Consider the following 56,458-nt stretch of genomic DNA (forward strand, 5'->3'; position numbering starts at 1 on the left):
AGCCTCCTGAGGTTGAAGAGGCTCTGTTGCGCCTTCTTCACCACACTGTCTGCGTGGGTGGACCATTTCAGTTTGTCAGTGATGTGTACGCCAAGGAACTTGAAGCTTTCCAACTTCTCCACTGCGGTCTCGTCAATGTGGATAGGGGGGTGCACCCTCTGCTGTTTCCTGAAGTCCAAGATCGTCTCCTTTGTTTTGTTGACGTGCTTTTAGTTAATTTTCGATGAACAATTAGCAACAACAATCTGTTTTTGGATTTCATTCTGTTTTATTTGTTTCTATTTTTAGACCCAACCCTATGTTTGATGCTGCCTGTGAAGAGAGAGAGAGGGGGACGTACTAACTATGTCCTTTGCAATAGTGGAGAATTTATGAAGTTAATTTCCCCTTCTGCTAACTCATACTGTATACTGTATGTGGGCCTTTCCATAGAAAGCGTACTATCAAGGGTATTGGACTTTCCTCATAAAAAAAATTCCAGTGTTATATTCTTATTCATTTTTCAATGCATAATTCAACTGAAACCTTGAAGGGCCTCCTACTATGTAATGTAAGGCTACAACAGGGTTTCAAGCTTTTCACTTGATTCCAGTCTCTTATTGTGAGTAATTAAGCTGTTACTTGAGAACTGTATTGAATTTGACTTCATGTCTGAGAGCTCTCAACAGTATGTCTTAAAACAGCATGATGTTAAATCTATAGCAGTGTTCAATGCACCACTCAATAAAACAATAATGGAATGACTGTTTAAGATAACACACACTCTTCCAATACCCTATGGAATAGAATACCAAAATCACACTAAAGTCCTGAGAAAGATCTATTTTGAATCTCTTTTAGACTCTCTTCTAAATGAATATGCATTGGTTTGTTCTATAGGGTGCTATACGGTTTAGCAGAGGTGTGTTTGCTCTTTACTACAGGATCTATCTATAGGGTTCCCAGGCAGAGGTATATCCCTGTGTTCCTCGGCTATACTGTACTGTACAGCTGGGTTTATTTCTGGAGTGTGGAGCCTCGGCAGGTTGAGAGGAGATGAGCGTCAGCAGGGAGTGTGCCAACACAGCACAGAGAGGTGAGACATTCACAGTGGAGGTGTGATGATGGCAGAGTGCAGATACTACACCCCATACAGTATTACCCTGTGTCTACAGTATAGGAGGAGTGGAGTGGATGGTCAGCAATATACAACTCTGTTATGGGGAAGGGCTCAGACAGCAATCATCCTTTTCATCTTTCATTATGACCTCGGTCTTCTCTTTTCTTCTCTCCTCTTCTCTTCTCAGGGGGTTTTGTATCAATAATGAGATGATGATGTGTAATTACTGTAATCTGTGTTGCAGTATCGGTCCCTCGCGTGTTCTGTGTAAAAGCAGGCTGGACGCCCTGGACCAGAGCTAGCTCTTATATTAAAGCCTGTTCTTTGGATGAGAGTGAGGGACTGTGTGTTGGATTACAGGACTAGAGAGCTCTCACTCAACCTGTCCTCAAGTCATTAGCTGGAGAGTGCACGTTGTCTCCGGTCAGCTCTGTTATTGTGTCTGGTAAACACTCTCATTGGAAAATGTCAGTGGTGTAAAGTACTTAAGTAAACATTTGTTATTTATTTTTATTTTATTACTTTAAAGTACTACTTTAAAAAAAAAATACTGGGTGACTTTCACTTTTACTTGAGTCATTTTCTATTAAGGTATCTTTACTTTTACTCAAGTATGATAATTAGGTACTTTTTACACCACTGGAAAATGTTCTGTTATTCTTCCCAACCCTCAGGGATAACCCATACTATTAGCCTATCTGCTTACGGAAGCAAGCCAGTAATGATTTTGGCTTGTTAAGTCAGTATATGTAATAATACATCATATTATGTAATAAAATGAATAGACCTTTTTAAATTTGTTATGAGTGACCTAAATTTATGTTGGCACAAAGACATATAAGATATGTTCATTTTTAGCTTGGCAAATAAACTCATTTGAATCTCGGTTCCGTTTTTTTACTGTGGGTATTTGCTCAGGCCCTTGACCACATCCGTTCCATTCACTGAGAAATTGTCAGTGGACCTGTGTGTGGAGTAGGCTATATATTGAGTGTGTGGTAGTACACTTGTATTTGTTAGAGTCAGATGTGGACAAGGTGTACTGCACAGTACCTAGAATTACTCAGTGTGTTGTCAAAGGACTATATTCTGTAGGTTTCAGTGGAAAAGAACACATGGCATTTCCAGTAGAGTTGACTGGAGTGCTGTGTGTGTGTCTCTCTGTTTCCTGTCTACACCCTAGCGTAGACAGGAAACCCATTGTAGCTGTATGTCACCCTAACTACCCTTTGGTCGTTGACATATAAATACTATGGTTGAACGTCAACATTCGGACATATTTCTAATGAGATATGTCTGCAAATGATACTCACAACACTGAACGGTTTGGACTTTTACTCCCTCCCTTTCCAGGCAAATATTGTGTTTTGACACTGTATATGTATGTAGATCTGAAAGAAAAGTCCCTCTGTGTGCACCAGGTTGACACGTTCACTTTCTGTGTTGTATCTCAGCCAGTGTGTCTCTGACTGAACCACACAGTATAGTAACCACAGGCTTACCTAACCTCACAAACCAAAGAATCTCTGTCAGTGCCTTAGCATAGAGCTGTGTTGCCTGGCTACATGGTTGGTACACCTCACTGAACAATGCAGGGCTTCATTGATTCAAAGCTCCAAACTCAGCCTCACTCTCTCTTACCTAGTTGGCCATGATTAAAATCAAGCCTTTGTGAGTCTGTCTCCCACTAAAACAGAGAAAAAAATTGCCCCATAGCAAAATAGGTTCCTTGGCCCACTCCCCTTCCTGGGGTCCTTTCTAAATGGGCCTATGCATTACCTTCCTTTCAGGTGTCCTGGCCGTCTACTCTTCCTTGTCTGGTGGTATAGTGTTTCTAGATACACAACTGTGTGAGGGAGCCTTTAAAGGGTACTGGTCTCTGTTCTGAATGTTGGCTAATACAAAATGGCGCCATGTAATCTAATTTGACTACTTCTAAAGAGAAATTACTATTCAACTCATGTGATTCAACTGATTCGTAATGGTGATACAGTTATTGTTTTGTCACTGTCAAAGCTATTTTGAAACATAAAATATATCTTCGAAGACAAAAATGGAAAGCAGGAAACACGAGAATCAGACACAAATGACGACGCTGTGATATGCTTTGATTAAATACGTTTATTTGATCATTTACATATATGTGTACATTTCATATCACCCCCTGAGGGAGTGTCACAGTTAAGTTCTAGAATAATTTTGTTGTTCACTTGTATTTTATTTTTCTCTTATTTTTCACACAGTTGCTCTAAAAATAAAAAATAACCTCTGTTTTCTGCTCAACATCAGAAATAGGCCTCTTTTTACATGATTCTTGTATGACAAGAAAGAGCACATTCTCAATACATCACTCCTGTGACTATTCAAATAGAATTACTCCATACAAATTATGTTTTTACTTCTAAAGGATATTTTATCTAAATGATCAAAATTTGGAATTGTGTGAACCTCATAACCCATCCAAACAGAACTATGTGCCCCTCTACTGTTGTTCTAAGACAGAATGCCAGCACTTACTGTGAGCATGAAAGTGTTCTGTGCTCTGTGGGAGAGTGTTCTACAGAGTTCTATAGAATGTGTGAAGTTGATTCTAGAACAACATGCCAGTTATGGGGTTACAAATAAATCCCTGAATATCACCTTCTCAATCAAATGAAAATTAACGTGCAAAATACTTTGATTTGTTGGTCTAGAAAAAGAAGCGACACTTTTGAAAATACAAAATGAAGTATTGAGCAATAGAGCATAGAGCAATACTTTGTATAAAACGGTTAACGATGCAGTTCCCTGTGTGTGTGTGTGTGTGTGTGTGTGTGTGTGTCTGTGCATGTGTGTGTGTGTGTGTGATATCCAATTCATGATCACAGTAAACACAAGGATTCTCAGTGATGTAAAAAGGTATTGTGTTGTTTCATTGCAATACAATATGATGAACATATACGTAGGAGCCTTTCTTAACCCAAAGAGACAATAAAGTGTATACTTAAGAGTAAACTTAAAACATCAACTTCCCTTTACAGATTCTTCTTCAATCGTCATTAACAAACAAATAAATACATTGCATCCAAGCCATCATTTACAATATATTAAAATCGCTGCATAATATAGCTATATATCTCTATTGCAGTCATATATAAAACTAATTTGTATAAAAAGAAAGATAAAGATAAGATTAAGATGATGTTGCTGAGTAAACACATCAGGTTGGATAGAATCACATTCAGAGAGCTCTCCACCTCACAGTTTATATCTGCATCTGAAATGATACCCTATTCCCTATATAGTGCACTACTTTTGATCAGAACCCTATGGGCCCTGGTTAAAAGTAGTGCACTAGATAGGGAATAGGGTACCATTTGGGACATAATCTAGTGAGGGAAGCTGAGACAAATTAACTGGCAATAGAGACACATCATCCCACACACATACAGCCACGATGAGTCAGACCCATCTATTACTACACAATAACCATTTCAAAGCCCATCTGTATCTCTCCAATGAATTCAATCTATCACAACATTTCCACACATTTTTGCATCAAGTTCTACAAGGTGGTTTCCTTTCAATAGAAAATATGAAACCACACATTCCTTTTGTGGAGTTGTGTGTTGGAGGAACGTTTCTTTTTGTTGCGTTATAAAGTACAGAATTATTCCTAAATATGTTTATTGTCTTCCTCTTTGACATATTATGTTAGAGTAGATTGCATAAACTGTCAAATATGATGCCCAAACTGATGCATAGAATGGTATACTAGTATATGACAGAGGCAGTAAAGCATATTCTCCATTGTGTATACTATGGTGAATCAGTGACAAAACGTGTATTTCATTCTGTATCCTATGAAAGCAGTGCTTTTTTCCAATGCCACAAATCCTAGTCCCCGTTTGAGGGTGAATAAGGGTAAAAACTATCTTTGAATGCTTTCTCAATCACAGTCGTTGGTGTTGTCAGTAAGGTCCTGTTATCTGTGTAGACTGTTTGTTCCTATGTTATTCATGGATTCATCATGGCTACCCATTATCACAAAAAAGAAACCACTCCTCCACTTTAACCTGGGCAATATGATGCCTTTCGAAGGGTTTGATTTCTGTGGTTAATTAACTTATGACTCCAAGGGTCCTTTTCTTTCCTCAACTCCAGGAATGGGATATCCACAAGGGGTAAAATAATCCCTGTGTGTGCACAAAGACAGCTATTGTGACTGGTTGGGGATAATGAATCTTATCCACCGTTAAAAGGTAACTCTGCCACTGTCCCTCTCTCTCTCTCTCTCTTTCAATGTGGGTGGTGTGTCCCGTCCGGAACATCAAATCCAACCATCTAACTGAGATACATTTGTTAAAAGGAACATATTGTTCACAGGTAGGGCCAATGCATGCTAGGCTCGTTCTCCCACTGTATAGAATGCCTCGCTCCCTTCAAAGCAGGGTAAAAACAAGTATATCGTTCACCCCTTCAAAACTGCTCCTATAGGTTAAAATTGAGCATTTTAACATTTTAGAAATAAAAACGTTTACATTAGAATAACTATAAAACATGTACTAGTCCAGTGTCCTTTCATCAATGAGCTGGGGAGGTCTTAACCTTACGCCTACTGAAACAATCATAGGCAATCAAGAATAACCTCCAGTTTCATATCCAACATCACAATAATACAAATCCCAAAAAGAGAAGCTCTAGTAGTGTGCAACAGAAATGTGTGTCATCTCTGATCACTTACTGAGTATGGTACGGTGTGGCCGGCACTGTTTTATTATAAGTGCTAAAAAGACATAGAAACAAGAAATAACATGGAAGGGGGGGGTGAAAATGAAGTAAGAAACCTGCCTGCACTGTGTGTCGTTAATGTATAAGCTCAAAGTCTTAAGGCTGGCTGGATGGATGGATCATCAGGCCTGACTGTCATGGTGGATGGAGAGTGAGAAATGGGGTCACTGACGTTGTTCACTATTGATACATTTTTTGGCCTTTCAGTGACTTCCTGGTTTTGATGGTTGTGGTGGTTGTTATAGTGACGGCAGTCAGTGCAGAACCTCTGTGTTGTGGAATGTCATGATATTGCACTTGGTGCAGATTGACAGGCAATGTGACAGACAGACAGACAGACAGACAGACGGACGGACGTACAGACAGACATACAGACAGACAGGTGGACAGACAGACAGACAGATAGGGCAGGTCCATGTTCAGCATTCAGTAGTATAGCACTAGGGGAGGGGCCAGGTGGGCTCTTCCCTCCCATTGGCTCCTGATGGTTCTGTGACTCGCTTTTATTAGACAACCCGAAAAGGTCAGAGGCCATCAGCTGCTGAGCCGATTGGCTGGCTTCAGCACACTGCTTTGTGTGATTGGCCAGTCCATGGAGAGGTGTGACAGAGGCTTCTATAGGGTTAAACAAAGCGCTCCCTCTTTCCAGTTATAAACAGTAACAGCCTCCACACAACATGTAGAATAAGAAAAGTGATGATGCGGGTGGTGATGAAGAGGACAAAGAAGTTAAAGGTGGATGGCTCGGGTATAAAGACGTGGATCAGCTGCCCCCCTCTCTCTCTCTCTTTCAGCGCAGCATGCAGAGCCTCTGCTTCCTCCCAAGGACGGCCCCTCCTCAGGAGACCTGGAGAGATAGAGAGAGAGAAGGAGAAAGAGAGAGGGAGAAGAGGAAATGGAGAGTGTGGTTAGGGTCTGGCCTCCCCACAGGATGTTCCCATGTAATTAGTGCTCCAGTGCTCCTCGGCTCGGCTCGGCTCAGCCATCTGTCTGGTGGCTCTGCTCTGCCTGTCTGGCTCTGGGTCGGCCTGGCTCTGCTCTGATACACCAACCCCACTGGGAGCAGCTATGGAGCTATGGACCTCCACACTACTGCTCTCCACTCCACACAAACCTAAACACCACAAACACTGTCTGATGGCTCTGCCTGGCTCTGGTTCAGCCTGGCTCTGCTATGATACACTCGCTGCCCGCTGGGAACGATCCAGCAACAATGGACCTCTCCTTCACGCCAAAACATGGCCACACAAGGGACCAGCTAACCAGCTGATAGATCTCTCCACACACAGTCTACGTTAAAACATGAACACACGTTTGTGTTTACTCCCTCAATTTGTGCCACATCGACACCTTTAAACCTACTACACTGAAACAGATGTACTGGGGGCTATAACACCTGTCTCACTCAGCCAAAATGTGTGTTGTTGTGGTTGTTCCCTCCCGCCCTACTGATTGAATTAGAGAAGTGTGTGTGTGTGTGTGTGTATGTGTGCGTGCGCGTGCGTTCGTGGATGCTCCAGCGCTCTGCTGTGAACTACAATAGGATTAGAGCAGTAGAGCAGGGGGCTTGGCTGTTTGCTGTTCCACTGTTCCTCCCTCGTAGTACTGAGAAACACCAGCCTCCCATCCACAACAAGAGTAATTACCTTAAACGCTATAAGATTATAGGATTTCAGAGAACAATGTGTTTGTGTGTGTGTGTGTGTGTGTGTGTGTGTGCCACAAAGCCAGAAACTCTTAGTCAGAATTGCAGCTTTATTATGGTAATTGTTTCCAATGACTGTCTTACATAATAAGGGGTTGGCAATCACATTCCCCTGGAAAGAAAGGATGCTTTGAAAACTGATACTGGCAGACTAGCAGGTGTAAGATATGTTTGCATTAGACACCAGTGGAGGCTGCTGAGGGGAGAATGACTCATAATAATGGCTGAAAAGGAGCGAATGGAATGGCATCAAACACATGGAAACCATATGTTTGATGTATTTGATACCATTCCACCTATTCCTCTCCAGCCATTACCACGAGCCCGTCCTCCCCAATTAAGGTGCCACCAACCCCCTGTGTTAGACACAGTCCTACTGAAGCATGTGTGGAGTGGTGGAATGGTGGTGGAATTCTACAGCAGTATTCCAGAACAAGCACCTTCTCCAAAGCTCTTTTGGTTAACATCGGTGGGAAGTGACCAGGAGGAAAATTAAGCAGGGATACATGCTGATCAGCCTGAGTGCTGCCCAAAAAATGCAATCAAATCGATTGGAGGGGGTGTTGCTCAAGAGGGAGGCTGCAAATCATGGCAAAGGGAGGTTGGGAGGGAGCAAATATACACAGAATGCCTTGACTTGGCTGGCTACATGCATAGTTTGCATACACCCAGCATGGTTTGGCTAGGCTTGACTGGCTACAATACCAGGGTTGGCTTGGCTGGGCAGAATGGATAGGCTGCACTACTTAGACCCACAAAACAGCTTGGTAGTCATGAGTATAGATAGACACATTATGAAAAGGCGGTATCTTGGCACACAGAACCAAATCTTGTGCTTGCGCTGGCTTCTCTTTGGCTGCTATGTTTAATGGTAACAGTGTCAACGAGAGTCTTGGAGGGCAGAAATGTGGATCAAATTCTCCACCCACCCCCACACCGACCCCCTCATTAACCTGAAGGAAGAGCCCCTCCCCTGGCCTCATGTCTGGTCTGGTGCCCTATGGAGGGTAGGCCACACTGGGGCTGGGGTCAGGGGTGGGTGTACTGCTACTACTACTACGGAATGTGTGGTCTGTGGTTATGCCGCTCTCTGTACCCTCTGGACCCCCCTAAACCCAACCAGCAGAACCCTGTTGAGTACTGGATTCACTGTCTACAGCTGCAAAAACAGGTTTAAATAGGGGGGATGTTTGGAGCTGCATTGAATAATGGACCACCTGAATGAATGGTCATCCACAAAGTGGAACTAGGAGAGTGAATGCTGAAAAAAGATCCCGCTGTCAAATCTAACAGTGATCTTTTGACAGTTTATAACAGGTATTCTTCTGTGGGTTAACAAGCGCTAGCAGTCGAGTGAATCCACAGCCCTTTGTGGTTATCTTCGTCCACACTACTTTACCCCCGTGGAGACACTTAATTGGATCCAGGCTTATCTGATCTCTAGTGTTGAGCGATTAACCGAAATGTCTGTTATTTTTCGTTTTTTAAACAACTACTTGACCGATAGAAAGAAGAAGGGAAGCGCTACTAAGGTACACAATAGTAAATGTTGGTAGACAGAAGGTTCTCTTTGGTAAAAGGGGTGAATTGGTCATCAAAAAGAAAGGAGGACCAAGGCACTCTTCATATAATTAATTAAAATGCCTTTATTTGTATGGCATGTTCAATAGAAACAAGTTTTTTTTTTTTATCTGACGCGTTTCGACTGCATGGCCTTCGTCAGGGTTCAATTATTTGAATTTCATTTCGTTCAGGTTATTTCTGAGCTCAATGCGCATTTTCTCTAACGATAAATCGATTCAATCCCGAACTGTCCGATGTAGTAGGGTGTTGTCCGATCTGTGTGGGCACGGAGACTGAGAGAAGACAAAAGAGCATGCGATCAAGAGGGATAGAGAGCAGTTGCTTCGCGATGTATCTCTACCTGAAAATACATGATCTATGTGATAGATAGTTGGTATTCAGCAGTCATAAAAGTATGCCTTATTTACTTTGGAGAACTACAAAAATAGTGAAAAAAAAATACAAATAAAAATAATAGTGATTTTTGTCAGACAGCATAGGCAGCAGCTCTATAGAGATGAGATGATGACTTGGAATTAAATAATAAAGTCATCAAATAAAGCAAGAGTAATATACACAACTGAAATATTTTATTAAAGTAAAGTAATCTGAATATATTATGGTTAAAGATGCACTATGTAGAAATCGCTCTGCAATTTCCTGGTTGCTAAAATTCGAATAGTTTGGCTAATTTCAGTTTATGTGACAAAACAAGCAAGTATAGTGTAGAGAATCAATGTACCATCTAAACCGCTGTGAAATACATTTTCCATAACCAAAAATATTGTATTTTCAGCTGTTTGAAGTTTGTGTAGAAAACCGAAAGTAAAAGAGGCAAAAACTAAACTCAAGCATAGAAATAACACACACAGAACAAATCTACCACTGCTTTCAATGACAATGACAATGACAGATCTATAACACACATGTCTATGTGAATTTGGTCGGGTGGCCTAGAAAGTTACATATTGCAGCTTTAATAAGTGATAAGCTGTAATGGGCAGTCACTACCATCATGGGACTTTTATTCATTGTTTTATTATGTGTTGTTACAGCATTCAACACCCATAATGCATAGTGCATTTAATATCTAAAAAAATTCACGAAACCGAAATCCGTGATAATTTTTTCATAATCTAACCGAAACCGAACCGACCTCAAAAAGCACTAATCGCTCAGCACTGCACCAAACACACACCACATGGTTGCGATGTTCTCAGAATATAAGATATACATTTTCTAGGCACGTTTCATGGGACGTTGCAGAACAGTCCTGTGTCCAATGACATTTAAAACATATGACGTTCTGTTTTAAGATTAACATCAGATTAAGGTCTGTCATGGTCCCCTGGAGGTTTATGTCTAGTTCACAGCTTGTTCCGGAGACGTCCTTAAAGACACCTGATGATCCCAAAGAAACGTGCCCCCCTACCCCCAGAAAATATGTTTCTTTACACAGCACCCCTTGTTACTGTTGCCGAACCATTGATCTAATTATTTACAGCTCTTTGTCTGTTAGGTTAGGGCAGGGTTTCCCAAATTCGGTCCTCGGGACCCCAAGGGGTGCATGTTTTGGTTTTTGCCCTACCACTACACAGCTGATTCAAATAATCATCTAATCATCAAGCTTTGATAATTTGAATCAGCTGTGTAGTGTTAGGGCAAAAACCAAAACGTGCACCCCTTGGGGTCCCGAGGACCGAGTTCAGGAAACGATGGCTTAGGGACATCCACACACACAAACAGTGCTTTGAACATACAATATTTCCAACACGATTACATTTTGCATGTTAATTTATTCTAAATATTATTGTCCTCGCTTGGGATTTGAACTCACAACCTCTTGGTTTTCAGCATTCCAATCTTCCTGCTACACCACCATGTCTGTGTCAATTATCAGTTAATCTGACTATACTCTCATCATTGATTTGATTTACTTGTTCCAGCAATTTGGGGCTTTTCTGTATAATTGTTTGATGTTGGTGGGCCATATTACTCTGTTTTAATGTAACTCCTTAATCACTGTGAGACATTTTTTTAATCCAAACCCTCAGAAAACTTGACACATGAATGTTCTTGCAACGTCCCATGAAACGTGCTTAGAACATTAATATTGTATATTCTAAGAACATGGTAACCACGTTGTGGGTAAGTTCTGTTTGACATTAAAGGAATACTCTCCTAACTCTAACGCCAAAACATGTTAAGTAGGTTCTCAGGAGGTTTTTGCTAACATAAAATGTTCCTGTAACTAACGGAAAACTGGACACTCAAACATCAGGGGAACATTACAGGTAACATTACAAAAATCGCCCTAGAATTGTATCTGTCTGCATGATAATGTCACCTTGTCACTTTGGGTGTGGCCTCGTTGGCGCTGATATTATCCCCTTAATTAAATGAAGTCAATCTGTTGCATCTTCACTTCACTCACAAGTCACAATCGAACAAACTTTTTATATGTATTTTTTACAGCACTAGACCTTAGTGATGGAGTTTTATACTCATTTTGGGGAGGGTGTTTGTGTGATTCTGATCCAGTAATAAAAAGGTGCACTACATTTATCATGTATAGATCTGAGAAACGGTATGATATGATACATGACACTGTATATACTGAGTATACAAAACATTAAGAACACCTGCTCTTTCCATGACATAGACTGACCAGGTGGATCCAGGTGAAAGCTATGATCCCTTATTGATGTCACTTGTTAAATCCACACCGGTTTGTGTCAAGAACTGCAACGCTGCTGGGTTTTTCACCCTCAACAGTTTCCCGTGTGTATCAAGAATGGTCCACCACCCAAAGGACATCTAGCCAACTTGGCACAACTGTGGGAAGCATTGGAGTCAACATGGGCCAGCGTCCCTGTGGAACGCTTTTAACACCTTGTAGAGTCCATGCACCGATTAATTGAGGCTGTTCTGAGGGCAACTCAATATTAGGAAGGTGTTCCTAATGTTTAGTATACTCAGTGTATATTGAACTTAGTACTTGGGGAGGGTCAGCCTATTCCCATAGATTAGACGTAACATAGTAAAGGTACATCCAGACACTCAAATTAGTATGATATGTTACGTTTGGTATGGTTACATAAGACAGATGGTTACTTAAGGCAAAAACAAAAGTAGAGTGGTTGGTCGGGCGTATACCGCGAACGTCTAGCAACCCAAAGGTTGCGAGTTCGATTCTCATCACGGACAGCTTTAGCATTTTAGCTAATTAGCAACTACTTACACATTTTTAGCTACTTTGCAACTACTTAGCATGTTAGCTATCCCTTCCCCTAACCTTAACCCTTTTAGCTAACTCTTCACATAACCCTAACTTTAACCCTTTCACCTAACTCCTGAACTTAACCTTAAACCTAACCCCTAGCTTAGTTAACATTAGCCAACTAGCTAACATTAGACAACCTAGCTAGAATTAATAACATATCATACATCTTGCAAATTCTTAACATATTGTACGTTTTGCAAATTACTAACATATAATACGAATTGTAATTCGTAACTTATCATAAGTAATGAGTGATGGACATCCACAAATTAATACGTACCATACGAAATTTAACATATCATACTAAATGGAGTGTCCAGATTTACGTACAGAATAATACGAAATGCACTGAGACCAGGTTGGGACAGTGATTATTATTCTTATCCAGCAATGAAAATGTCCAACATCCAAATCATGTCAAATGTCTGATATAACCTACGACATATGCAGCGTACCTGGATGGAGAGGATTTTGTGGGGTTAAGGGCCTTGCTCAAGGGCCCAACAGTAGGAGAATGTCTTGAGGATGTGAACTAAGCAGCCGTCCAGATGCCAAATCAATTCTGCCTTTTTTCCACCACCTGGTTTGTGATTCAAACTGGCCACGTTTCAGCTACATGTCCAACTCCGTAGCTGCTGAGCTACCACCGCACCATATATGGTGGATATATAATGTATTAATTTGACTGGAGCTAGTATCAAGCAAGCTAAGAGGTTAATTAGCCGAGACAAGGAGCACAAAGGGATAGATACATTCTTGACTCCATGTATAAACACGATAACCTTGAAAAGCCAAGACACAATAACATGAAGCAAAAATCTTTGCCAATCAGTGGGTCAGGGTTTAATCTTGTTATTTTTAGTCTATTACTCCCAAACCTCCCCATTGTCCTGCTGTGGAGAGTTGGCTGGTGCAATGCAGAACATTTCCCCTGTGTGTGTGTTTATTTTTTTGGGGGGGGGGGGTTGATAATTACGCTGAGCGGTGTGTGTGTCTGAGTGTGATAAGGGGAGGAAGGAGGGAGGTGCGTGTGTGTGTGTGTGATAAAGAGAGGAAGGAGGGAGGGTACCAAGGCCAATAATGCCCTGACGACTCCTCGACGACATCCCGTAATATACACAATAAACCTAGGAACCAGGAAGTACATCAAAGATCAGTACGATGACATAATTATATTTATCACTTTCAACATGAATGTTATCGCCATTTAAAAGGTCTATGTAAACTAGGGGGAAAGTGCTGTCTAAGTATAATTAAAGTCTCTAATATTCCCAGTTCTTTCAAAGGCCATTGAATCAAAGTATAGTCTCCCACTTAAAAAGGATGATTGTAGAGGATTGAGACAGTTTCTTATTTCTTATGGGCACTACAGCTTGTGTTGGAAGGAAAAACTATTTTCAAACAGTCAAACACGTCTGGCGTTAAGCCAGTGCAATTGTAAAACACACACTCGTTTGCAATTTCGACCTGTTAAAGCTGGCACTCTATTTTCAAACTCTAGTGCCAGAATTGGCAATTTACCTGTCTTATACGAGCTCGCTTGCGCAAAGGTGGGAGGGGTAGCAATATCTGAGGTGTGTCCTTAAAAACGTGCACCAAAGTGTCAATTTCAGAATGTGCTGGTGGGGATATTTAAGACCAACCGAAAGCTGGTCTTAGCAGTAACCCGGTTGGTTATGACATAGATTTTGACAACGGAAGCACAGCCTATCCATCTGTAGCCTCTGTCAAGTCCCCAACAACTGGATGTTCTGGTTTTCAGGGGAAATTAAAAGAGAGCCAAACCTAACGAGACTTCTACTTTTGGACATTAACAAGGCGACACTCCATCTTAACTCCTCCTCCACATTTACTGGATTGGTTGAACAGTGCAGAAGAGAACCTCCCCCGACAGTTTTTTTCCTTCTCATTAAGAACAGCGTGTAGGGGATCTAGTTTCAGAAGTTTATTTTACGCATGTTACGTTAGGGTGAATCCACCCGTGACGCACGGTGCCCATATGCACATAAAACAAGAGAGATGTTCTTTTTGTGCCGGTAAACCTCGTATTTAGAAACATAAAAAACATGAATTTTATTAAAAACCAAGCATACCTACCCTCCTCTCAATGAAGACTGTTTTTTTTTTTGTCCTGCCCAATGCATTTGCCAAGTAGTCAAGACTATCGATAAAGGGTTTGGCTCGCAACACCGCTTTGAAATAAATCCTAATCACCAAAAAGATCAAGTTTAGGAGCAGCATCAAAACAGTAAGCGGACATCCCCATTTTATCTATGTAGGCTATTGTACGTTATTTCTTGCCAGCTCCTGTTTTTATCTTGGATGCGTAAAACCCCTACATGTAGAGATAATCCACTGGCACTCGTATTTAGAAACATTTTAGTTATTTTCCTGTAAAAATTGCTTGTTTTCTGTTTCGTTGATGAAAAAACAAGCCCTTAGTAGGCTAACATTACCCTACTATAACGAAAGATGTTTCAACAGCAATGCGTCTGGTGCCTTTCTTATATATGCATTAGCCAAGTAGTCTATCCATACAAGGTTTCTAAATGTTCTACTTACATTTACATTTTAGTCATTTAGCAGACACTCTTATCCAGAGCGACTTACAGTTAGTGAATACATTTTTTATTTTTATATATTTTTTTATACTGGCCCCCCGTGGGAATCGAACCCACAACCCTGGCGTTGCAAACACCATGCTCTATCAACTGAGCTACATCCCTGCCGGCCATTCCCTCCCCTACCCTGGACGACGCTGGGCCAATTGTGCGCCGCCCATGAGTCTCCCGGTCGCGGCCGGCTGCGACAGAGCCTGGATTCGAACCAGGATCTCTAGTGGCACAGTTAGCACTGCGATGCGGCGCCTTAGACCACTGCGCCACTCAGGAGATACTTGTGAGGCTTTTGCCATCATGCTTTTGCATTATTCATAATTCACATAGGCCTACCTGCAGTGCATAGAAACATATTCAAATGTGTCAGTCCTACCGTTTAACGGTAGGCCTAGGCTATACAGTTTTTGTGCATCTCTAACTTTTTTTCAGTCATCATTATTCACGATTCATTCAGGATTATACGTAATAAAGGTAGCATCCACATTAATGTAGAAGTGTTTACAAACATATTATATTCTTACTTACAATAAAAGTGACTCCAAATGACACTACATTATTTACCATTAATTTCTATTGGGCACAACATAATCTGAAACACAACCAAAACAAACAGAATATGCATCCGACAAATTTGTTGAGTCACAAGCTTGGTGTAGTCATTGCGTGATGTGAATATGGGACCAAATACTTTTTAGTACTTTAATACACATATTAGGTCATTTGTCCCAATACCTTTGGTGCCTTAAAATGGGGGGGACTATGTACAAAATGTATTGTACTTTCTAAACGGTTCACCCGATATGGATGAGAATTCCCTCAATTTAAAGCTGACAGTCTACACTTTAACCTCATAGTCATTGTTTGATTTAAAATCCACATGTTTGTAGTATAGAGCCAAAAGAAGAACAAATGTTTCACTGTCCCAATAATTACGGAAGGCTCTGTAGATGATAAACTTAATTGACATCTAACCTCTTAAGTGGTAGATACACGTAAACTCAAGAGTGATATAAAAGTACCTGGTCTTACCTTTACTGAGGAGGGTGGTCGCGTCACTGCTGCCAATCTGAGAACAGAACAGAGAAGACAGTCAGGAACAATCCACAGATTCTACACATAAAGCTCAGTTAAACATCCAGAGGCAAGCAATAAAACGTGTCAGTGTGTGTGTGTATGAGGATAAAATTTATGACTAATATAGCTTCCCTTGCCACACTATGCTTTGCTCTCTTTTTCTGGCCATTTGTTTCATATTTTTTCTGTCTCTCACGCCTTCTTCTCACACTTTCTTCCCTCACATGCTCCCTGTCTCCCTGCTGTCTATTGAAGTCCTTTCTCTTCTCTTTAAAGCACACTTCTGTTCAATCTGTTCTCTTGCTTCCTCAGGCGGTCGTCCCAGAAGTGAGTTCAGCCGAGCCTATACTGTACTGTCCTCACGAGGAGTCACTGATGTGCCAACCATGGCAGAGGACACAGATGAGCTCTCACGCCATGTGTGTGTGTATTTGTGCACCTGTGTGTGTGTGTCTGCGAGTGCGTGTGAGTGTGTAAGTCTAAGTTGGTGAATAATGTGTGTGTGAAGTCTAGGGGCATCTGTGTGCCTTAGCTGAGCTATTAATGGTCTCCCCTCAGCCAAAAAAAGCTGACAACCTAGAAATAATAAGTCTGTGAATAGACAGAGTCTTGCTCCAGTGAGTACACTCCTTCTGCTTCTTTGCTTTTAAAAATATCACAGAATATTTAAGGACAGACTCGTAAAAAGGGCTGCAATTGTCAAGTCAGGAGAAAATGTGTAAATCAGGGGTATTTGAGCTGCTATATATAGCCTGTTTGTGAATGTGGAAAAGCTAGGGCTGACCCAATTTAGTAGACTGTTCGATTGTTTGGTCGATATGCTGTTGGTCAACCGGGATTTCTTTAGTCGAGCAGTAGCACAAAAAATATATATACACTACCGTTCAAAAGTTTGGGGTCACTTAAAAATGTCCTTGATTTCGAAAGAAAAGCAATGTTTTTGTCCATTAAAATAACATCAAATTGATCAGAAATACAGTGTAGACATTGTTAATGTTGTAAATGGCTATTGTAGCTGGAAACTGCTGATTTTTTATGGAATATCTACAAAGGCGTACAGAGGCCCATTATCAGCAACCATCAGTCCTGTGTTCCAATGACACGTTGTGTTTGCTAATCCAAGTTTATCATTTTAAAATGCTAATTGATCATTAGAAAACCCTTTTGCAATTATGTTAGCACAGCTGAAAACTGTTGACTAAAGAAGCAATAAAACTGGCCTTCTTGAGACTAGCTGACTATCTGAAGCATCAGCAATTGTGGGTTCGATTACAGGCTCAAAATGGCCAGAAACAAATAACTTTCTTCTGAAACTCATCAGTCTATTCTTGTTCTGAGAAATGAAGGCTATTCCATGCGAGAAATTGCCAAGAAACGGAAGATCTCGTACAACGCTTTGTACTACTCCCTTCACAGAACAGCGCAAACTGGCTCTAACCAGAATAGAAAGAGGAGTGGGAGGCCCCGGTGCAAAACTGAGCAAGAGGACAAATACATCAGAGTATGTAGTTTGAAAAACAGACGCCTCATAGGTCCGCAACTGGCAGCATCATTAAATAGTACCCGCAAAACACCAGTCTCAACGTCAACAGTGAAGAGGCAACTCCGGGATGCTGACCTTCTAGGTAGAGTTGCAAAGAAAAAGCCATATTTTATTTATTTATTTTATTTTATTTCACCTTTATTTAACCAGGTAAGCCAGTTGAGAACAAGTTCTCATTTACAACTGCGACCTGGCCAAGAAGGAGTGCTGTATGGCATTGAAGCTTGTTTGGAGGTTTGTTAACACAGTGTCCAATGAAGGGCCAGATGTATACAAAATGGTGTCGTCTGCGTAGAGGTGGATCTGAGAGTCACCAGCAACAAGAGCAACATCATTGATATACATAGAGAATAGTCGGCCTGAGAATTGAACACTGTGGCACCCCCATAGAGACTGCCAGAGGTCCAGACAACAGGCCCTCCGATTTTACACATTGAACTCTATCTGAGAAGTAGTTGGTGAACCAGGCGAGGCAGTCATTTGAGAAACCAAGGCTATTTAGTCTGCCAATAAGAATGCGGTGATTGACGGAGTCGAAACCCTTGGCCAGGTCGATGAAGACGGCTGCACAGTACTGTCTTTTATTGATCGCGGTTATAATATCGTTTAGGACCTTGAGCGTGGCTGAGGTGCACCCATGACCAGCTCGGAAACCAGATTGCATGGCGGAGAAAGTACAGTGGGATTCGAAATGGTCGGTGATCTGTTTGTTAACTTGGCTTTCAAATACTTTCGAAAGGCAGGGCAGGATGGATTTAGGTCTGTATCAGTTTGGATCTAGAGTGTCACCCCCTTTGAAGAGGGGGATGACCGCGGCAGCTTTCCAATCTCTGGGGATCTCAGACGATACGAAAGAGAGTTTGAACAGGCTAGTAATAGGTGTTGCGACAATTTCGGCGGCTCATTTTAGAAAGAAAGGGTCCAGATTGTCTAGCCCAGCAGATTTGTAGGGGTCCAGATTTTGCAGCTCTTTCAGAACATCAGCTATCTGAATTTGGGTGAAGGAGAAGCAGGGGGGGCATGGGCAAGTTGCAGCGGAGGGGGCAGAGCTGGTGGCCGGGGTAGGGGTAGCCAGGTGGAAAGCATGGCCTGCTTGTTGAAATTTTCGATTATCGTAGATTTATCGGTAGTGACAGTGTTTCCTAGCCTCAGTGCAGTGGGCAGCTGGGAGGAGGTGCTCTTATTCTCCATGGACTTTACAGTGTCCCAAAACCTTTTGGAGTTAGTGCTACAGGATGCACATTTCTGTTTGAAAAAGCTAGCCTTTGCTTTCCTAACTGATTGTGTATATTGGTTCCTGAATTTTTTGAATGGGGCATGCTTATTTAAGATGGAGAGGAAAGCACTTTTAAAGAACAACCTGGCATCCTCTACTGACGGAATGAGGTCAATATCCATCCAGGATACCCGGGCCAGGTCAATTAGAAAGGCCTGCTGAAGGGTTTTAGGGAGCGTTTGACAGTGATGAGGGGTGGTCGTTTGATCGCGGACCCATTACGGACGCAGGCAATGAGGCAGTGATCGCTGAGATCCTGGTTGAAGACAGCGGAGGTGTATTTAGTCACATTTATTCCACACATCTGACTTCCCCTCTACCTCATGAGCAATCAGTTAACATTCCCCAGTTTCGAGTATATTTGTCACGTCCTCTGCATCCATTTTGCTGTTACGGTGTTCAGAGTTTGTTATAACCAATTTATTAATATGATTATGATATGTTATAGGTCAGGCCCGATTGGTCACGCGCATGCGATTTATACATGTGTCACGTAAAGAGAACAAGGGTTGAGGGAATTGGGAATATTTTTCCTAAACAAATGAGGGATTTCGGTAACAGAACATTTCAGTCAGAAATGGCTGTAATTATGTTGTAGCTTCAGCAACAAGGACAGCGCGATAAACACTTTGACGTTCTGTGGTGGTTGCTGCAGCAGGGAGGAGAGAGAGACAACGGGTGCTAGTCACTCGCTGTCTTTTTTTTAACACAGCGCAGCAAGTCTGAGCCCGGCACAATCAAATCAATTGCTGGTTGGACTCCCTCTAGTCATTTGTGTGTCTTAATGATTTAAACAAACAGTGTGCTTAAATCATCAGACAAGCTCAGTGAATATAGTTGATTTGATTAAAACACATAGGATGTGTCTATATATGGAAAAATACACGTTTAAACAGAACAGACTACTCTTGGTCGACCAAGATTTTTTTTTGTCGGGGACAGCCCTAGGAATAACTCTACATCGAAGTCGTTGTTGTTTTTGACAATCCTGTTGTTGTTATCTGTGTAATGCTATTTGAAGAGTGTTACATAAGATTGCTGCTACTGCTGAAGTCTACCAGTCAGAACTGCTCTGCACTGGTACATAAATAGCCCTGCTCTATAAAGTACGCTATACATATACTGTATACGGTTATAATAATAATAATAATAATATGCCATTTAGCAGACGCTTTTATCCAAAGCGACTTACAGTCATGCGTGCATACATTTTTGTGTATGGGTGGTCCCGGGGATCGAACCCACTACCTTGGCGTTACAATAGCCCTGCTCTATAAAGTACGCTATACATATACTGTATACGGTTCATGAATGAACTCTATTTATGATCTAAATATTATATAGAGAGAGGCTAGTTGTAACCTGTAACATGACAAGAGCTCTGAGGCGTGATGGTCCATGGTGATAGTGGTGGGACAATATATTCACTGTAGGTAGAGCTACATATCCCTGGACACAAGTAGTCCTTCTGTAATGGTTGGGGTCAATTCATAGAGAAGCATTGAGGAGAGAATTGGAAATGTAATTTAGGTTTACTTCCTGAATTGACTGAATTGAAATGGAAATGACCCCAACCCTGGATGGACGTGGTCCTTACTCTATTCAAAGGTAATGCTTATTATTATTCAAATTTATCTGACTCTGTGTGATAGAAGAATAACTTACACTTGTATGATATATTACCCTCTTGATGACCTCATGATATGGAAAATGAAAATATAGATTATATTCGCATATATTATCATATTATAATATTATGTAGAGTAAATGCCAAAGTAATTTGAGACTAAACAAATTAAACTAATCTAAGGCTCCTGACTGTCCCTGTCTCCTGAAATCTTCTCTATTACTAAAGTGCATTGTGGGAACCATCAGTGGTCAGGCCCGAGGGGTGAGGAGGTACAGACTGACATCCTGCTTTAACATTGCCCCATGGCACTCTCCAACAGTAAGGAAGTTGTTTCAGAGAGGAGCTGAAGACATTATTGGAGTCAACTCGATAAAAAAAAATGTGCCCAAAATAAAATAACAAAAATAAAAGAGGAACAACATAAAGAAGGAACAGCAGCACCCGAAAAGAGTGGTTGACTCTGTGTTTGTCTTGACCTTGTATGGGTATGAGATGCAACATTTCTATGCCCTCAACGTATGTGTGTGCTTTATGTGTTTTTGTTTGAAAAGAGAGAGTAGGAGAATTTGAATGTTTGGGCGTTAAATACAGTTGAAGTCGGAAGTTGACATACACCTTAGCCAAATACATTTAAACTCAGTTTTTCACAATTCCTGACATTTAATCCTAGTAAAAATTAGGTTAGGATCACCACTTTATTTTAAGAATGTGAAATGTCAGAATAATAGTAGAGATAATTATTTATTTCAGCTTTTATTTCTTTCATCACATTCCCAGTATGTCAGAAATGTACATACACTCAAATAGTATTTGGTAGCATTGCCTTTAAATTGTTTAACTTGGGTCAAATGTTTCGGGTAGCCTTCCATAAGCTTCCCACAATAAGTTGGGTGAATTTTGGCCCATTCCTCCTGACAGAGCTGGTGTAACTGAGTCAGGTTTGTAGGCCTCCTTGCTCGCACACGCTTTTTCAGTTCTGCCCACAAATTTTCTATAGGATTGAGGTCAGGGTTATGTGATGGCCACTCCAATACCTTGACTTTGTTGTCCTTAAGCCATTTTGCCACAACTTTGGAAGTATGCTTGGGGTCATTGTCCATTTGGAAGACCCATTTGCGACCAAGCTTTAACTTCCTGACTAATGTCTTGAGATGTTGCTTCAATATATCCACATAATTTTCCTTCCTCATTATGCCATCTATTTTGTGAAGTGAACAAGTCCCTCCTGCAGCAAAGCACCCCCACAGCATGATGCTGCCACCCCCTTGCTTCACGGTTGGGATGGTGTTCTTCGGCTTGTAAGCGACCCCCTTATTCCTCCAAACATAACGATGGTCATTATGGCCAAACAGTTCTATTTTTGTTTCATCAGACCAGAGGACATTTCTCCAAAAAGTACGATCTTTGTCCGCATGTGCAGTTGCAAACTGTAGTCTGGCTTTTTTATGGCAGTTTTGGAGCAGTGGCTTCTTCCTTGCTGAGCGGCCTTTCAGGTTATGTCGATATAGGACTCGTTTTACTGTGGATATAGATACTTTTGTAACTTTTGTTTCCTCCAGCATCTTCACAAGGTCCTTTGCTGTTGTTCTGGGATTGATTTGCACTTTTCGCACCAAAGTACGTTTATCTCTAGGAGACAGAACGCGTCTCCTTCCTGAGTGGTATGACGGCTGCGTGGTCCCATGGTGTTTATACTTGCGTACTATTGTTTGTACAGATGAACGTGGTACCTTCAGGCGTTTGGAAATTCCTCCCAAGGATGAACCAGACTTGTGGAGGTCTACAATTTTTTTTCTGAGGTCTTGGCTGATTTCTTCTGAATTTCCCATGATGTCAAGCAAAGAGGCACTGAGTTTGAAGGTAGGCCTTGAAATACATCCACAGGTACACCTCCAATTGACTCAAATGATGTCAATTAGCCTATCAGAAGCTTCTAAAGCCATGACATAATTTTTTTGAATTTACCAAGCTGTTTAAAGGCAAAGTCAACTTAGTGTATGTAAACTTCTGACCCACTGGAATTGTGATACAGTGAATTATAAGTGAAATAATCTGTCTATAAACAATTTTTGGAAAAATTACTTGTGTCATGCACAAAGTAGATGTACTAACCGACTTGCCAAAACTATAGTTTGTTAACAAGACATTTGTGGAGTGGTTGAAAAACTAGTTTTAATGCTTCCAACCTAAGTGTATGTAAACTTCCGACTTCAACTGTACATGAGGGGTGGTAGCTCATGAAAGGCAAAGTAAGCAGAGTTTAATAATGTGATGGCTTGTTGGAACAGCTTGGGTCAGCTCTGCTTGGACGGACAGAGCACTTTCCTCTTTTAGCTGACAGGGAGGAGTGGAGGGCACTATAGCGACAGTGTTTCTATTGTCCAGGGGACTGTCAGGCAGGAGACCTAAGAGGCAGGTAGCCTAGCAGTTAAGAGCGTTGGGCCAGTAACCGAAAGTTCTTCGGTTCAAATCCCCGAGCCGGCAAAGTGCAAAAGATCTGCCGTTCTGTCCCTAATAACTGCTCACTGGGCGCCGATGATGTCAATTAAGGCAGCCCCCCGCACCTCTCTGATTCAGAGGGGTTGGATTAAATGTGGAAGACACATTTCAGTTGAATACGTTCAGTTGTGCAACTGACTAGGTATTCCCGCTTTCTCTGGCTCTGCATCTTGTTTGACAGGCCTGGCACAGCCTACAGGTTTAAGGTAAAGAGTTGCAGCATCCTCTCCCTCCCAGCCAATGACTGCATATATGAATGAACAAAGCCATTGATCACGTGATACCATTCATTCCTATGTGAAGACTCAATAGCGAATTGAAGTCGGTTAAGATGGCGTCTCATGGAGACATAACATGCGCAGTTTGAGCTACTCCAGGAAGTGACATTGCAGGCTAGCTCAGTTGAAGGCCGACCGGGTTATTGCAAGCTGCCATTAGCAACTAAATTATCCTAATACGGGAGTGAACATTATTTATAATAAGGGTTACATGGAGAAAATCAGACCTATCTGAAATGGAAATGGATGGCCCTCCCTTCAGCAAAATATATTTTACCTAAACTCTCCATTAACGCTTGAAAAAAAAAAGACCCTCCCCTATATCCAAAATAATAATGAAAACAAAATGAATAGCAGAGAACATGTCTACCGTTTACACTCATTTTTTGGACAGACCAGAGCCTTAGATATGCAGTTTTAGAAACTCTTCTTCGTCCTCTAAGCACTACATGGCAACCCAGGAATTGTGATAGTACACAGGGCTGCAGGCCAGAAGGTTGTGGGTTCGCGGACCACCGTGGACAAGAGAAGGGATGGAAAGATTCCCTTTATAGTAAAAGCATTGCACGAATCTTTCATCGTATTTGCAGGTCCGAGACATATGTGTTATCTCATAGTTTGATGTCTTCACTATTATTCTACAATGTAGAAAATAGTAAAAATAAAGAAAAACCCTTGAATGAGTTGGTATGTCCAAACTTTTGACTGGTACTGTATATTAGAAATATAACTTTGCTCTGTGGTTCTCCAAGCATGCACTTCATACCCTATAGCCTATTTGAAAAGCATGACCCTCCCCTATTTTCCTCCAGGTAACCATTCTGTACATTTCGATCTAGCCCTAACTTCTTCTGTGTGCGATTTAAAATTAATCGGTTCAAGGACATACATCTGGTGTATTAGAAGCAATTCTTGGTATCATGATTGTCTTCAATTTAATTTTTTATTTACACAAAGCTTGACCACAAAGATCGCCATCTTTCCATTCACTATAATGGGGGATCCTGTTTTCTGCTTACAATGCCTGCAGTACCGCGGTTGGCCTTGAACTTCCGTTGCTTCAATGAGAGAGGCTAGTCGTCCCCCCCTGCTCCCAGCTGACTCTAGCCCCTTTTGACAAAGCCTGAAACACTTTCTCTCCCCTGACCCTGATCGCTTCCCCTCTGTTTACCTCTCTGGGCGATTCCAGCGTTATGGACTTTACATTTGCACGCAGAATCACAACTTTAATGTCTTACAGAATGGACAAACAAAATATAAATGAAACTTTTGATGTGTGTGTCTACAGTACCCCTTGGGGGAGTGTATACCCCAAAAAGCGGACTTATAAATATTGACATGTTGGTGAAATAAAGCAAATAAGAAGCATTATGGATGGTACATGAAATGGACATGTAAAACCTTGATGAAAGTTAGCTTTACAGAGAAAGTTTCAAGATGATCAGATGTAAGGTGCATGTTTTACAATAACCTTTCCTAAAAAACGTTACGGATGTTACATTGCCTGTCCAAGTCACCCCCACTATCTTCACAAAGCTGTAGAACACGTGAATAAAACTGAAGAGAGTCAATTTGGTCTGTATTGTTTCCTTAACATACCATATTCATAAATAACACTGGGGAACAGCTGTGAGTGGAAGAACAAGCTCTGTGAGCCGTTTCTAAAAGCAATGAAATATGTTTGACTGAAATGCCTTTTTGAGACTTGCCATCCTACACTGTAATGGTCAAAATGCATACAATTTCCTACTTAAACGTTTCATAAAGCCTGAACTCCAACATATAGACCAGGGGTGCTCAACTACTATTTGAGAATGTCCGGTCACACACATTTCCTAGATGGCAAAGGTCCGGATGGATGTTGTCATTTATCGGTGTAGTAACAAACCCACACCTCGCAACCCATATGACCCAAACTGTTCAAACTGTTCACACCCCTCTTGTTGGCCATTTTAAAGCTAATTTCCTGCAATTCTACACATTATGCCACAGGGTGGAGAGGAAATTGTGCAGTTTTAAAGCAAGAGAGACTCACTGTTTCTCTGCTTTGTCCCTGTCGTCGAGGAAGAAGAGGGCGGTTGCCAGGAAGAACATGCCACCCAGGACGATGACGAAAGGACAGAGCATGAGGGCATAACCCAAACTGAGGAACTGCCATAGCACCGACCTAGTGTAGCTCTTCTGGAGGGCGTCCCGATATCTGGACACACACACACAGAGAGAGAGAGAGAGAGAGAGAGAGGAGAGAGAGAGAGAGAGAGAGAGTAGAGAGAGAGAGAGAGAGAGAGAGAGAGAGAGAGAGAGAGAGAGAGAGAGAGAGAGAGAGAGAGAGAGAGAGAGAGAGAGAGAGAGAGAGAGAGAGAGAGAGAGAGAGAGAGAGAGAGAACAACAGTAAAGGATTACAAATATGCTATTGTCATTATGCACACTACTGTGTCTTTCCAAGTCACCTGTAGTGATCACTAATATTACTATTCTGGCCGGTTTCCCAGATCAAGAGAAGCCCGATTCCTGTACTACAAAGCATTCTCAATGGAGAATCTCCATTAAGATACTTTTTAGTCAAGGGCTAATCTGTGTCCAGGAAACCGGCATATAATGTTTCTGCATCAAACCTAGTGCTCATTACCATTATAGTGCGTTGCATAATTATAGTGTGTGATTCATTTAGCAAGAGATTCATTCAACAAATGCCTAATTTGACTCTTATGTAAAGTTATCAAAGCAGAAAATAGCTCATCTCTGGATAGCATGCTCAGATCCTGCAACAGACGCTAAAGGCTATATGAAATGTAAATAAAAGATTTGTGCTGTTGTATCTATACAGTAGTAGTGAGTTACATGAGCTCCTCTGACTGCTTCAGGCTACAGGGCTAATCCATACATATTGTCCCCGATCCATTAGGCAAATCAATAATGTAAAGTAACACACTTAACAGATGAATATTTCAAACACAAAAAGGAGGCAATGTTACGAAACACACACACATACACACACATTTTTTGTTCATACACAACATATTTCTGTACACACACACACACACACACACTCATACACAAATGTCTATGAGGGTAGAAATTCCAAGCAGCGTATTCAGTAATTTCATACAAGGTTAGAGTAGAGTAGTGTTCTCCAGAGCTGAGTGTTGCCCTGGTCCTTCACCCAATGTGCTAAAGAAAACAACAGCTGGGGGATAGTCTTACTAAAGTGCTGACACACACACACAAACACACAGACTGTGTGTGCAGGTTGGCCAGTGTTCCTCAAAGTTCTGTGGAGAATGGCATATGGGGAACACAGAACATTCATTCGTGCCATGACAGCCCAGCGTCCCTGACTTACCTTTCTTAATTTCCCCTGAGAGGATAAATAGTTAGATTGAATTGAATTGAAAAAGGTAAAGACAGACAGGCAGGATGCTGTTGGTTATTACAGAGATTAGTGCTGCTGACAGTGCTGAGGTATTCCCTGTGACGACTGACTGACTGACAGACTCCTCCTGCTGCAGAGCCAGTTCCCTCTCTCGCTTTGACTCTCTCTCTCTGGGGACATAGGTCACCCTAAGTTGATTATTTGTTAGCATCAGGATAGTCAGTGTCTCCCTAGGGAGGGGAGAAGTGCTGACATGAGTGAGTGAGTGTGTGTGTGTTTGTGAGAGAGAGAGGAGAGCGAGAGAGAGAGAGAGAGAGAGAGAGAGAGAGACAGACAGAGAGAGAGAGAGAGACAGAGAGAGAGAGACAGAGAGAGACAGAGAGAGAGAGAGAGAGAGAGAGAGAGAGAGACAGAGAGAGAGATAGAGAGAGAGATAGAGAGAGAGAGAAAGGGAGGGAGAGAGAGAGATAAAGGGAGGGAGAGAGAGAGCGAAAGGGAGGGAGAGAGAGAGAGAAAAAGAAAGAGTATGTTCATGTGAGTGTATGACTGTATGCGTGCACAAATGTATGTGTGGGCAGTCCTTGCTAGTCTGAATCTAAAAATACATAGTGCATGTCAAATTATCCATTACAAGGCATTTCTTGCTAGATTGCAGGGAGATTGTTTCATGACATTACATCGCCACCCACTCTGCCTCTAGCCATTTACCACTCACACACACACACACACACACACACACACACACACACCCCCGCTTACACACGTACAGTTACATGTGTCTTTACACTAGTTCATTATATTCTTCCCTGAAGCTATGGTTTGTACTTGTCAGACACTTTGGCCTACGTGCTGGTACAAGGGGGACTATATACTGTGGATGAATGGCTTGTCACTCAATAAGAAGGGCCAGTACTGCAGGATACAGTGGGAGCCCAGTTCATTTTAACACACAACCTCCATCAATATACAAAGGCAATGCACTGTGGCTGCTTCGGTTCATGATCCTCTGAGCGCACGTCTCTAATGCAGGTCTAATATTTGGGCAGCACATGTACTTGTAAAAACCTAACTCTGCACCAAGTGGGTGGCTCAAGGCTGCTTTATTCTGTGGTTGCTAAGCGATGAACGGCTGACATGTTTTCCTGTGATTTCAGGTCTGCAGACTCTGTTCATTCTTGTGGTGGGGGGTGGCGGGTGTGGAGGCAGGAGGGTTGTGAGTAGGTAGAGTGCGTCATGATGAGCCCATCACACCGGCCTGCTAAACCGCCGGGCCAGTGAGAGATAGAGGAGTCACTGCATGGTGACGCATTCAGGGCATTCTGGGCCTGGTCTCCTTGGTCTGGAGGTCTGCGACATTCAGGGAGGGATGATATGTCCGGGGGAATTGTGTGAATCACAGCAACCTGGTCTCAGAGCATTTCATATTTTTCTGTACATAAATCCGAGAAACTCTAAGTGAATTATTTTGATAGGTTACGTTTCACATGGTATGTATTAGATTGTGGATGTCCATCATCCATTTTGTATGATATGTTATGAATTACAATTTGTATGAAATGTTACGAATTTACAAAACGTACAATATGTTACGCATTTTCAAAACGTATGATATGTTAGAAATTCCAATTTGTTGTGGCTAACATTAGCTAGGTGGCTAGGTGGCTAACACTAACATCAGCTAGGCTAGGGGTTAGGGTTAAAGTTAGGGGTAAGGTTAGGAGTTAGGTTAAAGGGGAAGCGTTAGCTAAAAGCTTATGAGATTTCCTCCACCCAGGTAATACATTTTGAAACAATACCCATGCCCTGATAAATAGAACCAATGAATGTTTAATATGTAGAGATTTGTAAACTAAACTTAAGGCCAAAATGTATTGTACTCCCGATGGAGAATGGTTGAATGAGGACAACCGACTTTTAGAAGGCTAATCGCTAGGTTCTGAGAAAGGAGAAAGAGAAGCGCTGATATTCTGACATATTGTGTAGCATTCTCATCTTTGTCGACGAGCAAATGCCTCATGTTGGAGCTTTTTCTTGTTGTCAGAAATGTAATGTGCCAATACAATGGTTGGTCCTCTACCTCATCCTCTCCATCCAATGTGAGAGCGTTGTGAGACAGTTCAAACCACACAGTTCCTCAGGTCAGACAGACAGAAATGCTTGAGACTAATGCAGTGTTGACACAGTGCAATGTCCATGACTACAAGAGGAAGTAGTGACTGTATTACGTAACCTAGATCAAGAAATCTTTTGTCAAGTAAAAACAACACACCATTTTGTCTCTGTCAGATCTAGGCTTTGGGATTTGAGTTTCTGAGAGTTTACTTTTATCTTTTGTTTTTCTCAATTTAAATGTGTGTCACCGCTTGGAGGTTACCCAGTCTTTTACCTTAGTAGTTTCATGTTTCATATATATATATTAATTTTTTTCTTAAATAACTTCCGTATCTGCTGTCACTGTTCTGCCTATCCCCAGTGAATCCCCAGGCCTGAGTTTGATTCTCTAATCAAAGACCAACGTTACTTTCGCTGTTGGCTCTTTCTGTACACTGAGCCTGAGGGCCTGAGGGACTGCAGTAGAACAACAATGTAAATATCTAACACTACCACAAAGTAGAACAAGCTTAAGAGCGCTGCCTTTTCTCTAAAACCATTTGCTAAAACCAAAGCATGCATTAAACATTAACAACTACTGCAGGTTTAGAGGAACAGCTTTGAGCAATACTATAACTATTTGAATAGTGTGTAAGAGTTTCAGTATGGGAGATAACTGAACTCTGTTCAACCATACTCAGGTGAAACCACCTCACTTCATGGCATGCGGTCAACTTCAGCTTTAGAAGCACATCTTTGGCTAATAGTATATTGTGTAAATTATTCAGTATGGGAGGAGATAAGGAAGTTATTCATACCCAGATAGGCTTCTCAGGGCAGTCCACCTCACCCTTTATCCCCTGCAACGCGTATTTAGGCATGTGGTCATTGAGTGTGTGGGGACACAGTGTGTGTAACCTCCCAGCTCAAGGGCTCTCTCCCAGGTCGACCACAGAGCAGAGTAGAGGGCCACTTCCATGGGGTTACTGTTTAACTTGGAAAGTGCTCCTATGATCCTTTCTCTCCGGAATGACTGGAATGCCAGTTGGCAGCTAGGGGTGAAATGTGTTTTTTTTCCCCCTTCTGGAATGGACCTGGAACGGTATAGTAATGTCATGGACGCTTGCTATACCTCTTTCATCTTGGTGAAACGTTCAGAAACTGCACCCGGAGCTAGTGTCGTCATAGCCACTGACAGGATGGTATAGGAGTGGGGGCTGAAGCTATTGTCTATGCAAGGATGCAGTGTCAGGCCAGGCATTTAGGAGACCAGAGGGACAACTTAAGAGAGCAGTGTGTGGCCTTGAGAATGTGAGTGCCAGTAAGAGCCATGTTCTCTGGTCCTGACTACTAGTCATAATGGTGTCCCCATGGGAACTGGCTTTACTGGAAAGTGGGTTGGCAGAAATTAGCAGAGGACTGGCGAAGTGAAGTCACACCTCTGTTCACTACTAGTCCCAATGGGAGGTTTGTTAAAAGCTGTTGTGGTACCAACCTCACTTAACCTTGCAATGGCATACTCAGACAAAGGCTACTAAATAGCATCAAGTGATGAGTGAATAGTGTGAATATGTGTTATGATACATATAGAGTATTGTATTTAACAACCTATTCATTCACACTATAAGACTATGGATCCCAAGTGACTCTCATACACAGTACTCACATATAAATGCATGCATGCACACACGCATGCACACACACACACACACACACATACACACACACATACACACACACACACATACACACACACACACACACACATACACACACACACACACACACACAGAGAGAGTAGAGTATTCTTACCAGGCCTATAAGGTATGGGCTTCCAGCATCCCCCAGGAGATGGGAAGTGAAGCCCTGGAAGGCAACCGCTGTGGCCCTCCTAGTCGGGATGACAACATACTGCAGAGAGATGATAAAGATCAGATGAGACTTTACTGGCTTCTTGTGCAGACATTTCTTTTGCTTCACATGTTTCATCATCACATATTAAAAAAATATCATAAAGTTCCACATTCAATCACATTAGATATAACACATCGTCACATAACAGAGAGAGATAGAGAGTGAGTTGAAACGATGGAGGAGCTGGCGACTAGGGATGTAGAAGGAAGGATCTGTCCATCATAAGAGGTTGGTGGTGTCTTAATTGGGGAGAACGGGCTCGTGGTAATGTCTGGAGCGGAATAAGTGGAATGGTATCAAATACATCAAACACCTGGTTTCCATGTGTTTGATACCATTCCATTTGCTACGTTCCAGCCATTATTATGAACAGTCCTCCCCTCAGCAGCCTCCACTGCTATCCATCCATCCGTCCGTCCGTCCACATTAAAACAATAACAACTTCAGGAGTCCTCAATTATGCAAGTTCAGTCCACCTCACAGCCAAAGACCTCCAGGCTTGTCATCTCCAGTTAGATTAGAACTCTGTGTGTGCGTGCGTGCATGTCTAACACAGTAGTACAGTAAGTGCCGTATGGGCCTCTGCTCTGCGGCTGACTTTCCTGTCTCCTCTCCTCTCCCCTCTGCAAGCTAACTCACCAGTGTGTCTAGTCTGACGGCAGATGAATGAGTTTGGCTGGTGCTTTCACTTTACAGGAAGCCCCATTTCATTTGGCTCACACACACAAGCAAGTTCCGAGCTACCCTCCTAGATCATTTCTTTGGGACTTGAGTTCAAATACTATTTGATATCTTTTGAAATACATTTAGTGTTTACTTTAGCCTCCCTGGAGTTCCAGATGGGTAGATTTGCAGTTCTGCGACTATTATATTGGTTCCAAGCTCAATTAAAAGTATTTGAACCCAGGTCTGAGACACACAAAAAAATGGCCTATCTGAAAAAGAGCTGTCCCATGCATTTTGTCTTTCCATGAGTGGTGTATGCATCAAGCGTGGTCAAGGGCATAATTATGATGACTGAGCCCCATCCGATATATACAAGCTCCCTGTCACTGTTACAGGCACTCATTTCATAACTCAAAATAAGAAACTCAAATTGCACCAGAAGAGATAACCACCCTTTGTTACAGTAGTACAGTATTAGACGTTTCCAGTGGTAAGCTACAGACGATAAGTATAGTTTTTTCTCAGTACGTACCATTAAAATGTCCGCCGTGATGGCCCAGTTCAGAAAGAGCAGCGTTTCTCCTATGAAGATACAGACCTGAAAGAAAGAAAGAAAGAAAGAAAGAAAGAAAGAAAGAAAGAAAGAAAGAAAGAAAGAAAGAAAGAAAGAAAGAAAGAAAGAAAGAAAGAAAGAAAGAAAGAAAGAAAGAGGGATATTAAATACCAATCATTAGGACTGTCTGATCTGAGTTTCACCCTGCACAGACTAGGACACAGCCCATGAGAGTGAAAGAAGTGAAAGTCAAAAGGTTTCTCTCGTCTTGCGGATGTCCGAAAACACAGGGAATTAAAATGCTTCAGTTGCTGTGGTCTGTCTGGAAACATGCTAGTATGCTGTGGTCACATTATACAGGGATGGACTGCTTCATTCTGGGCTTATTGAACTGGGGTTAAGTAAAAAATTGCACCCTTGCCTGTGAAGCCCTTTTTGTGCAACGCACGTGTTTCCTTGCAGGTAACCATGGTTAACAGAGGATTTCATGCACCACCCTCCTTTTAAAGCTTCCAGTCTGTTATTCTAACTCAATCAGCATGACAGAGTGATCTCCAACCTTGTCTTCGTCACCTGTGTTAACGAGAGAATCACTAACGAGAGAATCACTGACATGATGTCAGCTGGTCCTTTTGTGGCAGGACTGAAATGAGGTAGAAATGTTTTTTGGGGATTAAGTTCATTTTCATGGCAAAGAGGGACTTTGCAGTTAATTGCAATTCATCTGATCACTCTTCATAACATTCTGGAGTATATGCAAATTGCCATCATAAAAACTGAGGCAGCAGACTTTGTGAAAATTAATATTTGTGTCATTCTCAAAACTTCTGACCACGACTGTATATTCCTTTAGTGGACAAAATGTTCTGGTCTCACAACAACAGATCAACTCAACAAGGGTTCCCACAAATTAACAACCATCGAGTTCATATCCCTGGCTCTCACATTGTAACGATCATTTAAAATACAGATATTGAATAACATAGAGGGACTTGACATTCAGGAGAATGTGTACATAGTCTCTTGACATCTCTACTTAAAGCAAGCCCTGAGCAGCTGGCAAGGCTGTGTGGCGAAACAAATGCTTTCTAGTAATGGATCCAGAGGGATTTGGTTGCGATAGAATCCAATGTATCGCGGTTGGCAATGGAGGACTGGAGGATCTATGTCCAACTGACACACACACACACACACACACACACACACACACACACACACACACACACACACACACACACACACACACCACACACACACACACACACACACACACACACACACACACACACACACACACACACACACACACACACACACACACACACACACACACACACACACACACACACACACACACACACACACACACACACTCCCAGCAGGGTTTAGATAGACACTCTCGGTCTGGAAGTAGTGCAGACTGTTAACCTGCCATTCAGACACCGTGACTGACACACAGCCTCCTGGGAAACAGAACCTCAAACGAACTCTTCTCAGATCAGCCGGCCAGCCTGCCTGTGAGACAACAGCTGTCTGGATCTAGACTCCAAATCACACCCCAAACAGACAGCGAGACAGTCATGGCCGCTGTGCCCTGCCTCACACCACCGTGGTGTCACTATCTTCAACACCACATCTGTCAGTGCTTAGCAATGTAACTAGAGTTGTCACAGTAACAATTTGTAACAGCCACCATAAAACGAGAGGATATTTAATATGTACAGTTGTCTGGAGATATCATCCATGAATACTGCCCTGAACTCCAAGCCTGTATCATACATCTCTACTACTGTGTCTGGCTGCCCTGCTGCCAAGGTGTCCTCATATCTCCCTGAAATATGCTACCTTTCTATGGAGGCCTGCCACATAAAAATGTAGGGCAGACCTGCTCTTGACCTGTAAAAGTCAACTCCTGTTGACTTCATATGAGCCTACATAGGGCTCAGTAGATGGGCAGGATGCCCCTAGCCAGGCAGAGAGGCACACTGGTCTGTAAATGAAAGGTCTAGGCTACTCTGGGATGGCTGTCCTCAGAAAGAAGCCATCTCTTCGCCTAGTCCCAGATCTGTTTGTGCTGTCTTGCCAACTCATATGCGTAACAAATGACCATAGGAGTCGGCAAGACAGTACACACAGATCTGGTACCGGCTAGCCATCTTTGTCGAGGCCAGGGGTTTATACTGTGTCTATCAGGTCAAAAGGAAACGGGCCCACAGGCCAGGGGCCCGCAGTGCTGCGGTGGGAATGCACAGGGTGTTTGCTTGTTTAATTGCCATGTAAAGCAGGAAAGAGCGCAGCTTTTAACAATCGCTGCCCCAGACAGGAACAATGCACTGTGGCATTTTTTTTGTGACTCACAGAGAACACATTTTACGCTCTTATCAGAGACAAAAGAGTAGGAACTGACTTTCAACAACCTGAGCAATAATAATGACGAAGATGGAAAATATCCTAATTCCCATAAACATGTTGGTTTGCATAGTCTTCCAGCCAGGGCATGTGACCTTGTGTGCCGTTGGAATGTCTGGCCCTGTATTCACAAAGAGTCTCAGAGTAGGAGTGCTGATCTAGGATCAGAGGGGTATACTACAAAGCAGGATCAATGAGTTAGCCAGCTAACTTTGATAAACAACCAGAAATAACTATTGATTTTCTGGTTTATTATGAAAGCTAAACTTAGATATGTGTTTTTGGTTGTTGAATCAATTAGACCATGCCCATTTCAAGCTTATCTTTCTACAAAATAAGAAGTTATTTCAGAATATTTAGGCACTTTAGCTGGTTGATCCTACTTTGTAGTATACCCATCAGGTCTCCTCTGTCCCTATAATCGTATTAATTATCATCTAAAAGGCGAAACGGATCAAATTAAATCAAATGTATTTCTAAAGGCCTTTTTACATCAGTAGATGTCTCAAAGTGCTTATACAGAAACCCAGCCTAAAACCCCAAACATCAAGCAATGCAGATGTAGAAGCACGGCGGCTAGGAAAAACTCCCTAGATCAGAACTTCTACTCTGAGACGCTTTATGAATACAGGCCCAGGCAGTAATGGTATGATACATGTTTGAAGCAAAGATCGTAACGGTATGATACATGTTTGAAGCAAAGATCGTAACGGTATGATACATGTTTGAAGCGAAGATCGTAACGGTATGATACATGTTTGAAGCGAAGATCGTAACGGTATGATACATGTTTGAAGCGAAGATCGTAACGGTATGATACATGTTTGAAGCGAAGATCGTAACGGTATGATACATGTTTGAAGCGAAGATCGTAACGGTATGATACATGTTTGAAGCGAAGATCGTAACGGTATGATACATGTTTGAAGCGAAGATCGTAATGGTATGATACATGTTTGAAGCGAAGATCGTAACGGTATGATACATGTTTGAAGCGAAGATCGTAACGGTATGATACATGTTTGAAGCGAAGATCGTAATGGTATGATACATGTTTGAAGCTAAGATCGTAACGGTATGATACATGTTTGTGAGTAAAGACAGCTTTGTAACTAGACCACTCACATAAGCTCCTATGATGCTCTTCTTGGCCACGACGAAGATGAGGCAGACAAAGATGGCTGAGCCCAGCATGCTGACGGCACACACCAGGGGGTCCGCCCGCTCGGTCTTCTGACGACACAGGCGGGTGGTGGCTGCTCCGATCACAACCCCCAACAGCCCCGTAACACATGTGATCGCACCAAAGATCAGACTGCACAGAGACCAGGGGGAGAGGTGAGAGAGAAGCAAAGACATTTCATATCACTAGAGTGAAATGTTAGTGGACAGCAAGAGGTTATAAATGACTCAGATCAGGTTAATAAAACGGAGAACTCAAGAGTAAACTCTGACCTGTCCTTGCTGCTGCAGATGTCTTTAGTGCAGGCCTCTGCTGTCTTCTGTACCACCTGAGCCCTGAACAGGTAGAGAGGGATCCACATGCCAAATGCCCCCGTGGCGAACGACACCGCAGCAGACGCCAGGGAGGAGAACACATAGCTCCGGCTAGAAGGGAGGAACACACACAACACCATTAATTATTTATTTATCTGCAGTATGCAATCTCAGTCAGATGCTGAAGGACAAAAGGAAAGCCTAAACAAATATTTTCTATCTAATATAGCGGTATACAATCTCTCTCTCTCTCCCTCTCTCCCTCTCTCTCTCTCCCTCTCTCCCTCTCTCTCTCTCTCTCCCTCTCTCTCCCTCTCCCTCTCATGCCAACCCAAATAGAAAAGTAAAGGTACATCAGATTAATGGAAGTTAACTGAGGTATCTTACTTTTTGGCCAGGGCCTTCATGTTCAGGTTAGTGACCGCACAGCACCACATCTAATGTAGATTAGATGACATGCTCATTTAGCGTGACACTGACTTCACAGACTTTGTAGACATTCTATTATGGCTCTATCGCTCTCTCTCTCCCTCACTCTCTCTCTCTCTCTTGCGCTGTCTCCCTCGCTTTGTCTCTCTCTCTCTCTTTCTCTCTCTCTCTCGTTCTCTCTCTCTCTCTCTCTTTCTCTCTCTCTTGCGCTGTCTCCCTCGCTTTGTCTCTCTCTCTCTCTCTCGCTCTCTCTCTTTCTCTCTCTCTTGCGCTGTCTCCCTCACTTTGTCTCTCTCTCTCTCTCTCATGCCAACCCAAATAGATAAGTAAAGGTACATCAGATTAATGGAAGTTAACTGAGGTATCTTACTTCTTGGCCAGGGCCTTCATGTCACAGAGCCAGGAGGTGCGATGTTTGATGCGTCCTCCTAGCTGGTCAGCATGGCCTCTCTTGGGCTCAGGCACGAAGAACAGGATCAGGGTCCCTGCTGTCATCCCCAGCACTGGAGACACCTATAGACAGAACACAGCAGCTTATGAGGACAGGTATCCCATACTGAAACCTACAGAGACAACACAGTGGCTTATGAAAAGATACGGCACATTTTACATTACAGACATTTTACTGTGTCACTGTAACAGTACTGTTATGAGGTTGCCCAATGGACAATTGGGCTAAAGTTACTGTGCCTGCAAGAATACCAGATAAATATAAAGGCAAAGATACAGGATAGCTCTGTACGGAAATCTGGGAGGGATGTCTGGTACCTACTTTGCAATGTCAAAATAACAAGTCCTTTTATAAGTGCATGTTGAGTGACTGCAGAGCGGTCCCATTGTGTCTTGCGATATGCTTGGTGTCATGTACAAGCCCTCTAGGTCTGATAGTGTTCTGTGTGTGTTTAGGGAAGGGAGTCTTTTTTCTCTCTGAGAGATGTTCTTTGTGTGATATGTGCCGTTACTAGTCTCTCTGGCAATCCTCTACTATCTCCTTCATCATCTTTTATAAGTCTCACTGCAGAGAGAGAGAGAGAGAGAGAGAGAGAGAGAGAGAGAGAAAGAAAGAAAGAAAGAAAGAAAGAAAGAAAGAAAGAAAGAAAGAAAGAAAGAAAGAAAGAAAGAAAGAAAGAAAGAAAGAAAGAAAGAAAGAAAGAAAGAAAGAAAGAAAGAAAGAAAGAAAGAAAGAAAGAAAGAAAGAAAGAAAGAAAGAAAGAAAGAAAGAAAAGAGAGAGAGAGAAAGTGGTTAGATTGACGAATAGAGAGAAAGAAGGAGAGAGAGAGACAGAGAGAGAGAGAAATAGAGGGAGAGAGATTGTGTGTGTTTGTGGGAGTTGTTTGTCATTAGGTTTTGTTGCCCACAGGAAAGAGGTGAGAATACACACAAAACCAATTCTGTCTGCCAGATTAAATTCACCACAGTATTTTTTTTACGGGATCCGTATTCATAACCAGCCGGCTGATGCAGTATGTGTGTGTGTTCGTGTCTGCCTGTGTGCATGTCTGCGTGCCTGAGCTTGAGTGCATGAGCACGTTTTTGTAGGATTTTTCCATGTTCTCCAAATATATAATATCTGCAGCAGTCTTACCTCATAATTCAGTTTAGAGGACTGTATCACTGCCTACTGAGGCGTTCGCAGTAATAAAAGCTGTTTCCTCTGCTCTGTCACACGAGAGTATTCCATCTAATGCTGTGATACATCCTCAGTGCCACAGCCAGTCCTGTAGCGCCTCAGTGGAAAGCATTAAGCCGTAAAGTACAAAACCACAGACAGACAGAATCTCAAATAACAGGTTGTTTTTCACAAGTCCACTTGCCCATTCGTGTCTTCTTATTACGTGATCATTCATCGAGATGAAAGCGGGACCTTGTAAGTCACTCTGGCCTCCGACTCTGACGCTATGCCAGTGGAATACCTCGCTGTAATCAGGAGGTCAAGGGTTAGGTTGCAGGTCCTAGTAGGTCTTTCCTGCCCAGTGTGGGAGGGTTAGAGGGTTAGAGATCTTCCTCCCTCCTTTCATCCATTTTTCCTGCCTAGAGTGTGAGGGTTTAGATGGTTAGGCCCAGTGTATGAGGGTTAGGGTTAGCTGTCCAGCAACACAGCTATCTCTTACTCACCACTACTCCTAAATCCTCTCTATCCATCCATCCATCCCTCCTTCCATCCATTTTGAGGGTTAGAGGGTAACTATTCAGAAACTCTATCTCACTACACTACTGTCCTTACCTTCACTATACATCACGTTTTGAGAATGACACAAATATTAATTTTCACAAAGTCTGCTGCCTCAGTTTTTATGATGGCAATTTGCATATACTCCCGAATGTTATGAAGAGTGATCAGATGAATTGCAATTAATTGCAAAGTCCCTCTTTGCCAAGAAAATGAACTTAATCCCCCAAAAACATTTCCACCTCATTTCAGCCCTGCCACAAAAGGACCAGCTGACATCATGTCAGTGATTCTCTCGTTAACACAGGTGAGAGTGTTGACGAGGACAATGCTGGAGATCACTCTGTCATGCTGATTGAGTTAGAATAACAGACTGGAAGCTTTAAAAGGAGGGTGGTGCTTGAAATCATTGTTCTTCCTCTGTTAACCATGGTTACCTGCAAGGAAACACGTGCCGTCATCATTGCTTTGCACAAAAAGGGTTTCACAGGCAAGGATATTGCTGCTAGTAAGATTGCACCTAAATCAACCATTTATCGGATCATCAAGAACTTCAAGGAGAGAGGTTCAATTGTTGTGAAGAAGGCTTCAGGGCGCCCAAGAAAGTCCAGCAAGCGCCAGGACCGTCTCCTAAAGTTGATTCAGCTGCGGGATCGGGGCACCACCAGTGCAGAGCTTGCTCAGGAATGGCAGCAGGCAGGTGTGAGTGCATCTGCACGCACAGTGAGGCGAAGACTTTTGGAGGATGGCCTGGTGTCAAGAAGGTCAGCGAGGAAGCCACTTCTCTCCAGGAAAAACATCAGGGACAGACTGATATTCTGCAAAAGGTACAGGGATTGGACTGCTGAGGACTGGGGTAAAGTCATTTTCTCTGATGAATCCCCTTTCCGATTGTTTGGGGCATCTGGAAAAAAGCTTGTCCAGAGAAGACAAGGTGAGTGCTACCATCAGTCCTGTGTCATGCCAACAGTAAAGCATCCTGAGACCATTCATGTGTGGGGTTGCTTCTCAGCCAAGGGAGTGGAATCACTCACAATTTTGCCTAAGAACACAGCCATGAATAAAGAATGGTACCAACACATCCTCCGAGAGCAACTTCTCCCAACCATCCAAGAACAGTTTGGTGACGAACAATGCCTTTTCCAGCATGATGGAGCACCTTGCCATAAGGCAAAAGTGATAACTAAGTGGCTCGGGAAACAAAACATCGACATTTTGGGTCCATGGCCAGGAAACTCCCCAGACCTTAATCCCATTGAGAATTTGTGGTCAATCCTCAAGAGGTGGGTGGACAAACAAAAACCCACAAATTCTGACAAACTCCAAGCATTGATTATGCAAGAATGGGCTGCCATCAGTCAGGATGTGGCCCAGAAGTTAATTGACAGCATGCCAGGGCGGATTGCATAGGTCTTGAAAAAGAAGGGTCAACACTGCAAATATTGACTCTTTGCATAAACTTAATGTAATTGTCAATAAAAGCCTTTGACACTTATGGAATGCTTGTAATTATACTTCAGCATACCATAGCAACATCTGACAAAAATATATAAAAACACTGAAGCAGCAAACTTTGTGAAGACCAATACTTGTGTCATTCTCAACACTTTTGACCACGACTGTACACCCCTTTTCTGTCCAGTATGTGAAGGTAAGGGGGTTAACTATCGAGCAACACCGGTATCCATCTCTCCCTCCCTGCTACTTCTCTACCTTCTCTATACCCCCCTCCCCTCCTTCACTCCCTCCATCCATCCATCCCTCCCTCCAGGAAGGCGGCCAGTCCTGAGCAGCTCCGGGGAGTGGAAAACAAGCGGAAAGCGGTGCAAAGTGTTTTTTCCTCAAAGCAGGATATGGCTGCTGGTAAGAAAGGCTTTTCATGTGTTTGTTGTTTTTCTCTGTCCGAGCAATGGCGGACTGGCGGTGATTAATCAATCGTTCCTCTCCTCTTTTCTACTCTCTCTCTCTCTCCCACTCTCCTGGGGGATTGTGGGATTGTTTTATTGAAGGGTCAGCATGACAACTTCGACTGGAACAATCCTCCCGTCCCTCCTTCCCCATGACAATTTGTTTTCCAGACATGTTCCTACTCCCTCAAAACAACGGGACAAATGGATTTCCCGTTTACCCAAGTCAATAGAGATGTCATGTCTAACAATGCTTTATATGTTGCTGTTCTGGAAGGGATGGTAAATGCCCTCCTTAAAGTTTCCATATAACATTCAGTCCTTGATGATTGTTTTCAATGGCAGGCCAACTATAAATGTTAATGAGAGGAGGAGCTGTCACGTAAGTACTTCAACTGGACAGACTCGGAGCAGAGGCCTCCTCCATGACTACTGGAATGGGCTGTTGTAGGAGCTGTTAACTGTGCTATCTGACTGTTAAAGTTTTATGGTAAGAGTCCTAAAGTGTTTCAATTGAGGTAGCAATACAATTATGGGAAGAGGAGTTCTAGGGCTCTAACAAACCTAACACAATGGTAAACCTTAGCGTTGGCGGTAGTATTATAGGTTTGGGGGGGTGTCAGAAATATTTTAGCTATTTTCAGAAACGGAATTATGGGCGCAGTAGCTGGTGGTGGCATGAAAGGGCTAGGTTTAGATGAATAAACACGTTGTGGTTGTCGAGGCTTGGCCCCTCACTGGCCAATCAAAACGTGCTCCATGGCTAAATATGTGGTTGCTTCAAGTTGTGTATTTACGGTCTTTTATGTATTGCGTTGTCATTAATTCCAATTCAAATGTTAGTACATTATAGCATTTTTACATGTTCATTTTAGTCATTTAGCAGATGCTCTTATCCATAGCGACTTACAGCTAGTGAATTAATCTTAAGATAGTTAGGTGAGACAACCACATATTACAGTCATAGTAAGTCTATTCTTCCTCAATAAAGAAGTTATCAGCAAAGTCATTGCTAGTAGGAAAAGTCAAGAAAGTAGATGGCCCTAGCTAGAAAAAGACAGTACAAATGAAGAAAAAATTATACCTTTCACTCCAGGAGAGAACAGGGGTCCGCAAGCTATAGATTATAGTCGAGTTCGTTAAATAGCCTGCCCCATATTTGCTAAATATTTTATGTTTGCAGTCCACATTGTGCCAATTGCATTGCTTCAATTTGGAAATACATTGTTAAACATATGGTGCATTCGGAAAGTTACGTTACAGCCTTATTCTGAAATTGATTAAATTAATTTTTTCCCTCATCAATCTACACACAATACCCCATAATGACAAAGCGAAAACAGGATTGTACATTTATTTTGCAAATCTATAAAAAATAAAAAACAGAAATACCTTATTTACATAAGTATTCAGACCCTTTGCTATTAGACTCGAAATTAAGCTCAGGTGCATCCTGTTTCCATTGATCATCCTTGAGATGTTTCTACAACTTGATTGGAGTCCACCTGTGGTAAATTCAATTGATTGGACATGATTTGGAAAGGCACACATCTGTCTATATAAGGTCCCACACTTGAGAGTGCATGTCAGAGCAAAGACCAAGACATGAGGTCGAGGAATTGTCCGTAGAGCTCAGAGACAGGATTGTGTCGCGGCACAGATCTGGGGAAGGGTACCAAAAAATGTCTGCAGCATTGACGGTCCTCAGGAAAATGGAAGAAGTTTGGCACCACCAAGACTCTTCCTAGAGCTTGCCGTCTGGCCAAACTGAGCAATCAGGGGAGAAGGGCCTTGGTCAGGGAGGTGACCAAGAACCTGATGGTCACTCTGACAGAGCACCAGAGTTCCTCTGTGGAGATGGGATAACCTTCCAGAAGGAAAACCATTTCTGCAGCACTCCACCAATCAGGCTTTTATGGTAGAGTGGCCAGACGGAAGCCACTCCTCAGTAAAAAGGCACATGACAGCCCGCTTGGAGTTTGCCAAAAGGCACCTAAAGGAATCTCAGACCATGAGAAACAAGATTCTCTGGTCTGATGAAACCAAGATTGAACTCTTTGGCCGAATTCGCAAAGCGTCACGTCAGGAGGAAACCTGGCACCATCCCTATGGTGAAGCATGGTGGTGGCAGCATCATGATATGGGGAACCTGATCGAACATCTCTAGAGAGACCTGAAAATAACTGTGCAGCGACGCTCCCCATCAAAACTGACAGAGCATGAGAGGATCTGCAGAGAAGAATGGGAGAAACTCCCCAAATACAGGTGTGCCAAGCTTGTAGCATCATACCCAAGAAGCCTCGAGGCTGTAATCGCTGCCAAAGGTGCTTCAACAAAGTACTAGTAAAGGGTCTGAATCCTTGTGATATTTCAGTTTAATTGTTTTAATACATTTGCAAACGTTTCTAAAAACCTGGGGTATTGTGTGTAGATTGATGAGGAAGAAAAACAATTTCATCAATTTTAGAATAAGGCTGTAACGTAACAAAATGTGGAAAAAGTCAAGGGGTCTGAATACTTTCTGAATGCAATGCAGGCTGTAGCAATCCCTCTGATACATGGGCTAGGCCTACCATAAATTGCAGTCTGGACATGGACACGCCAAACGTAGGAAGATTCAATTCACTAGGCTATTGATAAGGCCTAAAAAGATAGTGTATAATTTGAATCAAATTCTAATAAAAACTAAACAACAACTTGTTTTAAATAGACTAAATATATGTCTACATATAGTTCCAGGCACTAGAATTGCTCCCTGTGGGCGTATAATACAGACCCAGCAACTTAGACTATGGAAGGTTTTATGCACATCCAAACTGTTCACAGGAGCTGGGATAAAGATCCAATATGAAGAGAAAGGGGAAATGGCCACTCACCGTTCTACTGCTCACAGATGTAATGTTTTATAAACATTATGTAACCGTCTTACAGCTCATATTTGCAGTTCTCCAGAAAAAGCAGACGAAATTGCATTGCATTCAAGCCATATATATGTTCTTACCATAAACCCATGGACGGTGAATCTTTTTAATGAGTTTGGTTTTAAATCAAATTAAACGAAAAACAAATCAATCCGTTTTTTTAAACCAACAACAACATTTCTAAATTGGATAGGGTCAGAAGCATGATATCATAAATTGCATTTCTCGTTCCATTGCACTGTGTGGTAGGCTTAAAGGCTCTTCAGCAGGAGGCATGGATGTTTGTTCTATCCATGGAATATAGTTTATTAAATACTATACACTAACCCTACAATAGACCTAGTTATAACAAACATGTAGCCAATGTAGTTTTCTTTTTTTATTGGCTTCAACATGGAAATATTCGTCTACACACATTGCATTCGCATTTCAAAAATGAACTGCATGTTCGAGTCATGGACAATTGGACATTGCCCAAACGTTATAATAAGATTATCCTACCATCACCTTGATATGGCCTGTTAGTGACTTCCTCACGTGAACGGTAAACAAACGAACAGGCAAATAGCTTAGGCTACAAGCGGTCCGGAATTCCCGCGATTTGACATTTACGTCCAACAGATGAAAGTTGAAGATGCAATTTTTTTTTTATGATAAAGGAAAAACAATAAGTTATTGTAATAACTTGAAGTTCCTAAACAGACTTCATACAGTCACTGACACCTTTCATTCAATGGGCATCGCACATAGGCCTATTGAGACCAAACTTTTCACAGAACCTGCATGGCCAAAAATAACGTCCAATATATATATATAAAAATGGGAATGTCTGTTGACTACTTTGCCGCTCGTTATATTTAGATTTTAGATTTTCCTGTGTTTTATATACTTTTCCACACTATGAGGTTAGGATAATAGTGTGAAAATGTGAACATGATGATAATGCCCATTTTGTGTAAGAGCTGTTCGAAAAATGTACACCATAACCAATTGCGTTACCGCTAAGACCAGCTTTGGGTGAGTTTTAAATATCACCAGTAGCGCTGCTTGAAATTGGCACATTGGCGTACGTTTTTAAGGACACGCCTCAAATATTTCCCACCTTCCTCCTCAGCGCAAGTGAGCTGATATAAGACAGGTCAATTGCCAACCCTGGCGCCAGGAAAAAAGCAGAGTGCTGGCTTTTACAAGTCGAAATTGCTAAAGAGCATGAGTTTGACACTAGCACCGCCTTAACAGAGCACCTAGTGTTTCAATGGTGGTGATGTAGCAATAACGAAGCAACATGACAACAGATATTTATCTTCCCTGGTTAAATACAGGCATATGTGCCTGTCCATGAATATGCATAATATGCATATGTATGCCAAGCGGGAAAATCATTTCCTCTTTATGAAATGGCTCATTAAGGTACATAATTCCAGCTAATTCCAACTAATTTGGTCAGATTAATTACATCAAGTTGCTAAAATGAGCTTTTGATTTAATACTATTCAGTTTGCTATTATTGGAGTTCCATAGGGTATTCGGTGGGCCAAATACTTTAAACAAATGTCTCTTTGTGGCAGGCCAAACCTCACCCTGCACCTCCTCTAATGCACCTCCTCCTTGTACCTCATCCCTACAAAGAGACCACTGAGAAAGAGACTGTGGCCAGGTTAGAGAGACAGACACTGAGACTCTGTTATTTCATTAGAGTGGGATTTGATATGTCACTGGTAGGAAGGACCCCAGGGACCCAGAGGGTAATGGAACATTAACGTGTTTTCAGCCACTGAGATCAGGGTCAGGAGCTTCTATCAGCTTTGGGGTTTTGTCCCAAATGGCACCCTTTTCCCCATTAAGTGCACTACTTTTGACCCAAACCCTATGGAACCTGATCAAAAGTAGTGCACTAAATAGGCAATAGGTTGCCATTTGTGACACAACATTGAACTACCATAAAAATCAACCCTCTCATTTTCTAGTGTCAGTGTTGTTCGTCATCTTTCACTCATTCATTCAGGGTTTCATTAAGTCAAGCGATGCCTTATCAGAAGTAACCAAGGTGGCCAAGGCAGATAAACAGAGGCATGATGTGTGTGTGTGTGTGTGTGTGTGTGTGTGTGAGTGGGTGTGTATACAGTACGTGCACGTGTGCATGCGCATTTCCTTAAGCCCCCCTTCTCTGTCACTGATGTCACTAGTAAACCCCCTCACTCCTGCCCCATCCCAGAAGTGTGTGTGTCAGGAGAGGACATGACGGTGCTGAAGATGATGATGATAATGAGGATGATGAGGGATGATGTCATGATGATGGGGACTGCCCACCGTCCGCCCCATACTGCAACCCCCCATCGAGTGTGTGTCGGGGGAGGACATGTAAGGATGAGGTGATGATGATGGTCTTACCCTTAATGCCCAGTGCCAGTCCCCTGCAGCCTCCTTTGCACTGGAGCCCAGGATGTAGCCCAGCCCGCTGGAGGAAACAAGAGGAGAAGGGGACGATTGGTTAGACATTGCTGCCTGGATAAAGAAGGAGAACAATCCAATAAAACCAACCTCGACCTACACTATAGCATTCAGCTGACCTTTTTGATTTTTGATCATGGTCTCTAACAACACGGCTGAGTAGAGTCATAGGAATTCACGATTTACTCCAGAATGACCCACTAAGGTAGACAGATAGATAGATAGCCCTTGCACTTGATAGCAGAGCAGGTATCCCCCAGTTGGATGGCCAGACACACAGAGAGAGAGAGAGAGACCGAGAGAGACACACAGAGACAGAGAGAGAGAGAGAGAGAGAGAGAGAGAGAGAGAGAGAGAGAGAGAGAGAGAGAGAGAGAGAGAGAGAGAGAGAGAGAGAGAGAGAGAGAGAGAGAGAGACGCTTCAAATAGGAATGCACTGTGTGGTAGGCTTAAAGGCTCTTCAGCAGGAGGCATGGATGTTTGTTCTATCCATGGAATATAGTTTATTAAATACTATACACTAACCCTACAATAGACCTAGTTATAACAAACATGTAGCCAATGTAGTTTTCTTTTTTTATTGGCTTCAACATGGAAATATTTGTCTACACACATTGCATTCGCATTTAAAAAATGAACTACATGTTCGAGTCATGGAAATTGGACATTGACCAAACGTTATAATAAGATTATCCTACCATCACCTTGATATGGCCTGTTAGTGACTTCCTCACGTGAACGGTAAACAAACGAACAGGCAAATAGCTTAGGCTACAAGCGGTCCGGAATTCCCGCGATTTGACATTTACGTCAAACAGATGAAAGTTGAAGATGCAAATTTTTTTTAATGATAAAGGAAAAACTATAAGTTATTGTAATAACTTGAAGTTCCTAAACAGACTTCATACAGTCACTGACACCTTTCATTCAATGGGCATCGCACATAGGCCTATTGAGTCCAAACTTTTCACAGAACCTGCATGGCCAAAAATAACGTCCAATATATATATATATATATATATATATATAAAATGGGAATGTCTGTTGACTACTTTGCCGCTCGTTATATTTTGATTTTTGATTTTGAATGAGTTTCAGAAGGAGCACAGCACACACACACATTTAAAGATACTTGATTAATCCCAATGGTGAAATTTCATACAACGTACTCTTCCTGATACACTTCTTCCTTACTTTTCCTGACATTGTTATCTGTTTGGGCTGCTGTCTGTTGACTTGCCGGTGGTAAATTATTAACAAGCCCACATGTTGGGATGATGACTGTCTGAGTGGGGAAGTGTCTGACTGTCTTTCTGTATATATATATATATATATATATATATATATATATATATATATATATATATATGTGTTGATTCAATGTAGGGCAACCAGCTGCAATAGGAGTGTTAGTTTGCACAACACAACATTTTTGTTGAGCAAACTCGCAATCCAATTGTAGCTTTTTGCCTTGCAATAGTACGTTGAATCAACAGAATTTTTTTACAGTGTGTATGACTGTCTCCAGTCTGACTGTCTCTATCTGACTCTCTTTCTCTGTCTGACTCTGTCTCTCTCTCCGAGACATCTAATGTCCCTCAGCAGTGGGGAAGTAGTCTCGAAAACCCAGACCTAGGCAACAGCAGTGACTACGTCTGGGATTAATGACGGACACTCTTGGTAACTTTGAAAAAGGAGAAAAACATTTTTTATGGGGAGGGTCCTCTCCAGACAGACAACTCCCTCAACAAATCACAAGTTTGGGTAGGCGGGGATTAGAATGTCCGGGGGATGTTTTTGCTAGATCAACAAGCGGATAAGGCAGTGATGTAGGCAGACGTAGGAAAGCCAGATGTCCCAACTCCGCCTTTTCCTCTACGCCAAACTGACGTTGTTTACGAACAAACGTGTTTATTTTCTATTTTATTTTACCTTTATTTAACTAGGCAAGTCAGTTAAGAACACATTCTTAACACCTACACCGGCCAAACCCGGACGACACTGGGCCAATTGTGCGCCACCCTATGGGACTCCCAATCACGGCCGGTTGTGATACAGCCTGGAATCGAACCAGGGGGTCTGTACTGACGCTTCAAGCACTGAGATGCAGTGCCTTAGACCGCTGCGCCACTCGGGACATTGGTACATTGCGGGAGGCAACCCATCTGTGTAGAGAGTTGTACTCTGCTGGTCTGTCTGAACTGTCTATGGTCCCTCTGTAACACCTCTGTCAGGACGGCTGTCTGTCCTCAGTTCTGAGTCATCAGGATGTCTGTATTTGTCCTCCACGTGAAACACACTCACACATACTGTGTGGAAAGGAACAATTATTATTGGTGTATGAATACATTCAGAACTGATGAATCAGAGTCAGACTGTTGGATACCGTCACTGAGTGACCTAAAGCTCTGTTATCGTTTGTTTCACTCTCAGCCTCTGTATATCATGCTTATTCTCTGATAAGAGGTTTAATGAGTCTGTGTTGGGTTGGGTTTGGGTCCTTGGTGTGGACGGGATATGATGCTTCCACTGATAAAAGCTACAGTAGCTGCTTGTCTGTCAATCTGTCACTGTCTGTGTGAGTGTGTGAGTGTGTACATGCGTGCGGTTAAGGAATGACTGTTCCAGAGCCCAGATGGTTGTGTCTTAAAAATTCTGTCTGGATATCAAGCATCCAATTTCTCATGATGCCTTGTGTCTCTGAAGTCATTACTACACAACACACAGACAGACAGACAGACAATACTAACTACATGCTATTATTCACTCAGTCACACGGATGTCCCTCTATTTGTCAACGCTATCAGAGTCCAGTCTGCTTTCTGCATCGGTTATTATCCTAGGTGTGTTTTTCAAAGAAGGGCGTGCTTCTTTAACATACAGTACATGTCAATACGATGACAGTTAAGTAAAGTTGTCTGACTGAATTTATCTTCCATTAGTCAGCATCCCACCCGAGGAATGTGTGACCCCACCTGAATAATGTATTTACTTCATTGATTTGATCAGACTGGGCCTGTTTAGCCTATTCTATCTGTTCCACAGTAGAATATTAACCATAACCACATGTTCTGAAGGAATTGACCCTAGATCAGATTACATCAAACCCCATCTATTCCGAGCTAAACCCTTCAAAAGCATGCACGCACGACAAACTAATCCCTTCAGTAGCAGATAACATCACCGTATTCCAAGGACAGAGGGCTCAATTTTCGGCTGGCGTTAAGCCAGCAAATTGTCAAAAGAACGCTTTTGAAGCGCCAGGATTGGTAATTTACCTGTTTTATAGGAGCTTGCTTGCGCTGAGGTGGGAGGGGTGACAAATATCTGAGGTGTGTCCTTAAAAACGTGCGCCAACGTGCCAATTTCAGTGTGCACTGGTTGGGATATTTATGACCACCCGAAAGCTGGTCTTAGTGGTCACGCGGATGGTTATCGCATGGAAACGGAAGCGCAGCCTATCCGATGTCAAACAAGAGAGATATGCTTTTTGTGCCCGTAAACCTCGTATAAAAAACGTATGTTCGTTTCATTTAATTAAAAATCAAGCATAGCCTCCCCTCCTCTCAACTGCTGTTTGTTTTTATCCTGCCCAATGCATTTGCCAAGTAGTCAAGACTATCCATAAAGGGTTTGGCTTGTAAAACCGCTTTGAAATAAATCTTAATCTTAAAAGATCAAGTTTGGCAGCAGCAAAACAGTGAGCAGACATCCCCTTCTTATCTACGTAGGCTGTACATTATTTTAGCCAGTTCCTGTTATTATATTGTAGGCCATATGCCTATCATGGAACGAGAGATGAGATAATAATAATATTAATAATAATATGCCGTTTAGCAGACGCTTTAATCCAAAACGATTTACAGTCATGTGCGCATACATTTTTATGTATGGGTGGTCCCGAGGATCGAACCCACTACCCTGGCGTTACAAGCGCCATGCTCTATCAATTGAGCTACAGAGGACCACAAGTTACATAATCAAGTTACACTTGCATTTACAGTAGAAACATTTAAGTTTTTTTCCTGTAACAATTGCTTGTTTTCTGTTTCCTTTGTTAAAAAAGTCCTTAGTATGCTACCCTTATCCTACTATAATGAACACTGGTTCAACAGCAATGTGTCTGGTCTCCTTCTTATCTTGGCTATGCATTAGCCAACTAGCCTATCCATAAAAGGTTTCTAAATGGTATACTCTTGAGGCTTTTGCCGACATGCTTTTTGCATTATTCACAATTCACATAGGCCTACCTGCAGTGCATACTCCATTGGGGTATCCCCATTTCCAAAGAGTGCCTCTTGTCTGGTTAACAAAGACGTGCTGCTCCAAACATCGGCTATTCAAATTTGTCAGTCCTATAACGCCATATCAACGGTAAGCCTAGGTTAGATCTTGCTTATTGAGAACGTGCCTCACACATACAATACCATTTACAGGAGCCTAGTATTTGTTTGTTTGTTGAGAATGCCATGAGTACAGGCCTAAAGCCATTGAAGCCAATTACAACAATGTTGACTGTCAACACTCCAAACATACTGAGCAAACACCGGATGTTTTTTTTTACTGTTGCTATCACTTGTTACTGTAGCCTATGCTATTTAATAAACTGTAGTATCAATCCACAATGGACTAGGACAAGAATATTCAGTACCCCGAGCTGAATTGGAGTTGATGGCAACGCAAAGACTGTCAATAACCTACAGAACTTCAGACAAACGCATGCAGTATTAAGCCATGGAACGCCTTGATTGGGCAGTGAGTGGCCAAGCCTTCATCACACCTACAACTTGCTTATTCATCAAAACCCAGCCCTTTCGCCACCGCCAGCTATTGCGCTCATAATAACGGCTGTGAAAATAGCAAACATATTTCTGTCACACCAATAGCGTTTCTGTCAGTGCTTACCATTGCGTTAGGTTTGATAAAATAGAGCCCAGAGGGTTTAGAGAGGGAAGATAATCAATGAGGGCCAGTCAGGGCTGTTAGATGGGGAGATTATCTGGTAAAACAGCCAATAGGATCCTATCTGCTACTCTCTGTTTATTATCTATGCATAGTCACTTTAACTCTACTTACATGTACATATTACCTCAATTACCTCGACTAACCTGTGCCCCCGTACATTGACGCTGTACCGGTACCCTCTGTATATAGCCTCCCTACTGTTATTTTACTGCTGCTCTTTAATTATTTGTTATTTTAATTTTTCTTAAAACTGCATTGTTGGTTAACGGCTTGTAAGTAAGCATTTCACTGTAAGGTCTACACCTGTTGTATTCGGCGCATGTGACAAATAACATTTGATTTGATTTGATCTGGTAAAACAGCCAATAGGATCCTGATTAGCTGAAGTGGATGACCTCTTCAGATGTCCATGTTAGGCCATTTTGTCCCCATTTCTCCAGCTTTGAAAAAAAGTCAATTTAGGGCTAAGGATGATGAGTTACTGATGAAAGAAGGATGTCCCCTTGTTGTCAATATCTGATATCAATATCAAATATGTTTGAACAGTGGTCCACCTATTGCTGTCTTATTGGAAGTGTGGGAAGTCTAAGTTTACACTGGTCTGGACATGTTGGTACCCCGTTGGTCCCATAAAACCAGTATTGGGCATCCGCCATCTTTCTACTGTATCAGCCTCCTTGAGTTGGGCGTTTCCCCCCGACCCAACATTCCATGTCACGCACACTTCCTACTTCCTGTGTTCCCAGAGCTCCTTGGGCCAGCCGAGCTAGCCTGTCTGTCTGTAGTGTACCACAGGACCGTGGGCCGGACAGGAGGCTGGGTGTTGACCATTAAGAGCATTAGGAGGGATAGATTGATGGATGGTCTGGAGCAGCCAACAGGGCCTTACAATGGGGTTCTTATCAGCATATTAGGCTTTCAAAAGGTTATGAGAGTTTCAATGAGCCTCTCTGTCTGGAGGGAGTGCAGGCTCACGCAAACATAGGTGCACACAGAGGGACAGGATGGGGACTAGGGGGGGAAACAGTCTACATTGTTGTGCTAAACTGATTAGTGCTCCAGAAATAACAGTGAAACAAGCTCAGGCTGTAAATGATATTTCAACTGAGTGACTGCCACTAAAACTCATACAGGCATGAAAAATACTGTCACCCCTCTAGCCCTGGGGAGGTAGGGTAGGATACCCAGGCTTTGTCACAAATGGCACCCTATGCTCTGGTCAAAAGTAGTGCACTATATAGGGAATAGGGTGCCATTTGGGATACAGCCGTATACTCTTCATAGGCCAAGTTTATAGATTAGGCTATTGGGGTTAATTTGAGGGATTTTACTGAGGGGGGGGAACCCATTTCCTGTGAACCCTGAGGTCACTTCCTGGAAACGGTCACAACAACCCTGGTAAAGATAAACAATCAGGGGGAGAGTGCTGTTTGTTGGCTCTTTACTGAGGCCCAACTCTTTCACCTCCTATTGTTTCTGTTGCCGAGCGACATCTAAAGGCTCAGCATACCAGAACTCCTCAGAGGAAACATTTATGTTCTTTCCTGTCTGTCTCTCCAACTGCATTCAATCTGCCATCGATACTATTAGTTGACTGCATGTAATGTCATATTGGAATTCCCATAATAAAGGCTGATAGTGTTGCTGGCATTTGCTGCTTTCTCTTTCAAGCACTTCAATGGCAGAGCAAGTTTAGCAATTGGGAACTTTTCCTATGATATGTTGATGCAGAACAACCCGAACATGATATATTAGTTGTATTATGTTAGCTACATCTTCTCTATCTTAAAATGCAGGTTCATTGACACGATTGACACATCATATGAACTAATGAGGCGAAGTAGGTAACACTTCAGATGAACTAAAGTAAAATGATTGAAAGGACTGCAGCCAGAGATAGCCTAGCAATGGCCTGGCTCTGTGCGACTGCAGTGTGTTTCTCATTCACATAGCGTCTCTCTGTGTGTCTGACTGTGGCTGCTTCTGTGTGAGATGGGAACAAAACAGTGTGCTGCCGCATCATTCAGCCGCATCCCCAGCAGAGGCTCTGAAGCAGTGCACTGTGGGGACTCTCCACAGTTAATAAGCCTAAACCCTGAGTGCCGCTCTGCTCCGCACCGCATCCATCCATCCTTCCACCGACCAGGACCACATTTTTTGAACTCTTTGTTGGTTTTCTTCCTCCTTTTTCCAACTGAATTAACTGAAAAGGCCAGAGCTTTGTGCTTAATACCCCTTACTATCTAAAGAAAGACTCCCTCATCCCTCCTCCATCCCTTCCCCTCTGAGAACGTCTCTCAGCTCTTTTAGAATCTTCTTTATTTAGTTCAATCTCTTCTATTTCTTCCCTCGTTTGCCTGGGTGGGTTTTGTGTCTGTCTGGGTGGGTGGGTAGAGGGCAGACACAAAGAGGCAGACTGGCTAGATGGGAACGTCTGCTGACCTTTAGAGAGCAAGGATGATTTCACTGATAAACTTTCAGTCAAATTCTATTCGCCATGCCTTCCTCTCCTCTCCTCTCCTCGATTCCTTTCTCCTAAATGTCTGCAAGCTGACTGTCTGTCTCTGAGAGAGCTCAGCTATTGATATTCAGCATGCATTGGAATTCAAACAAGGAGGAAAAGGAGGGGGGGGGGGGGGGGGGGGGGGGGGGGGTTGTTCTAAGGGACCACTTACCTTCCCAGGGGGATAGCCAGGTAGAAGACAGAGAGCATCATGGTTCGGCTGTTATTGGTGAAGAGGTCTCCAATGATGGTAGGAGAGATGGAAGAGTAGCTGGATTCACCTATCCCCACCAGGCCCCTGGACAGGACGAACAGCCAGTAATACTGCAGAGAGAAGAGAGCAGTACGCAGTTAAGGAAAGCTATACAGATCTATCTATACACAGATGTTGTTTTATAACGGAACATGGACCTGGAGATAACATTACGTTTTGGGCTTCAATGTGCCCTTGAGCAAGGCACTTAACCCTAATTTGCTCCAGGGCACACTACTACTACGGTTGACCCTGTAAAACACCTTTCACTGCACCTATCCAGTGTACTGTTTGTGACAATACAACATATATATATATATATATAATTTTTTTTTACTGTTGTTATGTGCTGTGTCATCTGTTATGCTGCTCATTTTTGAAAAGGAAAATACAACATTTTAGTCACAAAGAAAACCACTCAGTTTCACTCTGAGCCACATCACAGAAGACCACAGCTTCCTCCATGTTGTCGTCGAATAGATTTGTTCCTCTCTTCCACCCATCCCTTATTCCCCTGAATGCTTACTCAGCAGTGCAGCATGTTCATAAATCTGTCCGTGTTGCTGTTAAAATCACGCTTACCAAACAAAGAGAACATCAACAAGATATAGAGGGTGGTGATATGAGCTTTAGAGGCTCTGGAACAACCCTGAGTTCCTTTAAAAGGTACCGACAAAGAGCCAAAATGAACAAAAATAGCACTTATATAAAATTTGAAAATCACCTGTGCTATTTTTCAGGGTCACTAAAATGTGGGAGCTAACCTTTGCCCTCTGTTAGCTCCAGAGACAGGAAGACAGAATGACACCCTCCCTTTCCCTCTAAACAACCTGGATTAGAACGTTGATATAAATAGCCATCTGACAAGTTGTTAAATATGTTCCTGCAGTCACATCCTTTAGTGATGATCCATGATAGAAATAGGGTCATCCAACACACACTATCTCCACTGGGAGACTGTCATAGAATGACTATGACTCTCTTTCTGTTTCTATCCTTCTCTCTATGTCTCACTTTCTCTGACTCCTTCTCTCTCTCTCTCTCTCTCTCTCTCTCTCTCTCTCTCTCTCGCTCTCTCTCTCTTGCTCTGTCTCCTTCGCTTTGCCTCTATGTAGGCGGCCTGTCTGCTTTCTCCTCTCTCTCTCTCTCTCTCTCTCATCTCTCTCTCTCTCTCTCTCTCTCTCTCTCTCTCTCTCTCTCTCTCTCTCTCTCTCTCTCTCTCTCTCTCTCTCTCTCTCTCTCTCTCTCTCTCTCTCTCTCTCTCTCTCTCTCTCTCTCTCTCTCTCTCTCTCTCTCTCTTTATTTTGCTCTTACACATTTTATCCTCGCTTCCTATCTACACATAGTGGGTCCACTAAGAGGGGATGTATGGGGATAGTATGGTTATTAACACTGGTGATGGGAGAATATGAGGACGCTCAGAGGGGATCCCAGATGATGAGATTAGTGTCTGATGCAGCGTGGAGAAAAAGATTGGAGAAAGAGGGAGAAGAGAGAGGGGGAAAGATAGAGGGGGATGGGGGTAGAAGGAGAAAGAGAGAGAGAGAGAAAGAGAAAGGCAGATAAAGAGACAATTGCGGATAGAAATGGAGAGAGAAAGAAATGCAGTGAGAAAGAAAGAGAGAGAGAGTGAGTGAAAAATGAGTTGGGGTGACGATGGATTTGGGGGAGAGCGTGTCTTAATTGAAATGTCAAATTTGGTTCCACTTTCTGCGGATTATTCTGACAAACAGAGACATGCTGTGAAAGCATCAGTCCACTTGGCACAGCCTGCCTACCCTGTCTGTCTCCCTCATTATTGTTTCCTGTATTCAGCCAATCAAATCTGCTCGCACAATCCTGTCAATGATGTCAAGTCCAGCACCTGTGAAATGTCACCGACTGCCATATCTTTACACTGACTGACTGGAGGCTTTTCTGCCCCAACACTGGAATCAGCCTAGCAACAAGAACCACAACTCAATATATAAATATCCAGAAAAGAAAGCTACTCTTATTTCTGTCAAATAATGCATCTAAGTACACAGCAAAGGAGAAGAAAATACCAGAAATGTCAGCAGGCGTGAGGGGGTAAAAGGAGGGAGGGAAGGGGGTGGAGGACGTTCTTTTTACACTTTATAAAAGAGGACTATAGCGTCATGCCCTGCGGTATACACCCACATTCCATTAGCACTTACTTTTCTCTCTCTCTCTCTCTCTCTCTCTCTCTCTCTCTCTCTCTCTCTCTCTCCTCTCTCTCTCTCTCTCTCTTCTCTCTCTCTCTCTCTCTCTCTCTCTCTCTCTCTCTCTCTCTCTCTCTCTCTCTCTCTCTCTCTCTCTCTCTCTCTCTCTCCCTACCTGACAGTTTTCGGTAATACTTTACTGTAGGTGTCATTATGCATGCATTGGATTCATAAAGCCTTTATAACATCTATATAACACACTATAACAATTGTCATAAGCTGTCATAAGTACTTGGCATTAGATGTTAAAAAACAGTCATAATGTGTGTTAAAAATGACTGTTCATCCTGTTGTCATATGCTCTAATGTCAATGGTTAACAACAAGTGCTATAATACAGTCTGCATTACAACTTATGTAATATGTTATTACATGCTACATAAGAGTCTACAGACCAGATGTTATAACAGGGTGTTATGTCACTTACGAACCTATGTGTCACATTATTACATTGAATGGAATGATAGGCTCATTCATGTCATTCACATCCATGTCATATGCCCTTTTAGAGTGCACAGACACCTGAAGTAAAGTTACATTAATTTCAGATGTTATAAAACAGTTATACCACGGGATGAGTTGAAAGTATCACAAAACGTTACCATTTAAAGGATCACCAAGAAACATGGGCAAATGGGAGCACAGATGTACTGAAAAAAAAGTACACATTATAATATCAACAACACATTATAATATCAACATGTTGAAACGAAATAGAAGCAAAAATAATTTTACACAACTAAATCAACGTTGCTGGGGCACAACAGAATTTGTGACAGCTGTGAAAAAAGTCAGA

General features: G+C 42.4%; 1 protein-coding gene across 1 annotated transcript; it reads right to left on the bottom strand.

Annotated features, from left to right (window-relative positions):
* Window positions 1-3,978: 3,978 nt before the first annotated feature.
* Window positions 3,979-53,906, bottom strand: spns2 (SPNS lysolipid transporter 2, sphingosine-1-phosphate; the record flags this gene model as incomplete). Its single annotated transcript, XM_084178954.1, is given in 12 exon segments — window positions 3,979-6,716; window positions 16,068-16,104; window positions 25,374-25,531; window positions 25,533-25,538; window positions 30,615-30,713; window positions 31,915-31,980; window positions 35,470-35,659; window positions 35,800-35,952; window positions 36,641-36,783; window positions 45,661-45,727; window positions 53,361-53,512; window positions 53,880-53,906. Coding segments are annotated over 12 exon segments (1,107 nt in total). The 3' UTR covers window positions 3,979-6,707.
* Between the last annotated feature and the right edge of the window lie 2,552 nt (window positions 53,907-56,458).

This window comes from Coregonus lavaretus (genome assembly GCF_964263955.1).
Source record: "Coregonus lavaretus genome assembly, chromosome: 15".
Lineage (NCBI taxonomy): Eukaryota > Metazoa > Chordata > Actinopteri > Salmoniformes > Salmonidae > Coregonus > Coregonus lavaretus.